This window comes from Pleurodeles waltl, chromosome 4_1, assembly GCF_031143425.1.
Source record: "Pleurodeles waltl isolate 20211129_DDA chromosome 4_1, aPleWal1.hap1.20221129, whole genome shotgun sequence".
Taxonomy (NCBI): domain Eukaryota; kingdom Metazoa; phylum Chordata; class Amphibia; order Caudata; family Salamandridae; genus Pleurodeles; species Pleurodeles waltl.
The window spans coordinates 875582780-875654868 of NC_090442.1; positions in this window are offsets into that span (position 1 = coordinate 875582780).

Genomic DNA, 72089 nt, shown 5'->3' on the forward strand with positions numbered 1-72089 from the left:
GTGCAACATTGAGCCACAGTTGGCCCCAGCTTGCAGACACCGCACACCATTCCACCAGAAACCAAGCTGCTAGCTGTACTCCACATGTTGGCAAGTGGCTCCTTTCAAACTACTGGTGCCCTGGTTGCTGGGATCTCACAGCCCTCATTCTCTGCCTTCCTACCCAAGGTATTGGATGCCATCATCTCCCTCACACCCTGTCACATCAGCTTCCCCAACACACAGCAGAAGCAGCAGGAGACCAAACAGGGCTTCTATCAAATCAACGGCTTCCCACACGTGCTTGGTGCCATTGACTGCACACATGTACGCCTTGGGCCACCTGCTGCAACCGAACATCTATACCGCAACTGGAAGCACACACACTCCATCAATGTGCAGGCCATTGTCAATCACCGGGGATTGATCACCAACATTGTGGCAAAGTATCCTGGGAGTGTACCTGATTCATTCATCTTCTGCCACTGCACCATCCATCAACACTTCCAGGATGGACGATATGGAAATGGCCTACTTGTTGGTAAGTACAGAAACCTTCTTATATACACACAGCACAGCAACCCTCTAGGACAAACAACACATACACAACTACATTCACACATGGCCAGGAAGACACTGAGGTTGTGACACAGCTAGGCATGTTTGATATCCTCACCCATTTCGATACACACCTATGGACAAATGACAGATCCAAATAACAACAGATGCCACTCCACAGACACAAGGGAACAATTTAAAACAACACAATGACAATGACATGGCCCCAACTGGCAGTACAACTTGGAAGATTAATCTTTCAATATGACATTAGGAACACTCAATCAAACACCCTTCCAAGCAATAAGTACTGTGTAAGGGGTGTGTAATGTGTTTTGCTGCAGGTCAAACACCATGACACACATAGCATGATGATGACTACAATGAAGGTGACATGGAATCATTGAGGCTGTACCAATATCTCACATCACTCCTGCTCTGACATTGCCCACTACCAATAAGCAAGGGGACTGTGCGAAGAACACATTTTGATTTGACAATATTGAAAGTGCACATTCCTACACATACGGTTTGAGACAATAACACATATGCACAACAGATGTACAAGCATATGGACCTTCTGACACTGTAAACGACAACCTCACAGCCAAGTTAGCCAGCTGAACTAGAACATGTTCAGTAGTATAGGTACATGTTTAAACCTGAGTCTACTTGGCAAGGGCAGAGAAATAGGTCTGCAGAGAATTTGTCCCACATGGGATATTTGTGCATAGTCAATTGTCAACACGTCAGTGCTGACAACTTATGGAGATGTGTTGTACATTGTCACCTTGCCTCACTAATGTTTAACTAATTCTATTGCATATGTTAAATTGGATGGGATGTCCAGGCCATATAGATGCAACCATTTTACCACCACTGTGGAATTGATTCTGTGTATGGAAGTATCATGTCACCCCCAGTTAAGACACATGGACACCTCTTTCACATGACATAATTCCAGGAGAGTACACAATGTACTGCAACTCTACAAAAATACTGCTGACATCCGGTCAATCAGCCAAACACCAGTTCAGATTAGAAAACAACCCAATGCTGATGGTACATCCTAGAAGCCTAGGATTCCACACAATAACACAAACACCGATGAATCACAGACAACACAAGAGAACAACTGCCATGCAAAGTGATAATCATGGTGCAAGCAACATCAACATTTTCTCACTCATTTTCTCTTTCAGCTGATCAGGGGTATGGGATCCAGTCATGGATCATGACTCCATTTGCAAACCCAAGCACTGCAGCAGAGCGTGCCTATAATGAGGCACATCGGAGGACACGCACCATAGTCGAGATGACTTTTAGCATCCTGAAGTCAAGATTCAGGTGCCTCGACATCACCGGAGGCAGCCTCCTATACTCACCTGAAATGACGTCATTTTGACCTGTGCCATCCTGCATAACATATGTGTAAGGAGGAACATTCCCCTATATGAACCCGACCCACAAATGCCTGAAGAGGAGGAAGAGGAGGATGCTGTCCATCAACATGAGGGGGACCATCCAAACACAGCTGCAGGAATGCGTCAGAGACAACATATTGTCCAAAATGTCTTTTAACTCTACTCACCATCACCACTGTCTTACCATATGTCAATAAACACCTATTCTAATCACTATATCATGGTCTGGGTAATCATTTTTCCATAACATTATCCCTATGAATCATAATCAGAGTGTAGCCTCATGGAGCATTGCATAAATACATATTAGGATACAGAAAAATCCACATCATATTTGATGGGTATGAATGTACACCCAACTTCACACACACTGTAAATGACATATATCCTGTCCATTTCACATTTGAAGGGCAATAGCAGAGGAGCACAGCTATTTCACACTTACATGTTGGCAACATGGTTCATTGCAGCATATGGCACACAACTAAGACACCATCATTCACTAATTGAAAAAATGCCTCATGCATGAGGCAGTGGATGTGCTATTGCATTGGTAACAAGAAGGTATGACCAGACCCTTGACAGTAGTAAGTGTGACATCAGCTATCTTTGCAAGGAGTATGTGTGACAAGAAATCCATGTCAGCAGCAAATGGATAGCACGAGTGCCCCAGGTATGACTAGCACTGTTCACAAGACATCCCCTGCACATGCCATCACAGGTCATAAGTCCTGTCACTGCCATGTTCCCTGCCTCACCCCACCCTTCTTCAGAGGGCCCTGGAAATGGAATATTTGTACCCAGATAATCCCTCATCTACACACACCCAGACTCACATTCTGACTCCAGTGTGCTTCCCTCTTTAGTATGGTATGCCATAGTCATTGTTCTTCTGTCTGCATGGACTTCTGGTTGAATAATGCACTGCCTTGTAGTCTGTATTACCTGTAATCACCTGTACATTGCTTCCCATGTGAAAGGTACTGTTGGCCCTTTGAACTTGATTCTCACCTACAGGACTTGTGAGAGACTGAAGCTGCACACACCTGTGTGCACCTTCATGCAGACCAGCCATTTGAACATGCACAGCCCTTGCAGCTGCCTTGAACGGCATAGAAGCTGCCATTATATGTATAACACTGTTATGCACTGCCGTATAACTCACTTGTGTAACACAGGCCTTGGGTTATTGTGTTACGTTACAACACACAGGACAAATACAGTTTTCATTTTCCACTGTGTTGTTCCAGCTTTGACCACTCTCAGTCTGCTTACTGTGTTTTTGCCTTGTTCATTTTTGTTCCTGATTGACCCTGCATCCTGTTAGCCTGACTGGTTCCTGTCTTTGCGTCACCATAAAGGTTCCCTGTGGCTACATTTGTCTCATAGTTGCTTTCCATGCCCTCACTCTCCTCCTGGGGTATTGTGTCAGGTAGGTCTACAACGAATACTCAAATACATTGTATAGCGTAAACAGTTTACTTATCCTATCATGGGGTGGAACTTGTCTTCAAATAGCCTAATCATGGCCCATCCCTTGTCTGGGTTTCATGTATGCATGAGCGACAAATAGTGACAGTATACCATGGCTGTATGCATGGATTGAGTATGGTGCCTCCAGCACAACAAACAACGTCAGATAATGTGCATGAAATGTCAACACATGTTTGTACCCTGACAGTCCACACACTGATTCACATTGCCCCCAACATATTGATGGGGCTTGCGTGGTGAATAGCTGTGAGATTAATCAGCACAGAGGCACTGATGTTCCCGGATGTAGTGGGAATTTTAGAGGCCACCCTTTGTATAAATGTGAGGAAACCTGACAGTTTAAAATTCCTGATCCATTAACTTTGTCAGCACACCAAGGTTGCCCTGTTGTCAGTCTCATAAAACGTCTGCAGTGCCATAGCTGGACTATCCCCATGTGTGTTCTCAATTCCTCTTCGGCTTTCCTTCAATTCAGCTGTGAAGGATACTTTGCAAATGCAGGAAATGGCTCCACTGACTCATGACTAGACCTGCACGTAACTGTGACAACATGGACCCCAATAATGACTCAGGCTACACATGGCCCCACACACTTGAACTGGACACCTTTGTGCAATTCTCCATTGGAAATATGTGCACACGTGCTACTTGGTCTGCTGGTCCTCCACTGCCACAGGAGAAACATAGGTCATTTATATGACTCAAACTGTGGCGTGACATGACATTTGTGGATTGGTTTTGGGACTCGGTGTCACAAACACCGTACCCAAATAGCATTTTCCAATGCCTGACTCATGGGTAGTATACAAACAAGTGCCCAGGAAGTGGTATCCAACATTCCAGGACATGTAATGGCCTAGTCTTTGGAACTTTGCCATGATCAGCCGTCTTCTATCTATCCTGTGCATGGTTTGTCATTGGTGATGTTTATGTCCCAAAAAACCTGGGAAGTTCACACTGCATTTGTTGCTACGTGTATGACAAACACATTTCCTTTCCCATTTCCACACTGAATAGCATCTGATGGTTGGCCACAATGACAACACATGCATACAAGCAGATTTGAGAAAACACGTCTTGTGATGTTCACACAGTGGGACAACTACATTAGTAAGAGCCAATTCACACACATTGACACACAGGAAATTAGTTACTGTATTGAGTTGCATAGCATTGTTATCCTCTATTTACGCATAACATGCCCAAACTGGGTAATACCAATTTGTGCTCCACACATTTGGCCATCTATTGCGTCAGTGAAGAGTGCAAATCCGGTACAACAACTAGAGGATCATGGTCCGCAGTAGTATGGTCTGTCACATGTGCCCATACACCGGAAACGCACAATGTAGATGCCAACAGCCAACCTGTCATGTACTATTAAAATTGAGAAATGACCCAAACCCAGTCAAAGACTGAAATTTTGATGCATACACTTAAGAAAAGACGCACATGCGTAAAAAGAATGCTGTATATGAGTGGAAAATGACGCTCACTGCCATGATACATCCATTGGCCCTGAGCGGTAATTCCCACACTGTACCCCATGAAATTGGTTAAGTATGAAAAATTATTGAAAATATGGATGCAGGGTAATTTCTAAGCATGTGCGTAAAAAAAAAAAATTACGCCCAGACTGTAAGCGTCATAGGATTTTGACGCATAAGAATAAAAACGCACTGCATTTGAGGCAGGAAGTGATGTAATAGGATATCCTGTTTACAGAATTAGTAGAGTGGGTGTACTTTCACTTTCACTTTACAGTCTGCGATATTTCCTGACTGTGTGGCTGTGTTTGGACTTGTCTCTCTGTGCATCTTGTGAATTTGTCTCCTGTGTGGCCTTTAAATTGTCTCTTGGTGTTTCCTAAGTGTCTGTGTTATCCTGTGTAAGTGTATTTTTGTCATTTCTGGTGTCTAAATTTGTCTTTGTACTGTTGGGAGTCTGTTACGGGTAGTGTTAGTTTGGGGATAGTTGGGCTGTTTTAATGTTAATTTGTTTTCATTTCCCTCTCCTACTTTCCCTTCATTATCATCTGTACCCCTTTATTACATTTTTTTTTTCAAGCATGTTGGGTAGGCAACGTCTTGGTAGGATGGGAGAGAAGGAGCTGGCGGAATTTATATGGCTGGTGTGCCACTTCCTACCATTAATAATTGAAGCAGGTGGCCGTGTGATACAGGGGTATCACAAAGAGGCAAGGAGGCTCCGGTAGGCAAAGGTCCTGTGCCATCTTCACAGAATCTACAACACACCGCGCAACGACCACCAGCTGAAACACCGTTGGGCTGACCTGGTTGCAAGGGAGCAAGACCTGCTGGACCACATGGGGATTGTGATTGGTGGCCCTGTTGGTGAGTACAATTCAGAGTAGTGTGCACATTTAAATACTCTGTAGTGACAGTAGCAGATTTGTTCATATGCTGCAGGCAATGTTTTTGGACATGTGGAATGCAAGTTAAACATGCAGTTGCCGTGAGTTGTACAATAATTCCTCCACATTACCGACATTTGTTGACGCAACAGCTGCACTAACTTAGAAAACACAACTGGAGCCTGTAAAATAGTGCTTCCTTCACCTCAATAGATGATACAAATTTGGCTCTAACATATGTTTTATGCATGGTCTGTGAGAGTACCAGGAAAGACATGTTTTTAATCCAGATATTTTCAAGAAATAATGTGTCCCTCAATTATTTCTGATACATGTCTGAACTGGATTCTGACACATACGTAACAAATTATATCTGACCTCAGGTAACATCTTAGACTGATATTTGGACTTGGTTGTGCCGCAATTAAATTAGGGACGGATGCCAAAAGTAATGCTCTTGCGTTCATATCAAAATATTGGGTGCGACTTACCATAGCGGTGCACATAAAATGAAGCAAATGATACAAAGTTAGGGGTAACAGCTATCCATGGCCCTCTGTACATTGTACCTGTGTGTTGTACATTGGTCTTACTCACAATATATGACCCAGAGCTAATGCATTTGCCATCTGTGTTACTCTATTGCCATGCACTTCTCATAAGTTATGGGATCATCATGGGATACGTGACGTTGGGGAATGCATGATCACAATGGATTATGTGCATGATGTCATGTAAGGGACCACTGACCAATTCCATCATACATATACATTTGACTAATACTTAGCTAGTTTAGTTTGGCACACCCATGCTGATCAAGTGCAGCATATGTTTAATAACTAACCTCTGAGTATGGAGTCTATCACTGACATGGGTGTATGCTAAGATCAGTAAGATCCTGTGACTGCTCTCATTCCAAAGGTACATGCAAATTGAAAACTACATCATCATGATTCACATGCTGGTACACTTGCTAAACCATGTATTAATAATATCATGGTGTCAGTTTGCTATAGATCCGCTGATCAACCAAATTGGCAAATGTAAGATGAAGAATATGGCTCATCTGTGATTTCCGAAACCCATATTGGGTAAACAGGGCAATGAGAGACACATTTCAGGTGCAATGACTACACCTGTGCCCATGCAGTCTGTCATGGATGAATCCAATATACACTGTCAACATATATCTCCTTGTTGAATCCCAATATGAAAACTGCTCAATCCATGGATAGCCTCAAACTGTCACTAAATAATGCACAGGATCCCTGCCATTATGGTGTCATAGGGGGCATATGTGGCTCAGGGTACCCTTTTAATGTAGCATATGTAACCTAGACACAACACAGGCCCTACATGGAAGGGACCATAGAAAACATGATAAATCATGCCCTTAATTCAACCCACAGGTGCGTCACACAGTAAAGGATTGTCCTTTGATGCCCAACCCACAATACCTGAGTGACTGGTATTGCAGTGCTCCTGGAAAGTGGCTTTGCATGTTTCTCATTGATACACATGATGAGAAGAGTACACTCCATATAGGAGTCTGCAAACAAATGATGGAGCATGTTTGCCACCTCATGATAGGGCCACTGCATGTCTGCAGATATGTGTGTATCACTCACTGGAGTGACCGGGTCTGTACATGTTTGCAGTGGTATGTCAGTTGCAATATCATCATGCCTGATAGGCTGCACTTTCTGATTTAATCTTACACACAGTAGTTGTATTTGGAAGTGTTGTACAGTACACAGACATTGAGCACATTTCTCCCTTCCATGTTTTACAGGTGGACCTGCCCCCTACACTATCGGAGAGGTGACTCGATTTGCTGACCCAGACATCTTCAGTCAGTGTTGATATTTCTGTTCTGTGTTGTGTTTGCTGCTGTTGTGTGATTGACTCTTGTGTGTTGGACACATAGCAAGGTATGATGCGCTGGTAAATGATCGGATATGTTCCTTGAGTGGGGTATCATTTTTTTTCAATCTTTGAGTTGGGCAATCATTAGCATATAGTCATATTTTGGGAATGTAAGGCAGCCCTGTAGGGCTGGCCATGTGGATAGGGTGACTTTTGTGGATAAAACGTTTATTAAGAAAATTTAGTAGACCATATTTATGATTTAGTCAGCAAGTCAGACCCTGAATCTCACAGAATAGGGATGCTAAAGTCTTACCCACAGACTTGAGCATCCCTATTCACTAATGAACATGTTTGACTGTATGTTTGACTTCCTAGCAGCATGTAGCTCCACATGTTGTGCTATGTGCATGAGACACTTGAGTACAGTGGCCTAGGTGTGCATGCAGCTCATGCCCAGATGTGTGCTTGCATCTATCTGCTTGTTGTAAGTCATGTGGTACTGGTATGAAATGATGATGACAATCGTCTGCATTTCCAAACATAAATGTGGATGGGATTGTCCAAGGTTTGGGTGTATTCTACTTAGACATCCTCCTTACCTGTGGTGGACTGCCCAAACTCATGTACAGCAGTCCAAAGCTTCCTAGGTGTCCTTGATGTTTGAAAGTATTTGTTCCTTGTCCATCCCCACACCCCTCAGGCACAGGCGTTGGGTTATGAAATGTGTACCTTGGACTGATGATCCAAGTTTACTACACAGACATGTAAATATGTAAATCACTTGTCCAAAACTAGGATACCCTCTCATGATTAGCAACTGCATTCTGTCCTGGCAATTCCATTTACAATTCACAGATCTTGTTGCCCTTGATTGTCATCCAGAAGTTAGTCATTAGTTGGCTTGTCACATGTGGAGGACTTGCAGCATTTGTTACATGACAAATGGCTGAACAATGATGGTCATTTAAGTTGTTACACATCTTTTAGAGCATTGCTGTGCTGTTTGATAGGACATGTGTAGGCTGCGTTGGCATGTACTTCCTCAGGGACAATCAGTGATCTGTATGATGATATGGCCTGTTTCTGGTACAATAGATGTATTGTCTGATTTACTTCTGGAGCCATATCACACAATGAAGTACCTAATGTTTGGTTTAATATTGTTTTTAACAGCTGCCAATACGAATCCCATCGAGATTCTGGAGTTTCAGCACCGGGCGATTGGTTACCGCCACATTCTGGATGTGGGGTCTGGGTTCCGCAACATGGCAAGGTGTTATCGCCATGAAAGAGCCTCCGGAGTGTGGAGGGCATTTGCCCAAGGGGGCCCTTCGGTGTTCACCACAGACACCACCACCAATACCACCACTACCACCCAGGTGGCACCAACCATAGCAAGCACCTTTGCTGGACCGTCAACCTCCACTTCTCCAGGACCTATCACAGCACCACTTGCACCTCCTCCTACACGCATGGCACCGACAAGGGGACATACATCTTCAACTGGCACCCAGACCACCCCTTTTGCAGTCATTGACCCAGCAGATTTTCAGCGGATGCAACGTGACATTGGCTGTATGTTGAGGAAAATGAACAGGCTGCAGCAGGAGGTGGCACAAGTGAATAGAATGGTGCATGCCTTAAAGAAGACCCTGTAGAGGGCGAACTTGTAAACATTTTACAAGCAGCCATGATTCCCTCCCCTCCCTCCTCTTTCCTGGTTCTTTTCATTAGCGGGTTTAGGGGGCTTAGTGTTAGGTTAGAATAGGCTGTTAGTGTAGTTAGTAGTAGTGGGTGGGGGGTGGGGGTATGATACTTTTAATATTTGCTTTTTATTATGTGTGTTGATGATGTTGGGGTTTTGGGGTTTAAAAAAATATATATATATAAAAATAAAAAATAATATATTTTTGTTTAGTATAAGATAGTATGTGTTTAGGTTAGTATATGTTGTCCTCCATGCATCCCGTCTTATAAGGGGGTGGGGGGTTGATGTTTAGATCGTTTAGTTAAACGTGATAAGTAAGTTTAGCTTAGGTTTGTTAGGGCCAGTTGTGGGTAATGTGTAGTTATGAGAGGTTAAAGATGTTTCCCCTGGTTTTAGCTTCTGTTTTTACCTTTCAATAAATATGTAGGTAACCCTTTACAGTATGTGTCACATGCTTGGGGATCATGGCCTTGGCATGGGTGAACAGTGCCTCTTTAGTATTAGCATTTGTGTCCCATCCTGCAACCAAATCCCAATTGAGCTGTTACATTGGCAGCTACACCAGAGCTACTTTGCTCAAATTCTGTCATCCATTGCACCCACCACTCAAGGTTACTATGTATCCCAAAGTGTTGTTAATATTTGATGTATGTTTTTCAATCTCACATACTTTGTGACCAGAATTGATGTTGAGGACACTGTGTTAAGTCTGCCTGCAGCCTGATGTCCAAGCGAAGCCTTATAAGGTGAGTGGCAGTATGATCTCATATATTATGGTATACATAACTCACACCTATCATTTGTTACAATGTTCCGCCAGGCTACATATTTGTACATACACTCATACACTTCCATTCATGCTGTATGGTGTGTGTTAGGTAACATTTGGGTCAAATGCCACATACGTGAATTTTGGCTTAAAGAAAAAGTTGAAGGCAATAAGTTTTGGCTTAGACATCCCTTGAGGAAGCGTTATTCTGTCGCACACAGCATTATAGTGTATAATTTCTATTTCCCTCAGAATTAAGCCTCAGGAAGGGCAGATGATGGTACAATCCAGACCACAGTGCATAGTTATCAACCAACATTATTTCAGGTCAGTTGTATTGACAATCTATATTCATTGACCTTAGGTAAACATCACTGATGGCCATTCCGGTTAATATGTCACATTACACAGAGAGAAAGTTGTTGTGTAAGTGCTATTTATTTTAAAGTGCTGTAGTGCTATTTGTATATTGTCCATGATTTTGAGTCTATTAGTGTGACACCTTCCATTGTGATGCTACACAAGTGCAAAAGGAAATGTCAATGGACATGCTGGGGTGAAGTGTCAGACAGTGCAGAGGGACATGATTTGCCAATGAGTTAGTGAGAGACAATCACAGGGCAGGGTGACAAGATAAACAGTGGGCTGGAGAACAGTGCTTGAGAGCAGCTGTTGTAAGACTGGCATGTTACAACAAACAGGATCTTGGTTATAGGTGGCCATATGGCAGGGATTAGTGCTACTGGCTACTCTTACTGGTGAAGGTGATCTGTTCCACGTCTTCATCTTCTGATGTGTGTGCCCTTGGTGGTGGTAGTTGTGAAGGGGCAACACACACCTCAGTGTTTGAAGAAGTGGAGTCAAACATCCCAGTAGCTGCCACCTGTGGGGCTAATAAGGGCAGTACTGCAGCAAGAAGGAGCTGCTGGTTCTTAAGTATAGCAGCCACATCACTGTGGCCGGCAGCCAGGTCGGCCCTGAGGGGCTCAATATTGCATTTATGCACGCGTTGACATGATTGTTGTTGTAGGTGTTGTGTCAACTCTCTTACAGCTGTGCTGATTTCCTGCAAGATTGATGTTCGCCCTTGCATGGCTGCTGCCTGTTCTGCAGTTGACATTATGCACGAACGCACCCCCTCTACGCTAGCTGCCATATTTTCCATCCCCACCCGCACCTCCTTGGCCAGCTCCTGCTGTACTCCAACTACAGTTCTCTCAAAGCTGGTGCCAGTGTCGTCAGAGTCCTCAGCTGGGTTTGGAGCTGGCAGGTCGTACAATTGGGGTGGTGGGTGGGTCCTCTGTGATGGCTGCTACTTCTGTGCAACTCCTTGTGACTGAAGGTGGGGTCTGGAGGGTCCCAAGGACATCTTGGAGGGTCTGCTGGCTGATCATCATCCATTTCATCATCCATTTCATCAGGGAAGTCCAGGACAGGCATATCCCCAGGAGAGCCATCATCCTCTGCAATGAGATATGGTACAATTAGTGTGTCTGTGTTGTGAGATTTGTAATGTGACGTGCCTGCCTTCCTATTTGTTGCACATTGTGATCTTGGTTCTGGTTCATTACCCCTGTCTTTCATATTAGCATTCTCCCGTGGCCTATGCCCCAACTGCATGTCACATGTATTGTGGTCAGTTTGGGGACTTGTCAGCATCACATCCTCTAGGTGTTGGTTCTGACCAAATTGTGAAGTGCAACCTTCTTGTCCTACTTAACCCTCCGTCTACTTCCATTCTCATGGTGAGGCCTTTCACTGGCTGTGGGTTTTCTGATGGCACTTGCACCACACTCAACAATGTGGAACTGCCCCAGTCTCTGATGTTTCACATCCACCTATATGTTGCTGAGACCAAGCATTTACTATGTATTGCATTGGCATGGCACGATACGGGTGTCAGCATTAGTAGTGTGTACGGCTGATGTTGGGAAATGTGTGCTACATTGGATTGCACTGATGGTCCTAACAGTGTTTTATTTCCTCTTATGACTGTGCGGGGGTGTTCGCCTTGCTACACACATATGTCCTCCCCCTCAGTGCAGTTGTCTTTGCACTATGACACTTGAGATGTTGCATGGTAGCATTACAGCTATTGTGACCCAGGCACTGGGAAGGCCCTGACATGTGCAGCATGGGTATGACATTACTGCTGTGTACCTCATAATGTTAAATACAATACCTGATGCTTGTTGCACCTATGGACATGGGCATTTGACAGGATTTGCACATTTATATTCAATACAGGGGATTGATAATGTTGTCATCCTGAACCCTCTATTTTGGGTGTGTTTGATCCATGGGGACGTTACTGCCATTAGCTACTTGACCTGCACACACAGCAGAGGTGGTACTGGCAACTGTTGTCAATGTTAAATTCCACTTGCAGATATGGCCTGAGACTGTTAATTGAGCCCTAGTTCATGTAGGGAGAATACTGGCTGATGTGTGAAAGCATGCCAGTTTTACATTGTACCCTATCCTCCTGGCCTGGCTTTACCTTTCCAACATCCTTGGCATGGCAGCATACCCCCATGCAAAGGTTGTTGGTGTAGTGTAGTACTGTGCCCCAGGTTTTCGCGGAACGGGCCATGCCCCCGTGCCGTACCCCTTTACCCATGCCACTCCCTGAATATCATGACTTACATGCATTGTGTAGTAGGTATGTCCCCCCCTGCTTACAGTTAACATTTGTGCATTTTAATTCCCTATGCGACTTGCCCTGCATCTGTGTTGTCTCCTGGTAGTCTGCGCTGTCCTGTCGTTGAATCCCTGTGACGATCTCCTCAGGGATGACGACTGCCACCATCTCCTCCATGTGGTCCAGGGCCTCCTGCCGTGCTGGTCTCCCACCTCCAGTCTGCAGTGCTGCCTTCCTGTTCCTGGCCATCTTTTCCTTGGCCCTACGCATGCAGTCATGCCAGCGATTCTTGCGCTTGATGACTGTTCTCCGTACTTCTGCCACACTGTTTATCTTGTCAACAATTTGTTGCCATATTGCCTCTCTCCTACTGATTGGCAACTTTGAGGTGACAAAAAGTTGGTGCTGGTGTTCCGTCACCTCTTTCCCCAGAATTTCCCACTCCTCTGCACTGAAGCAACACTTTCTTTTCTTCTTCTCCCTGTCCTGGGTCTTTGTGTGGGTCCTCCTGGCTGGTTCCTGGTCTGTTGTCATCTTCCTGGGGGCTGTGCAAGCATCTGGGATCCATTTTGGCTCTCCTTAGCACATTTTGCTGTGTTTGTTTGTGCAGATTTTTGACTCTATTGTGTCGAAAAACGGCCGTATCCGGTTTGCGACATCCTAAACCGGTTCACAGTCATTTTCGCTGCGTTAACGTCGTTTTGCTTTACGACGTGACACATTGGTTTGAGTAAAAAAAAATGACTCACACCTGTGTTTTGCGCCGCTGTGCGTCAAAGTATAAATTTGATGCCCGGGCGGCGCAAATAAATGGCATTACCCGGTGGTAAAATTGTTGATGGCCCTCAATGTATAATCACTCAGGTCGCTCGTTGGGTCTGTGAACAGGACATTCTATATCATTGGAATATTCACTTGCACGTGTAAAGAACTCTCCTTGGTCAGGTGTAACATTTCTACTGTTACTGTGATTCATCAACTCATCTAAATGTATGCATTGTGTGAAGCAAGGTCAATGAGAACAGAACCTATTTATATGTGTGCATAACTGTCAGACACAAAGCCACTCACCAGTATCATAATATAAGAAAGGTGAATGCTGGTGTTGTGGCCTACAGCCAACTTACAGAGCCTCAAATACATGTGTTAAACAGTTATACATGGAAGTTGATTTTTGGCATGTATGGATCAGTAGCAAGTGTCACGTAAATTACCCAGATGAGAGCCCCTGTACAACTACTTTGTGTGGTTCTTAAGAGGTGAATTTCACCAGCGTTGGACAGCTATCAGTGTGGCAGGATACAGACCCTAAAGTGGCTGATGTCATATGTGCTACACGTCCCAACTATAAATCTGCCCAACCCCAGCATTGACAGTTGAAGTTCCATACCTACCTGTCAAAGATTCTGTATACAAACATAATGTGGATTGCTGGAACTTTGGATGACAAATGTTTTGAGTAGCTGATGTCATTTAGCAGGCTATCTGACAGCTCCTTGGTCATAGGGGATGCACATGGTCATCCATGAAAATCAAGACAGTAAGCATACCCTAAGACATTCCTCCTACTTGGCCAGTGCACACATGAGTACACCCAGACACTCAATCAACACAGAGAGCTAATTGTCTAATGCTAACAGGATTTATTAAAAACAAATTAAGAACATCATATGTGAACTTACCCTATACACTACCCTACACTAAACTAACCTATACTAACATTTCTTAACTTACACCCACACCTATCTATCCTATTCTAGATTTATCTTTCACATGTAGCACCACAATCTAAACATTGCTCCCCAACCCCTTAAGAGACAAGATACGAGTAGAACAACATAAACTAGGGCTACACATGTACTATCTTAACTTATGTCCTAAGCAAATATATTTATTTTTGTATATATGAATTTTTTTTTGCATTTTTTTTTTTACATAGAAACCCCAACATAAACCCCACCCAAGTCCCCTAAAATAAAAAATGTACTAAAACTCACCCCCAACTATACTTATTGTAACCTATGCCTATCCTACACTATTTTACTAACCTAACACTACCCATCTAAAACCCACTATAAATATTTAATATCAGTAAAAGGGAGAGGGAAGGAACTGAGAGGTTGTGGATCAAACAGTTTACAGCCTTTTCATTTTTTTCTTGCATTACTTGAGCAACTTATAATTTTTTTCATTGTCTTTGTCCAAATTGTCTAATATGGCCATCGTGGCGGCTATGTCCTGTCTCAGGTCTGACTCGAAGCTAGATGTTATTGTTGGAGCAGGTGGCTGTAGGGTTGCCTGGCTAGAAACAGGTGCAGCAGATGTGGAGGGGGTCAGACCCGATGAGGCCCCCCTGACCCCAAATTTCTTCCCCGATGTGGCTTGCTTTGTTGTTGGCCGTTGCGAAGATCCCACGTGTGTGAATGCACGTCAAACCCCAGTGGCTTTCTCCATCCTAAATCTCATCTCCATCCTTTGGTACCCGGTGTTCACCTCAAATATATGCCTGTACCTGTCAGCCTGCTTGTTGAAAGCATGGTTTTCTCTGGTGTCATACTGGCAGCTGAAATTTGAGGAGAATAAAGCAGTAATTACAGCAATGGTTGGAGGTACAACAGACATGCAAAGTACACAGCACTCTCAGATGACACATGCAGTCCACCACACATTCCACAAAACTGACTGACTCCAAATCTATACCAAATTCCTACCAGCCATCTACATTACCAAGTACATGTCACTGGGATAACGACTATCCATTGTTGGCCATCAGGGCCCAGAGGTAAGAGGAGTACTGCATCCTTGCTCAACATATGTGTGATCAAACTAGTGAGGATCAAGTGGCCAAACAAGTCCAGAATCCCTGTGCCATTGTCAATACATGGTATGCAATCCACCTCTTTGACACCCCTGGTGCTACAAGGCTTGCCCAGGTATCATGGATGCAAGTTGGGGGGTCATCTGATAGGGGGCCCTGAAACTTCCCACCGGCAATTCTAAGGTTAGGTAAAGCTTTGTTCATGTGTCCTGGGTTAATATCTGTTCAGAGCACGCATTACCGTGGTTACACCATTGCTAACACTGTGCCCACATGTAGAATTCAGGTGAAGTGCCCATATAGTTTGGACAAAGCGTGAACATCACATCAAAGCTGTCTACAGATTTCGTAACTATTGCCCCCTACCCTGTGCTATGTTGTGCAAAATGTGTAATGCGGCACACACATGGTGGCTGTATGGGTGCCCCTTAGGGGCACAGTAATATTGGCACTGCACTGGGTGCAGCTACAATGTTCCTATCTATTGAACAACATCTCCTAAGTACCAGGTACACACTCACATTATATGCACATGTGATGTGACCAAGATCGCTCACAAATATCATGATGAGAAGACTATGGCGGTCATTCTGACCACGGCGGTCGGCGGTCGCCGCCCCGCCAAGCAGTTCCCGGCGAAAGACCGCGGCGGCCATTCTGGCTTTCCCTCTGGGCCGGCGGGCAACCGCCAGAAGACCGCCGGCCGGCCCAGCGGGACAGCCCCTTCAACAATGAAGCCGGCTTGGAATGGAGCCGGCGGAGTTGAAGGGGTGCGACGGGTGCAGTGGCAGCCGTCGCGATTTTCACTGTCTGCACAGCAGACAGTGAAAATCTTTGTGGGGCCCTGTTAGGGAGCCCCTGCACTGCTCATGCCAGCGGCATGGGCAGTGCAGGGGCCCCCAGGGGCCCCACGGCAGCCGTTCCCGCCATCCTGGTTCCGGCGGTGGACACCGCCAGAAACAGGCTGGCGGGAAGGCGCTCGGAATCCCCATGGCGGTGCTGCAAGCAGCGCCGCCATGGCGGATTCCCTGGGCCAGCGGGAAACCGGCGGGAAACCGCCGGCTCCCCTTTTCTGACCGCGGCTTTACCGCCAAGGTCAGAATCGCCCAGGAAGCACCGCCAGCCTGTTGGCGGTGCTTCCGCCGCCCTCCGCCATGGCGGTCATGGACCGCCAAGGTCAGAATGACCCCCTATGTTGGTACATCTGCAGTGATCTAGCTTGCTACAATCCGTAGATATTTCCTACAATCATCTGGTGCTGAGTTGTATTCTCATTGTGTACTCTACTGACTGTTGGTAAGCACAATAAGGCTCCTTAAATGACTGCAGCCTCAATTAAAATCTGAAGAGTAGTGAGGCACCAGTGGTGCAAGTGTCTCCTACATATGCTCCTTAGAGACCTCAAGATATTTACTTCATCTGTACTGTTTCATGAGTATGAAAGCTATGTGTTGCACACAGTGCTGTCAAAAGTGCAGTGACAAATTTGTTGGCAACAGGCATTCTAATCAGATAAACAGCAGCTCTGACACCTATCATTATTGACATCAATATATCTGTGGGCATGCTTTCCATTTCCTAACACCCACAATTCTTTAGCAGCTGTTAGAAACTCAACATGTCAGAAATACCCTGCTACCCAACCAGTTGTCAGGACATTGCTCAGTACTGTTACCCTGCAGAAATCAGCAGTAGTCACATATAACACACAGGTTACTCATTATTCTGCAACACAGTCAGTAGTCAGGGAAAACACTACCACAATAATGCACGTCACAAGATCCTCATGAATGCCCATACCAGGAACATTAGGAAACACATGGCAAGTCATAAACACAGATCAGCATAGAATGTCCATAACAGGAACATTAGCAAGCATTCGGCACATCATAAAAAGAAACAGGTTAGCATAACATTCTCACCATGCCAATAAAAGAAACATTAGAAAAGTACATGGCCAGCCTCCAGGAAAAATATCGGCCTCAAAAGACCCCAGATGATTAGGTTCTTATCCAAAGTACCTGTCTCCATACGCCATAGGCACCTCCAGTGTCAAGAAGAAAACTGTGGGCCCCCTGCGCTTAAACGTGGGCATTTTTATGTTTTGGGGGAAGGGGGTGCACACACCCCCTTCGGTTTTATACAGGGGCTCCTCCTCTGGCCTGTGCCCAAACTAGGGCACCCCTGGTCTCTGCCCACCCCCAGGTGCCACGACCTGCCCTCCCAGGCGGAGCAGAGAAACAGTAAAGGGTGAAGCGGTGCGGGGGCCTCCGATGAGGCTAATGCCCTGCCTGTAAGGCACGCCACCTAAATGTGGGGGCCCAACAGCAACGGGGGCCCCTGAGGACACAAGAGGGGCCTGGGGGAATGGGGTGCCTCCAACGAGGCTTCCACCCTGCCCACAGCGCACACAACAAAAATGGGGCCTAGTGGAGCGGGGGCCTCCGATGAGGCCTCCACCCCGCTCTTACAAGAGCTCCTGCACCCAACATGGTGCGCGAGCCTCGGACAGCCCTTCCGAGCCGCAGCAGTGATCAGGCTGGGGTTGGGGCCTGCTGGTGCCCTCGGGGCCCTCCTCAGATCGTGTCTCGCCCCGGGGGCACGGTTAGGAGCGCGCTTCCTCACTTTGCAGTGCCCCAGAGGCACCGGGAGAAGAACGCTTCTGCTGCGCTCCCAGCTTTGCTCCAGATAAGCCGCCTGGGTCGCAGCAGTGATTTTAAATAGGAGGAGCGCTCTCAGGGCGCAAAATCGGATGAAACAAAAACACTTTCTCAGTGCTTTGAAGCCACACAACATAGTGCTTGCCAGGCGCTATCAGCGATGAGCAAAAAGCACTCTCAAGGTGCTACTTGAGTAGAATGGAGTGCTCCTCATGCTCTGTAAGTAGACGATTACATGGGCCAGGGGCCTCAGCACCCAGCCCGTGGGAACACAAAAGTGAAGCACATGGCTGCGGGGCCCTGCATCAGGCCAGCACAAAGGGGATGCAGACAGTGGCAGTTCCTCCAAGTGACCAAACAGGTCACAGGTCAGCACAGCAGCAGCAGTCCAAGGCAGTTCCTGGTGAGTCCCTCCATCAGCATTCTGTGTCCAGTTACAAGTGTGTTTCAGGTTCCAGAGTGTCTCGCCATTGTGCATAAATATCCCCTGTACTTATACTCAGTTTTGCAAAGATTTAACAAACACAGGGAGAGGAGGTTCCAACCATTTACAACTGGTTCTGGGAGTGACCCCTCTGTCCTCCAGCACAGGCTCCGAACATCAATTGTGGGTAAACAAGCCCTTTGTGTGAGGCCAGGGCACAGACTTTACAGACACAAGTGTGCCCTGCCTCCCCTTCTCCAAGCCCAGGAAGATCATTGTATATGCAGATGCACCTCTGTGATACCTCCACCCTCCCTGTGCACAGGCTGTCTGAAAATTATGCACAAAGCCCAACTGTCACTCAGCCCAGACAAGGATTGGAGTTAAGCTTCAAAACACCAGAGTCATAAGCACAGAGAAATGCTCACTTTCTAGAAGTAGCATTTCTGTAATGATAATAAAAAATCCACCTACACCAGTAAGAAGCATTTCTCACTACCATTACAACCATAACAAACATGCCTTCGCTACCCCTCATCATTTTCCAATGCAATCCTATGAGAAGGCAGCACTTACAGCAGTGAGAAACCAAATAGGCTGTTTGTCACTACCAGGACAGGCCATGTAAACAGACACATGTCCTGCCTTCTACATACATAGCACCCTGCCCATAGGGCTAACTAGGGCCTATCTTAGGGGTGACTTACATGTAGCAAAAGGGGAGCTCTGGGCCTGGCAAGTCAATTTAGATGCCAGGTCCCTGTGGCAGAAAACTGTGCATGCAGGCCCTGTACTAGCAAGCTTGAAACAGGTTTGAAAGACTCCTTCTGCGGGTGGTGCAAGCAACACTGCAGGCCCAGTAGTAGTGTCACGTAGGCTCTCATTATTCTAATGAGACTACTGGATTTTGAGAAGCAAGATCTTCCACGGTGTGGGAGACTGAGTCAGACCCACTGTGGGTGACACCTGTTGCCCTAAATCCGGGTTTTGCTCCGGCTAACTAGCAGTGCCTCATCTCTACCAGAAGATAGGGATGATTGGGCAGCCGAGCGCATGACATATTAGGCTTCTCAGTGAAGTCGTGGTCACTCAGGTCGCATCCAGTTCTCTCATTCACAGTTCGGTCTCATACACAAATGACAATAAGAAACAGTATAAATTTTAATGACTGGTTTAATAAAATGAGTGCACTTTAGATAGCAAAGCGTGAGCTGCAATAACCAGGATGACACAACATGACAATATTAAAATGGTGACGAGGAGAGTGAAGCATAAGAATAACACTATCCTGTTGTCACTAGTATTTATGGACTATTTCCTATCTAAGTCATAATCTGAGCACAGCTCAGGTTCCTTTCAGGTTCCCCTGGGAGGACATCGACCATCATACCTGAGCAAAGGCCTGTAGTCTGCATTAGCATCTGCAGCAAAGCATTCAGCAATCAGCATACAGTAATGGTTCCCTGGCTGGAATCTCCCTCTTAACGTGGAACGTAGGAAGTGTTTTATAATAACACAGCTGATGTTCTGAGAAAATGTCCCTATGTAAGGATGTGTATTTTCTACGAATGTTGGAGACTAAACTTCTACCACTTTCACCGGCAATGTACCAAACTGTAGCCTTGATTGAAGCACAAAGTGATCAAGAATGTCTTCTTTGGGAACACAGTGATGGGCTGAGCAAAAACAGTTAGATAGATGAAAATAAAACAAGACCTTAAAACTGGTTATTGTAAAAATAACAATGCGAAGCCGAATAAAACATATCTAGGTCAAAGTGCACAGCGGCCTAGTGTGTTAAACTAACGTGCATGGAGCTATGATTAAAATGGCTACACAACACCCTCCCCTTGTTAGTTGAAAGTGGTTCAAAGCCAAAACTAAAATTTCATTGCTAGAAAGCTGAACCTAAGATATATATACAAACCAGGTCAATTTTGACAAGTTAAAAGGACGCACAAACATACTACGTGGCAATTTAAAACATGAGCATGTGACTTATAAGCGAATTCAAAAGACATTTCAATTTAGAAAAGTTCCAAACTAAGTACGAGCCATGGAGAACAGGAGATCTTCCACTTCTACAGGTGTCAGAACCAGAGAGTCCATGTTAGGGTTTGTGCACAGCAAAGAGCATGTCCCCTCTCACTGCACTAGTGGGTTCTGTAATAGCTCCCTTTTAAACTTACTATTGAAAGCCTTTCTTGTTATCTCACCTTCCACCCCCCCTAGTCTTCTGTGTATGTTGTTTAATGTGCTGTTTTGTTTACACATTGGGCCTTGCTTTTACCAAGGCTTCTTTAAAACACTCCTCTCTAGGCCATGTGTTAATTTAACTCATTTGCATAATAACTGAAACTCTGCACACCTTTCAAGAACATGTGCAGCATGTGAGGACCACACCCAGCTCTTCAAACCACACCCAGCTCTGCACACCTTTCAAGAACATGTGCAGCATGTGAGGACCACACCCAGCCCTGTCTATAAAAGGCAGCCCTCGAGCCTCGCCCAGTGCTTGTGCTCATCTACCTCCCGCTTACCTGAGGACAGATCCCTCGGCGCTGGCACTCCTGCTCTCTACAGACTTTCATTGGCTTCAATGGGCGCAGCTGCTGGCTCTTCCTTCTTCCGGTTTCCGGTTCCTCCTTGCCTCAGCCTCTCTCCTACAAGCAACCTGCAAAAGAGAAAGAAGACAAGGTTAGACTGATCAGTATCTCTTGCCAGCAACAAGTAAGTGCAAAACTTTTATTACCTGAAAGAACTTTGACAACAATTTCTGCATTCGTGTATAGACAATTTGAAACAAGATACCTTCCACCAACATTGTGATTCAAACTGTTTGTTACAACAATACTTTGCGGAACTTTGTGAAGCAAACATTTTTTTATGGAACTTTTAAGAATCGAGCCGTGGAAACCATTAACAGCAAGGCAAACAGTAAATCAAGGACTTGCACAAATTACATGCTGTATTTTGACGTAAAAGTACAGTATTTGTTTTATAAAAGATTCTGGAAATATGGGAAAAGTGAGTCTGCTATTGGCAATTTAGGCTTTAGTTATATTAAGATGAATGTTTGATATTGATAATTCTGATAACGGTATTTGTTTAATGTTTTAGAAGCTTTAGAGTAATAGAAAGCACATCCCAGAGCAGTAACACATTCCAAACCTGGAAACTAGAGACCAGGATCCAAGAGGTACTTTTAGAAGAAAATTTCTAATAAATAAAGGGATAGTCAGGAACCCAGTTAGGAATAGGATGTACTTATCTGTTCTTTGTTTATGTTTCATTAGGCACCAGTTTCTACCGAAGTCAGAGAGGGCCGCAGATTTGTGCAGCACTTCAACAGTGGAAACGCAAGAACGCTGTTGTATCTTTATTTTATTTTATCCACTTCCCCCCTTCCCTTGAGCTTCTGTTCTTAGTGCACTGTTTTAAAAACTAGTGTGCTGGAACAAGCAGTTTCAGGGTGGGGTCGGATTGTCTTCAACCTCCATCAGAACTGAACAAGGACTCAGGTGAGCTGGGCTTTGATAGAAGCACAAGCCTTAAATAAAAAAAAAAAATTCAGTTCTGGTGGACGATGAATATCGGGGAAGAAATAGAGGGCATTGACGTCACGGATATGGCGCAGGCCCTAAATGAGGACTTGGCTCATAATGAATCAGTGCCTGGCATCTTGCAACATATGCGAGAGGAAATAGAGAGATTAAAGATGGAGAATACCTCATTAAAACAGGATTTAAGCAGGTATAAATGTAGGGTATCTCAGTGGAACACAGCTTTTACGCCTTTGTTTAAAACCTCCTCAGAGACAGGGGCGCCATCAAAACATACAACTTTGCCTCCCCCAGTTGAGGTCACTGTTAATGTTCCTAATGCTGTGCCCTTAGCAGCACCTGAACGTTTTCATGGAGATAGTAACAAATTCCATGTTTTTATCAATCAATGTCAATTACACTTCGTTTGTAAGCCACAACAGTTCCCTACTGATGTTACGAAAGTGGCATTCGTCTTGTCTTATTTGGGTGGCACAGCAGCCAATTGGTCAATTCCTTTCGTGGAGAGAGATGATCCCATCCTCCATAATTGGAATCAATTTAAACGTACCATGACCAGCCTTTTTGCAAAACACACTTTCATGCAGGCAAGTGATAATGAGCTTTTAAATCTTAAACAAGGTAACAAGGATTTATTGACCTATCTCACTAGTTTTAATCGTTTACTCACCGAGACACACTGGCCAGAAGAAAAGCGTGTCCCCCTTTTCTATAAAGGTTTGAGAGACGAGTTAAAAGACGCGCTGGCTCATATCGTTGATTTGCCAGAAGACTATTCGGACTTTGTAGATTTAGTTGTGAAATTAGAACATAGACTAGGAGAAAGAAAGGGAGATAAATACAAACTGGAATCACGGTTAACTTGTATTAGACACGAGAAGAAAGACCCAGATAATAAACTACCTGAGCCTATGCAAATAGGGACACTCAGAGGTTCACTCACATCAGAGGAAAAAGAAAGAAGGAGAAAACGTCAATGATGTTTATATTGTGGAAGGGCAGGTCACTTTGCCAGAGAATGTCCAGTAAAGCCTAAAAATCCACGAAAGGGTGCTGTTTCCTCCACCTCCTCAACTGAATCGGGAAACGATTAAGCTCGACAAGGGGAGAGGTTACTTGTTCGAGAAAACATCTTAATCAAACCTCTAATGCTGCAGCCTTCATGGTACCGCACATACCTAGACATTTCATAATTCAGGTCGTTTTAATTGTTACTACCCAAGTGAGGCATTCTCTCCCTGTCCTACTGGACTCAGGCGCGACAGGAAATTTTGTGGATAATAAGTTAGCTGAAAACTTAGGACTTCCTATGTGCCTAAAGCCTTGTCCAGAAGCAGTATGTGCAGTGGATGGGTCAGAATTGACCTCTGGATTAATCACAAAACAAACAAGTCCACTTGTTATGGTCTGTCAGAACGGGCACACAGAGGTGATTAGCTTTGATCTGATAGATACTCCTAATTTTGGTTTGATTCTCGGGGTACCCTGGTTAACAACTCATAACCCAAAAATTGATTGGGTGAATAGAAATGTTACTTTGGATTCCTCTTTTTGTAGAACCAATTGCTATCAAGAAGCAGGTACAGAACAGAGCACAGTATTACACTGTGCTAGTGTTATACAAGATGAACCAAGTCTCCCTCCTGAATATTCTGACTTTAAAGACGTCTTTGATCCAGTAAAGGCTAGTGTGCTGCCCCCACATAGGTCTTATGACTGTCGTATAGATCTTATCCCAGGGGCCCCTTTACCTAATAACAGAGTATATGCTTTGACTGACGAAGAAACCAAATACTTAAGAACCTACCTAGATGACCTACTACAGTCTGGGTTCATCCGTCATTCCACATCTCCGGTGTCATCTCCACTCTTTTTTATCCCGAAGCCAGATAAATCCCTGCGCGCGTGTATCGATTATAGAGGACTAAATAAGGCTACAATAAAGAATAAATATCCTCTTCCTCTAATACCTGTGTTGTTGGATCAGTTAAGACATTCTACTGTATACACTAAACTAGTTCTGCGGGGAGCTTACCACCTGGTCCGAGTAAAAGAGGGGGATGAGTGGAAGACAGCTTTCAAGACAAAGTTTGGTTTATTTGAGTACACAGTAATGCCCTTTGGGTTATGTAATGCCCCTGCGGCCTTTCAGTTCTTTATAAATGAGGTCCTACACGAATTCCTGGACGTTTGTGTCATAGTATACATAGACGACATCCTCATTTACTCTAAGAACTCAGAAGAACATACCCAACATGTTCGTGCAGTATTATCAAAGTTAAAAGAAAATCATCTTTTTGCTAAGTTAGAAAAGTGTACTTTTAATGTCAGCAAGGTGGACTTTTTAGGATACTGCCTGTCACCTCAAGGAATAACTATGGATGTAAAGAAAATCAGTGCTATTGCTGATTGGCCAGAACCATCCTCTGTAAAAGATATTCAGAAATTTCTGGGTTTCGCCAATTTTTATAGGCGGTTTATTGCACATTTCGCAGACATTGCGGCCCCAATAACTACCTTGTTGCGGAAAGGGCAACGATTTCTTTGGACTGATGAGGCAGCACACGCCTTTCAACTCCTAAAACAAAAGTTCACTTCAGCCCCAATTCTGAAACATCCTGATCCTGACTTGCCTTTTTTTGTTGAAGCGGATGCTTCACAAGTAGCTTTAGGAGGAGTTCTCTCTCAACGAGATGCAGTAGATGGCCAGTTACATCCTATAGCCTTCTATTCCAAAAAGTTATTACCAGCTGAACAAAATTACACTGTGGCTGAAAGGGAACTACTAGCTATCAAAGTAGCCTTTTCAGAATGGAGGCACCATTTAATGGGAGCCAAGTACCCAGTTACAATCTTTTCTGACCATAGGAACCTACAGTTTTTTGGATCACTTAAAGCACTAACACCACGTCAGATGCGCTGGTTAAATTTTTTTATCACATTTGACTTTGTAATAACCTATAGACCAGGTGCACAACAAATTCAATCTGATGTGTTATCTAGATACGGACATACTTCAGACATGAAACAAGATAAAATAGGAGACCCCATTATTCCTCCCCAAAAGTTTTTGGCACCAGTACAACAGAAGGATTTCATCACAGATCTATATAATGCACACATGCAAATAGCACCTCAGGATTGGTTAAAAGATTCCCATAACACAATACAACGAGGTTTATTGTATCACGACAACATGCTGTTAGTGCCCACCTCTGAATTACAAACACAGGTGATAATTTGGCATCACGCCTCACCGTTGGCAGGTCATCCTGGTTGGGTAAAAACCCTGGAAAATGTGCAAAAACACTTTTGGTGGGACACTATAAGAAAGGACATTAAGCAATTTGTCACTACCTGTCCAATTTGTGCAAGACATAAATCTTCTCATAAGGCCCCTGACGGTTTGTTAATACCAATGCCAACACCCAAGCAACCTTGGCACACTGTGAGCGTAGACTTTATTGTAGGTTTACCACCTGTAAAATCTTTCACAACAGTGTTGGTTATAGTGGATTTTTTATCTAAAATGGCACATTTTGTACCATTACGGAAATTACCCACAGCGGCAGAATTTGCCGATATTTTTATAAGGGAAATTGTGCGTTTACATGGTTTGCCAAGCAAAGTGGTGTCAGACCGAGGGAGCCAGTTCAACTCTAAATTTTGGAAAAAATTATGTAAAAAACTGAAAATAGATGTGGCATTATCCACTGCTTTCAACCCAGAGACAGATGGACAGACTGAACAACTGAACCAAACCTTACTTCAAACGCTACGTTGTTTATTGGCTGATTATTCTAGTGAATGGTTGGAAGCTCTCCCTGTAGCGGAGTTTGTTTATAATAATACTGAGCATTCAGCTCTACTTTGCTCACCATTCTATTTCTTGCAGGGGTATCATCCAAGAGCTATACCCATTTTGTTAGAAGATTCTCTGTTACCTACAGTAACGGATAGACTAACAAGGTTAGGTGACATACAAGACAAAGCCAGGAAACATTTATTAAAGTACAAGGAAAGCATGAAAAGACAAGCAGACAAACACAGATCTGAGGCCCCAATGTATAAAATCGGTGACAAGGTATGGCTCTCCACAAAGAACCTACACATAGAGGGATCCCGAAAGCTGCAACGACGTTTCATTGGACCCTTTAGTATAACTGCCATAGTAAACCCGGTAACAGTAAAATTAGATTTACCAAAAGAATATCCAGTACATACTACATTCCATGTGTCCTTGCTAAAGCCGTACAATCCAAAAACCCGACCTGAACCACCACCTCGACCCATACCAATTAAAGGAAATCTAGAATATGAAGTGAAAAGCATAAAAGACTCAAAAAGAATTAGTGGACGTCTGTTTTATTTAGTAGAATGGAAAGGATATGATGAATCTGAGAATTCATGGGAACCAGCATCATATGTACATGCCCCACAGCTGATTAGACGGTTTTATTTAAAATATCCAGGAAAACCCCGTCCTGTAGGAGGGCCTTTGAGGGGGGAAACTGTTAGGGTTTGTGCACAGCCAAGAGCATGTCCCCTCTCACTGCACTAGTGGGTTCTGTAGTAGCTCCCTTTTAAACTTACTATTGAAAGCCTTTCTTGTTATCTCACCTTCCCCCCCCCCAGGCTTCTGTGTATGTTGTTTAATGTGCTGTTTTGTTTACACATTGGGCCTTGCTTTTACCAAGGCTTCTTTAAAACACTCCTCTCTAGGCCATGTGTTAATTTAACTCATTTGCATAATAACTGAAACTCTGCACACCTTTCAAGAACATGTGCAGCATGTGAGGACCACACCCAGCTCTTCAAACCACACCCAGCTCTGCACACCTTTCAAGAACATGTGCAGCATGTGAGGACCACACCCAGCCCTGTCTATAAAAGGCAGCCCTCGAGCCTCGCCCAGTGCTTGTGCTCGTCTACCTCCCGCTTACCTGAGGACAGATCCCTCGGCGCTGGCACTCCTGCTCTCTACAGACTTTCATTGGCTTCAATGGGCGCAGCTGCTGGCTCTTCCTTCTTCCGGTTTCCGGTTCCTCCTTGCCTCAGCCTCTCTCCTACAAGCAACCTGCAAAAGAGAAAGAAGACAAGGTTAGACTGATCAGTATCTCTTGCCAGCAACAAGTAAGTGCAAAACTTTTATTACCTGAAAGAACTTTGACAACAATTTCTGGATTCGTGTATAGACAATTTGAAACAAGATACCTTCCACGAACATTGTGATTCAAACTCTTTGTTACAACAATACTTTGCGGAACTTTGTGAAGCAAACATTTTTTTATGGAACTTTTAAGAATCGAACCGTGGAAATCATTAACAGCAAGGCAAACAGTAAATCAAGGACTTGCACAAATTACATGCTGTATTTTGACGTAAAAGTACAGTATTTGTTTTATAAAAGATTCTGGAAATATGGGAAAAGTGAGTCTGCTATTGGCAATTTAGGCTTTAGTTATATTAAGATGAATGTTTGATATTGATAATTCTGATAACGGTATTTGTTTAATGTTTTAGAAGCTTTAGAGTAATAGAAAGCACATCCCAGAGCAGTAACACATTCCAAACCTGGAAACTAGAGACCAGGATCCAAGAGGTACTTTTAGAAGAAAATTTCTAATAAATAAAGGGATAGTCAGGAACCCAGTTAGGAATAGGATGTACTTATCTGTTCTTTGTTTATGTTTCATTAGGCACCAGTTTCTACCGAAGTCAGAGAGGGCCGCAGATTTGTGCAGCACTTCAACAGTGGAAACGCAAGAACGCTGTTGTCTCTTTATTTTATTTTATCCACTTCCCCCCTTCCCTTGAGCTTCTGTTCTTAGTGCACTGTTTTAAAAACTAGTGTGCTGGAACAAGCAGTTTCAGGGTGGGGTCGGATTGTCTTCAACCTCCATCAGAACTGAACAAGGACTCAGGTGAGCTGGGCTTTGACAGTCCATGCCCAAAATGATCAAGGAGCAAGTGTGTTCCATAGCCCCAGTGTTAACCAAGGCGGCATCCCGTGGAGTGCCCATTGATGAGTTGTCGGCAACTTCCTCCAGGAAGCGTGACTCCTAATTAGCTTCACGTAGCAAACGCAACCTCAGTGCACATGTCTGGTAATGAACCCTCAGCGAGAACATCAACAGATCAGCATATATTGCTGGGGGGCGCTGCTGTGAAAGGCAAACTTCCAGTGCATGTTCGAAAGAGCACCAGAGGCACCGAAACATGGGCTGCACACAATACAGAAAAGACCAGTCACACTCCAATTGCTCTAGGAGTGTTGCTCCAAAATGCTGCATCATATGCTCACGACACAGCTGCGCTGATGGGAGCGCTGTCATTTCTCCTCATTGCGGCGGGACAGCCATTGCGCATATACAACAGCAACAGCAGGATGCCAGCTAATAAAGCCAAAGTTATAGGAAATCCCCCAAAAATACTACAGAAAATTGAGTGGATAGCTGAAGGTATCAAACTGAATATGGAGGAGAAGGTGTGAACGAAACCAGAACCAACAGCTTTGAAAAAATGTGCGATTCCAGTCGTGCTGGACACATTAAATATTCGTCCCACGAGTTCACCAAAGTGTCTCGGAAAGTTCGTATTTAACAGGGACTGTATGTCTGCTGATGACCTTGCCACTTTAAGTGCGTAGGTCTCGCGCGCAGATGTAAGGGCCACATGCTTTGAAACAATAAAGCCTTGAGTCTACTCAACTTGTCAAAATTCACGTTTGAAGTAGCAATGTAAGGCTAAATATCAGCTACCTCCTTAAATTTAGTGGGGGGCAACAGTACGTTCCCGCAGCATGTAACGACCTTAGAGACCGAAACAACGTAAACTATTCCAGCGCGCATTCCACAACAGCCTTCACTATTGAGAAGGACGTAGCTGCCGTTTGAAAGCACCTGGGACGTGGATCTAATCAAAGGGACTGGGACTCTCTTAAGATAATAAGCCAAGTTTGCAGCCGAGGCGTTACACGCCCCATGCAAAGACAGCTGTTTACAAATCATCGAATGGCTGACTGAAGTCTCGCATTCACTACCGCTAAGAAAGACCTCTTTCATGCCATTGAAGCATTTGTACGAGAAGGGAAGCTCCCAAACCTCATGGATGTAACTATCTCCCAGCTTTTTATATCTGCCTACCGGAATGTGTTTTAAACAGGAGGTGAATTGCAGTGTGGCAATAGGCAGATTAATAACCCCGTGTATTAACCACTCAGCCGATGGTATTTCGACCACGGTAAAAGGCAACTTTTCTAATTTCTCGATGTTAAGCATGACATAAGTAGCTTCCTTCTTAGCCATTAGTTGTTGTCGCGTTAGATTAAAAGAAGAAAATATCTCCCTTGGACTGACGTGCTGCCATGGAACGCGACCCGCCTTCAATGTTTGAAGCGTCCAACCCAACTGCATAATAGACCTGACCTGACTCTGTCCATGGTGTAAGGAAGACATATCGGATTGTAGAGTGTCTATAGCAGAAGAGACAATATTATTAATGGTATATATCTGGTCGGACAAAGTGTTAATCCCATTATCCACAACAGCTAATGCCTTTTTTACATTTTCCTGGTCTATTTGCCTTAACCGGGCAGCAGCGTCTTGTTGGGAAAGTTTCCAAATCTAATTATATACTGCATATAAAAAACGCTTCATACGTGGTGTTCTAGGGCCTGACAAGAAATTTTGTAAGTCAGTGGAGTTAGACAGGAGATTGAGGTGTTCTCTAACCGCGTTCAGTGAGGATGATTTTAGCCACTGTTGGCATAATTTTCCCACACTATATGTTGTAATTATGTCTGCATGCTCTGGTGATATGTAGCGAAGGGTCTGGCCTACTCATCCTAAAACCCCAGAGGAGTTAATAAAACGTTGATGACACCCATTGGTATCTATTGGCCACAATAACCACCCGCCAGGACGTGTCAGTGAAGCATTAAATGTACCATTCTGGACCCACTCATCGAGCTCATCTTCAGTTGTATTAGTATATTTTTGCCATTTGTAAAATTTTGCGGAGGCAGGTATACTGGGCATGTTTAATTCCCTGATTGTTGCTAAGCCTAAACAACTTGTTTGTTGCACTGTTTCATTTAAAAAGATCATTTGTACAGGAATGAGGCATGCTCTAAACAATGTTTCTTTTCCCTTAATTTGCCAATTTTTTTGTTCCCCACACACCTTTTCAGATCAATTGATTTGGACCAATATTCATAGCCTTCTATTGATAACTAGGAAACAAAGAATTCCGAATATATACATTTCATATTGGTCAATAACATGTGTATATCCTTAATAGGTGGTACCTTAAAATAACATGACTCAGCATTCTTTTGATTGTGCCCAGAAAAATATGCAAACTTTTCAGAATATGTTTTGGAACTCCCTTGCAGTGGAGTTGGGTAATGTTCCCATTGTGTGTAATTAAATACAGTTTTTGGACTGCTCACTCTATGTATGAAATGGTGCCCATAGTAATTATAGCAAAACATATCACCATAATTTTCTTTAAATTGGTAAACATCTTTGTTTTCAAAGACAGTAAAATATTGCAATTCAGTCATCATAGAATCAACTGTTTTCACATCCCAATCATCAAAAACAATGCCTGGTATCACTATATCATTCATTGATAATTTGAACACATACGGTATTTGAATAACTTCCGTGGGACCATATATATCAAACATTACTTTGTCCCAAACAATCCCATCAGGAATTGGCACTGCGGAAATGTCTCTTTGGACTTTATGTGAAGAAAAATGTGGTTTCAAAACCTCTTCCACCAGTTCAACTGTCGATCTTTCAGGTAAAAAATGACCATGTATTAACAAGAAAAAGGTAATGACAAAACCAATCCAAAGTATAAAGGCTAGGATTATCAAAGAGAGCCATAGATAATTCCATGGAAAAATAAAATACGTTTCTTTAAGCCAGTTTGATAGCTTACGTTTACTTGACAAATCAGCTGTCGAAGAGGTGGATGAGTCTGAGAAATCATCGTTGAAGTCGGCAAAATAACTAGAGGCAGTTCGTGCAAATGGCGGAGCCGTTGTCAGCGGTGGAGTTGGTGTTTCCTGCGGTGGCACACTATAGACAGTACTATCCATTTGGCTTGAATTCGAATTGACTTGGTCAAATGTTTCTAAATTAGTTGACGTTAGTGGAACTAATGCAAGATCATCTTCCACCCTCCCCATGCTCAGAGAGGTATCAGTATTGGTGTAAACCACTTGTAGAGGAACTTCTTTGCCAGTAGTGAGAGGGATTCGGAAACTACTGGATGTTCCTCTTGGTCGGCTGTGTAGAATCGGCCACATGGTGTAGTTTGACATTGTCAATAGAGACAAAATTATTTTCTTTGGCACCTGCCAACGGTGGTAGAATTTCAGTTCTGGTACCTTGTATCCCTAGTACAGGGACTGGTGCTCGATAAGAAGGGGCAAATTCCTTTTTCACTGCGACTTTTTCACATACAAGATCCCCAACTCCGGGAATCCAGCCGGTAGATGTTACAGGCACATCCTTAATTCCTGTGGAGGCGGCACTTTTGGAAGAATTATCATCACAGAACTGTTGCAATTCCTGTAAGACAGTGACACGTTCATTTATGTCAAAAGGTGTTTCTGCTGCCTCCACGCCTGAACCATCAAGATCCGGAACATACAGTACATTTGAGTTCCGAACAGGCACTCATATGAAGTACGACCCCCCAGGGACTTCCTAGGCAGGTTATTTAGTGCTCTCTGGACTCCATACAAGTGATTAAGCCAACTACGACCCGTACCTAAGACTCTGGCTATTAAGGATAGCTTTAAATCACGGTTTAATCGCTCCACGACACTATTTCCCTCGGGATGAAATGGAGACGAGTACTGGAGTTGAACCCCCAATGAAGCCATGGCGTCCATGAATGCCCTTGAGGCGAAAACAGGCCCCTGGTCCAAATGGAAAGCCGCAACTGCATATGTACCAATAAAGTTTTGCAAATCTTTAATAACAGTCTGAGCGTCAGCTGAGCGTTGTGGCCACACCCATACAAATCTGGAGCATGAATCAACAGCGACTAAGATATATTTGTATGCACTATCAAGTGTTAAGGGACCACAGTGGTCCAAGTACACACATTGTAATGGTTTGTTTGAAATTAAGAGTTGTCTGGGGCGGGCTCCTGGCAGTGGAAACTTTGATCTGTTGACAGATGTCACAACAAAGGACATACTGCTTAGTCGCTTTGTAGAGACCTGTCCACCAATAACGGGCCTTTAAGATCGAAATTGTAGCCGCCACACTAGCATGGGAAGATGCCACCCCTTCATGAGCTGCTTTAATCAATTGTTATCTTATGTCTTTGTTGGGGATGTCTCGTATACCTATGCCTGGTGTCTTAACCTCAGCGTTCAGCATACCTCCCATACGATAGTGATATTTGTTAGGAAATCCTTTAGGATAGGGCGTACCATCAGCCGTAGCTGTAATGGCAGCCCAAATGTCTGCTTCCGGTTTTTAACTCAAACGAGTCACTGCAGCTACAGCGGCCACAGCCACTGCTAACTTTGCGGCTTCATCAGCCTGTGTATTTCCAGCAACGTGTATTCCAACACGCTGTGTCCAAGTGTGTGTACAACATGGACATTCGGTAGCGTCTCTTTCAGGTCAGCTTCTTTCCCCCACAGTAGTCTGTGTTTAATGGTGTTGCCTTTGGAATCCCTGAGGTATTCATTAAAGGACTGGACACACTAATATGAATCACAAATAATCAGCGTAGGCTGTGCAGCATCTGTGTGTTCCAGTGCCATCTGCAGAGCTTTTAGCTCAGCCAATTGTTCTGTACAATCCTCTAGGGTCTGTGTAAAGGTATGTAGAGGACAAAATGTATCGCCCTCCACGTAGCCACTTACGACTGCGCAAGCAGCAGAATATTGATGTTTAGTTCCAATTGCAGGTTGTGTAGAGCCATCGGTGTACATGACTCTATGATACAGATCAATAGGCAAAGTATTTGCTGGAACTGGATATTCTATTTCAAATTGTAGAAATTCCTGAGTTTGTAGCTTTGGGTCAAAAATGTAGTCTACATCAGTGGCTGTCAGAGACGTAGCCCATTGTATCAAACGTGGATGTAATGCTTTTGTGTTTGGAACGCTAGCTTTTGTAATAGACTCTAGGGCTGGGATTGGAGAAACAACAATAATGCATTTTCCTTGGGCAAGAGGTCTTTCTTTAATGACAGCCATCTGTACAGCAGTGAGAATTTTCTCTGTGGGAGCAAAGCGCTGTTCTGCTGCTGAGTATAAATGCGACTTGTATGCAATCGGGACTATCTCACCTTCATTAGACGTCACATAGGTGAAACCGATGGCCCCAGCTCTTACTCTGACGACCAAATGTGTTTTGTTGTCCCTTGCGTGTAAATGTTGTGCTGCAAGCATGTCTGTCTGCAACTCTCGAAGAATGCATGTATGTTCAATTGTCCAAATTTACTTGAAAAATCAGGACGTATTAAGTCATATAAAGGTTTTATGCGTGTTGCATAATCTGGAATGTAGGTTCTGCCAAAATTTAAAAAAAACAATAATGATTGGAGTTTTTTAATCGTATTCGGTGGTTGTAACTGTGTGCACTTCTCTAAGAATTGTGGTGCTAGGCTCTTCCCTTCACTTGACAGCTCATATCCTAGGAACAGGACGCTGAGGAAGGCTATTTTTGTTTTTTGAAGTTAAATTTGTAGCCAATTATAGCAAACTCTACAATAATGCGGGCTACCCGTCTTAAATGTTGTAGTAGTTCATCATCCGTGAGATATATATCATCTACATAGGATAATGTTTCAGGGTCAATCTTGTGCAACATAGCAGTGACACGAGCTGCGAACAGTCCTGGGCTGTTTTTTTAACCCTGAGGTAAACAATTTTTCCTGGGAGCCTAGTGTGCTGAAACTTGTTAAGTCTCTACTCTCAGGCGCTATATTCTGGCAGAAAAACCCTTTGGAAATATCTAGTGTTGTTTTGTATTTTTTATGCACTATGTTGCTCATTAGTGCTGTGCTATGCAAATTTTGGATAGCATAGGTACGCGTATGACTGTTTAAATGCCTGTAGTCTAAGACTATTCTGTATGAATGGTCTGGTTTAGCTACGGGGAATAATGGGTTATTCATTGGTGAGACACAAGGTTCAATCACACCCTGGTACTCTAATTGTGTTAGTATTTCTCTCACTGGTCCTCTTGCTTCATGTTTCATAGGATACTGACGTTGTGGCTGAGGTTCGTTTTTAATTGGGATTAAATGGTAAGGAGATTCTTTATCCCATCCCACGTGATTTCTGTATAATGCAGGTGCTTGTGCCAAAGCCCATTCAATGGAATAGGATTCAGCAAGTTCCTCTGGAACAAGGGGCGAGAAAGAAGGCTTAATGACATCTTCTCCATATGGGCAGGTAGATGCTCTAGAAGATTCCGGCGAACTATTGTGACCTCTGCTGCGATGTCTAGCAGGTCTAGAGCCCAATTCTTGTTCTTTAAGAGGACCCTCTTCCTGACTGGCATGTCGGACTGCAACTACTGCCACTTTTTTCCATTTAAATTGTTTCTCTTCCTTTTTAACAGAAACCTCAGAAGAGCGTTGTGATTCCTGTCTCTGTTTCACGTACTCTTCGCTCTGATCGCCCACCTCTCTCATTTCTTTTTTCCGATGAGTCCTGAAAGGAACGAGATTGGCGTGTATCAGTATATTGATATCTATCAGGCGTTTTTATATTATCTCTCTTTCTGAGATTATACCTATTTTGTGGGGTCTCCATATGCGGAGATTCTCCCCTCTCTTTCTTAGGAGTTTGTTGCTTTTTATCCCAGCGTTTCTTATTACCCTCAGGTGCTTGTTTGGCGGTATCTTTGTTTGATTTACCCTGAAATTGAGGTTTTTGTGGTCTGGCCCCTAAGCTATCTCTGTCAAAGTAAGCCTCAGCAAGGCCTACTATTGCAAGGGGTTCGCCCTTCTGTGCAATAAGTCCTCAGACCATATAGGAAGAAGTTGGCACAGAAACTGAAATAAAAGACAAAGGCGGTCATTCTGACCGCGGCGGTCGGCGGTCGCCGCCCGCCAAGCGGTTCCCGCCGAAAGACCGCACCACGGTCAAAAGACCGCGGCGGTCATTCCGGCTTTCCCGCTGGGCTGGCGGGCGACCGCCAGAAGACCGCCGTCCGGCCCAGCGGGACAGCCCCTTCAACAATGAAGCCGGCTCGGAATGGAGCCGGTGGAGTTGAAGGGGTGCGACGGGTGCAGTGGCAGACAGTGACAGCAGACAGTGAAAATCTTTGTGGGGCCCTGTTAGGGGGCCCCTGCACTGCCCATGCCAGTGGCATGGGCACTGCAGGGGCCCCCAGGGGCCCCACGGCACCCGTTCCCACCATCCTGGTTCCGGCAGTGGACACCGCCAGAAACCGGCTGGCGGTAAGGGGGTCGGAATCCCCATGGTGGTGCTGCAAGCAGCGCCGCCATGGCGGGTTCCCTGGGCCAGCGGGAAACCGGCGGGAAACCGCCGGCTCCCCTTTTCCGACCGCGGCTAAATGTTCACAATAGTTGCTAAATACAAGATGTCTTCTGCTAATGCTTAATCTAATCGCTATTAAATTACAACATCTCGACCAATACTTAAATAGGTCTCTCCTATTATTTTAGGCAGCTCTCGATCTTGATCCTGCTGTGGAACGTCACGAAGCCGCATGTGCACTGCAAGTGCGACTGCTTCCCCTTTAAGGTTACTTAAAATGATTGAGGATACCGTGGCAAAATTGCCCATCAATTGCATCCACAAATCTAGGGCCAGGGCAGCCCCATATTCATCTTGAATTTGTTTCGACACTTCCAGTAAATTGGCAAGTGTCGGTGTACCGTGTGCGGTTGTGTAGAGCTCAGCAAATACTGTGCTCCAAGTATTACAGTTTTCTACTGTAGGGACCATCCCAAAGGGAAAGCACATTGTTAATATTCTATGTTTATCCTGAGGTCCCGTGCGGGAAACACTGCTTCCAGCGTATTAATTTTCTGTACTAACCAAAACGGAGCTTCCTCTCGTTTGGCGGGTACTTTACCCATAATCGAATGTACAGTTGCAGGAGTTATACCTGGCGTTACTGCATGTGGATGTGCTGGAGCAGCACGTGCTGGGTTTGTATTTAGTGTTTGCATCACAAATTGTACTAATCGTCTATATATTGCTATTAATTCAATATAAAAGCGACGAACCTCAGCTACTGCTAAATTTGCAACCACAGGATGTGGTTAATAGGTGGCCAAGAAAGGCCAGGTAGGACTGTCATTACTTAGTGGACCTAACCTTACTGGTAATATTGTGTGGGGTAGGGTGCCATCAAGCAAATTATTATGTTCTTGACAAGATAGAGGTATCTCTGAATATGCATATGCTCTGTATTGTCCAGGCACATTCGCAGGTGTATATTGGTGAAATGTGTTTGTGTTCCCATCAACTGCTGGAAATGTGACCCAAGAGTAAAAAAGTTCTGTTCTATAAGCTGCATGGGCGTCCACCACGAATGTGACTGGACCTCCCTGGGCCGTTAGGCCATTTGCTAGTAAGTGTGCTGTTAGAGGTTGTCTCATATTAACAGCTATTTGTACCTGTTGAGGATTCGCCATGATAGTAACACTATGAGTTCAGAGAAGGCACACCAAAATGGGGTTTCCTTTTAAAGTTCAATCTTGAACAACCACCAGTTGTAGTAGGATTACCTACACAGCTGTGGTGAAAATCCTCAGCACCACGGACGTCTCAGCATACGGCATTGAGGTGTCATTATATATAATGAGACAGATATACTCTGGAGGACCCGAAAATTAGAGCCTGACCAAACGTTGGCGGCGCCATGTCGCGTAGGCTCTCATTATTCTAATGAGACTACTGGATTTTGAGCAGCAAGATCATCCACGGTGTGGGAGACTGAGTCTGACCCACTGTGGGTGACACCTGTCGCCCTCAATCCAGGTTTTGCTCTGGCTAACTAGCAGTGCCTCATCTCTACCAGAAGATAGGGATGATTGGGCAGCTGAGCGCATGACATATTAGGCTTCTCAGGGAAATCGGGGTCACTCAGGTCGCTCATTCACAATTCGGTCTCATATACAAATGGTAATAAGAAGCAGTATAAGTTTTAATGACTGGTTTAATAAAACATTTTAGATAGCAAAGCGTGAGCTGCAATAACCAGGACGACACAACATGACAATATTAAAATGGTGACGAGGAGAGTGAAGCATAAGAATAACGCTATCATATTGTCACTAGGATTTATGGACTATTTCCTTTCTAAATCATAATCTGAGCACAGCATGTTAAGCTCTAATTCTGCCTTTCAGGTTCCCCCGGGAGGACATCGACCCTCATACCTGAGCAAAGGCCTGTAGTCTGCGTTAGCATCTGCAGCGAAGCATTCAGCAATCAGCATACAGTTGTGGTTCCCTGGCTGGAATCTCCCTCTTAACGTGTAATGGGACTAGGAAGTGTTTTTATAATAACACAGCTGATGTTCTAAGAAAATGTCCCTATGTAAGGATGTGTATTTTCTATGAATGTTGGAGCATAAACTTCTACAACTTTCACCGGCAATGTACCAAACTGTAGCCTTGACTGAAGCACAAAGTGATCAAGAATGTCTTGTTTGAGAACACAGTGCTGGGCTGAGCAAAAACAGTTAGATAGATGAAAATAAAACAAGACTGTAAAACTGGTTATTGTAAAAATAACAATGGAAAGCCGAATAAGGTCAAAGTGCACAGCGGCCTAGTGTGTTAAACTAACGTGCATGGAGCTATGACTAAAATGGCTACACAACAGTAGCATTTAATTTACATGCCCTGGTTATGGGGATACCACTGTACAAGTGACTTACATGTAAATTAAATGTGCCAATCAGATATAAGCCACTCATATCAACTTTAGAAGGGAGAGCACCTGCACTTTATCACTGGTCAGCAGTGATAAAGTGCTCAGAGTCCTAGAGCGAACAGCAGGAGGTCAGAAAAATAGGAGGAAGGAGGCAAAACGTCTGGGGATGAACCTGCAAAAAAAGGGGCAGGTCCATGAGCAGCACATGTTGCCAATTATGCAACAATCAGCCCATTCTCAATCCTCAACATTGCATCAGACACAATGTCAACATCCTAACTCAGATGATTTCATATCACTGGTCACACAATATAGTTAATCATTGCATTGAACACATCAGACTGTCTCACACAAAACCCTGGAATGCCACATGTGACACACAAGGTGATACTTACTGGCAGCAATGGGGTCTCGTATCTAGACACCTCTCCACTGGTGTATGGTGGAGGCCCACCTGCAATACATGAAAGGAAAACATATCTCAGTAATATTTGGACATTTCTGTGCATGGACAAGAGTATCAAAATCAACTTGTTAAGCTGAATGAGCAATTCAACCTAGTGGTAGATCTGAACAATCTGTCTGTGAGACATAGGGCCCGATAATGGAGACCCTGGCACAATCGAAGCACCACTTTCCCTGATACTCCTGTAGTGCATTTAACTGCACTATATATACATTGAATTGTCATGCAGCTGTTTTGTTGCTTTGCGCCTCCATGACCATATGAGGCTGCATGACACAGTATTCTGCATCTGAAGGGCATGCAATGGTTGTGTCAGGGGCCATCCATGTTAACACCCATTGCTTTTGACCCTGCCCCAGTTGTTGAAGAAATCTACCTCATTATTAGCGATAAATGACTGAGGGGTTGTGTAAGTATTGCAAAGTGTTGTGGATCACATTGATACATCCTTGTTTCTTGTTTCTAATATGTGTGTGCCATTACAAGGCACACACACTTGGGCTATTATGCCATGGCAGTTTACTTATGTTCATTTAGTTGTCCCACCCTGCAGATTAACTGAATAACATTACAGATGTTTTGCCAATACTGTGTGGCCAGCCGTTGTTGGCATGGTAAACCATTTTTTGTCAAGGAATGGATACCAAAATGTGCATATATATTCCCCTCAACACAGACACACTTGGTCTGTGGTCCATGGATTCCTCTGTTGGTGCAGGCTTCAGAATAATATGCTAGTGCTAGCGCAGATGCAGGCATGCCCCATACTGTCTGTAAGACACGGCAGGCCTGTGGTACAAATTCAGCACATGTGTGTGAGGAAATAGACACATTATGGGGTGTATGTGATACACAATGTATAGGAAAAGGAATGTGCTAGTAGTCCGGACCAGGTGCATAGACAAGCTCCCTTAAATGCCTAATATATCATATTTCCCAGACCCATTTACTTTAGCTCCGTTAGACCTGGCATCCTTGCCGTGGTCTCCCCTAACTTTTTGCCTCTGTTTCCCTTTGCTGCTAAGGTATGCTGGACTCAATTTTTGCTGTTTTTGTTACTCTGGGCACTTTACCACTGCTATCCAGTGCTGAAGTACAAGTGCGCCTATGTAAAATGTATGTGTAATTGACTTTCCATGATGGGCAAATTTGATTTACTAGTAAGTCCCTAGTACAGTGCACTAGAGGTGCCCAGGGTCTCTAAATCAAATGCTACTAGTGGGACTGCAGCACTGGTTGTGCCACCCACATTAGTAACCCTATAAACATTGCTCAGACCTGCCACTGCAGTGTCAGTGGGTGCAGTTTTAAACTGCCAATTCGACTTGGCAAGTGTACCCACTTGCCAGGCCTAAACTTTCCCTTTTCTTACATGTAAGGTACCCTTAAGGTAGGCCCTAGGTAGCCCCATGGACAGGGTGCAGAGCATGTTGAAGGTGGGACATGTGCTCTTAGTGTTTTATATGTCACAACAGTGAAATACTACCAAATTCGGTTTTCACTGTTGCAAGGCCTACCTCTCTCATAGGTTAACATGGGGGACGCATTTAAATATTATTAAAGTGCAGATTCCCTTTGGGAGCAGATAGAAATAGGAAGTTTAGGGTTTCTGAGCTCACAATTTAAAAATACATCTTTTAGTGAAGTTGGTTGTTAGATTATGTGTTTGAAAATGCCACTTTTAGAAAGTAGGTATTTTCTTGCTTAAACCATTCTGTGACTATGCCTGTTTGTGGATTCCCTATCTGGGTCAGTTTGTCAGTTCGGCTGTTTGCACCTCTCTCTAGACAGTGACACAAGGGGAGCTGGTGTGTAGTATGCATATCCTGGTGAGACATCTGTACTGGGTGGGAGGGGAGGAGTGGTCACTCACACCTGAAAGGGCTGTGCCTGCCCTCACACAATGCCGTCTCAAACCCCCTGCTATGTGTCTGGGGCCTTCCCTGGGCAATGCAGGATAAAACAAACAAGAGAGACTTTCCTTTGAAGTAGGCCTACTTCAAAGGCAGAAAGGGGGTATAAGAAGAGCACCCAAACCCCCTGAAAATCAGGTCACTTCTGGACTCAAGAGGAACCTCTGCCAAGAGAAGAGCTGAGGAGAAGTGATGCTCCTGCCTGTGACTGTGCTTTGTTGGGCTATCCTGCAGTTGCTGCTTTTGCCTGTGAAAGGGGACAAAGACTGGACTTTGTGGTGTATTCCTGCTTGAGAATAATCTCCAAGGGCTTCGACTTAGCTTTCCCCCTGTTCTGAAATCTCAGGGTCATCCAAGTCTTCCCCTGGCAGCACCGACTCTCTGCTGAGACTCCTGCCCTGACAAGCAGTGCCCTATCCAGTCCCAGGGCCCTTAAAAGGAGAAGCTGGTGAAAATCCAAGAAAATTGTCTTTGGATAACTCCGGGCTGACGCTGCTGCTGAATCCAGTGACACCGCCTGCAACCGACTCCGTGGTCCTCACTGGAGTGCGATGACTCTTGCAGGCCTGACACCGCTGCAGCCCCGCTGAAGTCCGCTGCTCCATGACAATCGCCGCACCACGTCGTGCCCACTGGATATCGACTCCGACCGAAGTGCACAGATTCAATGCTTTGCACCGATGCCGCCTCACCTCCACTGCTCCGCAGCAAGGACCCGATGCCTCTTCATGATGCCTCAGCTCCTTCACTCCGCAGAACCGGAACCGACACTGCCTCGGATCCAGTGACGCCACGATCCCCGACTTCACACACCGGCTTGTTTTCAGACTTTACTAAGGTACTGTACCTGGGGGTCTGCTCTGCGTGACTCCGTACCCGGTGCCATTGGCATCGGATTGTTGGGAATGACTCCATTATGACGGCGTGTTATCACCTCATCTAAGCATTTTGTGTTTCTAACCACTATTTTTGAGTTTAATCTTTAAAAATTCATGACTTGTAGATGTCAGATTTTTGTTTATTTGGTCTTGTTTTGTTTGGATAAATATTGGCTATAGTTCTAAACGTGTGTTACGTCATTTTGTGGGGTTTTTACAATATAACTGTGTGTGTTGGTCCAAATACTTTATACCTGGTCTCTGAAGTTAAGCCTGCCTGCTCGTGCTAAGCTACCAAAGGGGTGAGCGGGGGTTAATTGAGGGTGATTTTCCTTACCCTGGCTAGCGTAAGGGGCCCTCGCTTCGACAGGGGGTAACCTGAATGCCAACCAAAGTCTCCATTTCTAACACTCCCCATACAGGGTAGGCCCCCCTCCCATACATGATGCCAGGCATAGCCATCATGTTGTGCAAGGCGTAACTGAGTGGCGCTATGCATGCTTTGCACCACTTTGTTATTATGGCGCATGGAAGATGGCATTTTTGCCCTGCCTGAGCTTCATTAATGAAAATCACAATGGCAGCCCTAAGTTGGCGCTGGGGCTCTTTAATCAGGCCCAAAACAACCTGTCCAGATTCCTTGACAAAACATGCTGCACTCAGCAATATGTCCCCCGGTCATACACATGCAAATAATGGTGTTGCTATGCAAATGGGATACTTACCAACTGGTCCACCAATCTAAATCCCCAGGTAATCCGGTAGGTCTTGCTCCCTTGAAATCAGGTCAGCCCAACGGTGTTTCAGCTGGTGGTCATTACGTCCTCATCCAAATATCTGGGTTTGGTGGTGGAGCATCTTGCCCCACTGTAGCTTCTGGGCCTTTGTGGGGTAGCCCTGGATAACACGGCCACCCAAAGCCAGCATCATGAGCCACATGAACCCTCCCAGTTCATCTGCCATCATCTTTGTCATCCTCCTTTTCCCGGACATAACTCAGCTTTAGGAGACTGCAAATATAAGTGCCCAAAAACAAATTTACTATAAAACTACTCTACCTAACCCCAAATACCCCAACAAACTATAACATCCCAAGACAAACACCCCACAATACAGTAACAAATACAGTACAAAACACTACAAAAGACAGAAGAAATTACAAATACAACAGAACAGCCACAGGACACAGCACAAAACTCTCCTACAACTCCAATCCTCCAACAGCACCAGCTCCACACGCCCTCACACAGTCACAGACAATAAGACTGTGAAGTGAAAGTGAGAGTAAACTCACTATACTATGTATGCAGACTGGATGTCCTGTGTAATCACTTGCTGGGCATGTGCGCCACATTTTCAGATATGCATAATTTTTTTGGACTCATGACGGTCATGCATCATCTTTTTCCCGTTGAGCCTGACAAGACCTCAAGACTTGTGATTGACATGCAGGGGCCAGGTGTCATTTTTCTGAATAGGAACGTATGAAGTTTTGGTGTTTGCATCTAAAATTTCAAAGCATGACAGTCATGCATGGTATTCCTTTCCTTGAAGCTTGACAATGCTTGTGGAATTACGATTGCCACCCAGGGGCCAGGTGTAATTGTTTTGGCCTTGCGGAGAATGGAATATCGCTGTTTGCGTCAAAATATTTTGATGCAGGATGGGAATGCATGGATGTTTTTAGAAAGGCTTACAGTGCACCCAGATTCACATATCATGTAACAGTGGCTATGCATTTATGTAGTCAGTATGGTATGGCTACCTGTGTGTGCATGTCCATTCATATCTTTACAGTAGCATCAATATGTGTTACCAATATGTTTGTATGTGTGTGTGATGCATGCGATGACTGATACTGTGTGCATATGTGTATGTTTTGCTAGATTGTGTCCACATACGTGTTATCACATGTGTACTGGGAGTGTACATATGTGATCCAACACATATTTGTTGGCCTACCACATGGTAATGCCTGATATATAAATTTACTTTCACCAACAGCACAGTAGATATGATTGGCCATGTCCAATACATGGTAATGCATGTGATACCCATGACAATTCGTACTCAGAGGATGCAATGGACTACAGCTGGGTTGATTTCATGTTACCCCTGGCAATTTGAGTGCATGTATGTCCACACTGTGGTGTGTAGTTAGGTTCAGGCTTCATGATGCTCTGCTACACATGTGACATGCAGTTCCCCATGCATCTTAGATGACAGAGATGGTATACACACATGTGTCAATGAAGGCTGGTATGTGCCGTGTGTGTGGAAAGACATGTGTAGTGTCATGTCAATAAAATATTACCACAGCGTTGTGTTCATGGGACATGAAACCTCACATATCTATCGCCTTGCATGGACACATGTTGTACTTTGTCAGATGCCTGTGTAGTCATATCAGTGCCACTTATTTTTCCCTATGTTGGAAGACATCTGAAGGTCATTTTATTCTGTCAATGATCTTGTGATATATATGCATTTTCATTTGTGGAACGTCGTCTTTTGTCATCACTCTAATTCACATTACCAGGCCTGTGCCATTTAAGTGGTACATGTGTGCTGAGATATCTGGCATATGTGTGCATGCCACCAACTAGATACTTGCAATCAACCACATCATGTTTGTCATGACTGTCACATACAATGGCATACCACTGTGTAGCAGTGTTGCATCTAGGCAAAGATGGCAGTCTAGTCATTATCACTACTTTAGGAGTTTTTATGCCCACACGGACCCATGGTTGCATGTTTAGGAACAGGTTTACACTGTTCCACTCTACTCAGTCCACTGTGCACATGCATCAGGCACCTGACTACGTCAATAGTCAATGTAGCTTAAGCAGTGGGGTTAGGAGCTTTTGGGTGGGGATAGAGATTGTTCATTATAGCTCCTCAGCAGAGTAATGCACAGTCCCATGCAGACAGACACATGCACAATTGTGATCAAAAGGACTGGGATTTTCTTTTTCCTTTGGAGTATTTGATGTTAGCCTTGCCCTATCATGTACTGAGGACTGGCTGCTTGTACATGTAGGACATATCTCATCATTTGGAATGTTCTGACAGACATGATTTTATGTGCTTAGAAATTTCCATGAGCAGTTTGGTTATTGTAACTTGTAATTTTGGAATGAGCCAGGGGAGAGATGATGTCATCTGTCACTGCCTCCTGTCAGAACAGTATGCGATGGGCAACTAACAGGTTATTGCAGTGGAAACATGAGTGGGTTATGTACTGACCTATGTATCCACTCTGTACATATAATGAGTGATTACATGGTGACACTGATGTGTTGCACAGTCAGTATTTGTCTCTGTGTGCATTCTCTCCATCTTTTACTGCATATATTGTTAGGAATAGATTGTGTCCTACATTGCTGCCAATCTTTAGGCTGCTTACACATTATACACATCTTCTACAGCAACATTGTCCGGCTGTACATGGACAGGATGCAACGTGTGACTTGTGTAAATTGAAGATGTACTCATCTTCTACTACTGACTACATGATAGTTACCGTCCCATTGCCTGCCTTTGCGAGATTACCTGACTTCAGCATGCACATGAAATTACATCTGCCACAGCACTTGTGTCATCTCCAAGTGACCTCCCCATGTAGTATCTCCAAGTATCTGTGGGTATCTCTCAGCTGTCCATCCACATCCTTCATTGTACACGGGTATTCAGTAAATCCTGCATTCCAAAACCTATGTCACTTTCACCATGAGTGTATGATACTAGCGTGTGAAGTCATCTCAATGTTTTTTATTAGCCACATGCAACATATCTGTCTCCTTCTTCTCCCATACATTTTGGATGGGTCTGTGACATGTTTGGACATTGCTGGACATGTTGCACATCCCACACTTGAGTGGCATGTTGGAGGCCAAGACATATTAGGGAATGTTGTCACTGTTGGTAACTTACTCTTGGTCTGGCGTGTGAGTGTCAATGAGAGGTGGGTAATGATATGTGGGGTGTGATGGTATAACACAGACTATGCTAGGTTGCATGGTTGACATATGTCAACCACTGTAGGTAATTGGAAACCCTTTCCTATCTAGGCCGTGCATCAGTCTTGACATGTATATCCAGATGAGCTGTAGGCAAGGGTCAAATGTGGCAAGACAGCAGATGTGTGACAAGTGTGTATAGAATGTACATAGGGAGTGGAACACACTGTGCCTACATTCCACCCAGACATTAATTTGGTGGTGCATTGTCCCATTTTATTCTTAAATCCTGACAAATAGCCCATATGTATGAAGAGTGGTTCAGCACCCTTTGCTGCTTCATTTGTCTAGTAACCCATAGCACACTCCACATGCTTGAGGTACAGCACACCATGTGGCAGGGTTGGGCCCAATGGCAGTACCAGGATGTAAGTCCATTGATACAAAGTGCTGGCTTTGGCTCTAGCGTTGGTTACTAACCCTGAACAGTAAATTAAGTTCCATTGTTACCAATGGTCTTCCCCCTTGACACATATGTACAGTGTTGGTGTAGCAGCGATCCACCAGAAATGTGACACAGTTCAGTTTGTACATTACTAAAGCACCATTTGATAAAGCTCCTACCTTCTCTATGCCCCCTTTGCATACATCCTGACTGGCATGAGAATGATGTGGGAAAAGGGTTAGGATTTTGCACATTGCCCACTTAACGCCACCTTATATTTTGTGGTGTGTGGATCTAGGCCTTCGAGAGCCACATGGCTGTGAGGTATGTGACACTGATGCGTGGCATAGAGACGCTAGACCCTCTTACATCACAAACTATGATGCATCCATATTAGTAACTGTTGTGTTTCTTTCCTGCTCTCTGAGATATGAGCAACATTCCAATGGTATGTGTAGTGGAGAATGAGTAGGCCATAGACATTCTGGTGCAAAGTTATTTATTGGTGATATTTACAAAGTGATAATATTTATACAGTGACTATGTGTAATTTGTAGTCCCCTGCAAGCTCCCACAGCAGTGTTTTGTAGTTCCGCCACCAAATGTGCTGCACGATTGTCATCCTCCTCATTGGGGACATCTACCTGTTCATTCCAGGGAACATTGGTCCTTATTCATATATTATGCAAGATTGCACGTACCAGTATCATCCTGCATACCAGTGGTGGTACACACAACCGGCTTCCTCCTGTCAGGGCTAGGCTCCTGAATTGAATCTTGACTACAGAAGCCCAAAGGTCCTCTCCACCACATTTTGTGTCCTTCTGTGCCCTTCATTATATGCATGCTCTTCCACCGTTGTGGGGTTGCCAAATGGAGTCATCACCCAAGGCTGCAAAGGAATGAGAGAGCATTTGTTAGTAATGCTTAATAGTGGTTTCATATGTACCTTGGCAGATGTTAGTTTTAGGTGGAGTGGTGACTCAGGCTTGCTTCTGGTATTGTGATTGTTCCTGTTTTGTGCAATGGTTTCATTGGTCTGTGTTGATGGACATCACAATCTTGGGTTGTGGCTCAGGGGCCTGGGTATTGCCAAATTAAATCCAAACTGATGGTTCAACCATTGCAAATATATGTTGTGTTGTCCATATTTGAGGCAGTGTCCCATTATTGGTGAACCCTACCACCTCCTTGCACTACAGTAGTGTCATATGTAGAAACTCTAGCCTCCATGTTACCATGTGGCACTACGCATGCAGTACAACACTAAGGGCTTGATTACGACCTTAGTGAAGGTCATTACTTCATCACAAACATGCCGGATATCCCGCCTGCCATCTTACAAGTTCCATTATATCCTATGAAACTTGTAATACGGCAGATGGGATATCCGTCATGCTTGTGACCGAGTAATCTCCTCTGTCAAGGTCGTAATCAGACCCTTAGTGATCCTTTGTGGTAGACGAAGGCTGTGTCAGCCATCAAGTGTACTAGGGTGTGAATCACGTATTGGATGATGAGCAAAATTGGTGTAGTGGGATCTCCTAGAATCCTATACATGATTTATCACAGACACTTTCAACACATGCACAGTGCAGGCGTTGGGAGGGGGCACTCCATTTTTGTACATGGGTCCCTTTGCATGAAAGGTCAGATATGTCCTATAACTCCAATATTATAATTATTCTGCACCATGGTGGGCCGTTTCCTGTATATGGCACACACATGGGGTGTCATTCTGACCCTGGCGGTAAAATCCGCCAGGGCCAACGACCGCGGGAGCACCGCCAACAGGCTGGCAGTGCTCCCTTGGGCATTCTGACCGCGGCGGTACAGCCGTGGTCAGAAACGGAAAACCGGTGGTGTACCGCCGGTTTTCCGCTGCCCTGGGGAATCCTCCATGGCGGCGCAGCTTGCTGCTCCGCCATGGGGATTCCGACCCCCATACCGCCATCCTGTTCCTGGCGGTTTGGCCGCCAGGAAGAGAATGGCGGTATGGGGTGTCGTGGGGCCCCTGGGGGCCCCGGTAACAGGGCCCCACAAAGATTTTCATTGTCTGCCATGCAGACACTGAAAATCGCGACGGGTGCAACTGCACCCGTCGCACCCCTTCCACTCCGCCGGCTCCATTCGGAGCCGGCATCCCCATGGAAGGGTGTTTCCCGCTGGGCTGGCGGGCGGCCTTCTGGTGGTCGTCCGCCAGCCCAGCGGGAAACCCAGAATACCCACGGCGGTCTTTTGACCGCGCAGCGGTATTCTGGCGGGCCCCGCCAGGCCACCGCCGCCGGCCGGGGATCAGAATGACCCCAATGGTGTTGTTAGGGGAGCTATGGGGTGCATAATTAGGTGGCACTGGACTAGGTACCGCACCAATTCTCATTTTCTGCTTCATGGTCTTTCATGGCAGGTATTTCCATGTGTGTGACACAATGCAGCAGACAGGTGAATGTGCACACTACAGGTATGCCAGGTATGTGTAGGTGATATGTTGTTGGTAATGGTAACACCAGTGGACACTAGTAGTGGTTTGGGCCCAGCTTCTGTTGCAAAGGGGACATAGCTCCACCTGTCTTCATGTGGTGTGCCAGTCAGGTTGTGGCTGTTTTATGTACATGTGGGTGTATGTGTGTGTGATGTGCAATGATTGGGGTGTAGTGTGGAATGTGGCATATGTGTAGTTTTCTGTACATCTGTGTTCCCCTGCCCATGTGTGTTTAGTGTGGTGTATGTCTTGTTTGTCCTACAAGGTTTGTGCGTTGTCTGTGTACTGATTGGTATGGTGGCTTACCTAGGAGTAGCCCATCATCATATTGCCCATCCTGGAACCGCTCGTTGATGGTGGAATGCCGGAATATGTACGCATCATGGATGCTGCCAGGGTATTTGGCAAGGATGTTTGAGAAGAGCACACGGTGGTCCACAAAGGCCTGAACATTTATCTTATGGGTGTGCTAGCGGTCCTGTATAGGTGTCCCGTTGCTGCAGGTGGCACCAGTTGGACATGGGTGCAGTCCATTGCACCCAGCACATGTGGGAACCCAGAAATTAGATAGAAACCTTGCTTGGTCTCCTGCTGCAGTTCTTGGGTGTTGGGGAAGCAGATGTCGTGGGGTGTGAGGAGAATGATTGCATCCAGAACATTTGAGGGCTGATAGGGATGACTGGAAGATACCAGCCACTTGTGCACCTGTTGTCTAAAAAGATCCTCGTGCCAGCATATGGGGGATCAGCAGGAGTTTGGTCACGGGTGGAATATTTGTTGGAGTTTCCACCCTTGCAGTAATGGCTGGTGGTATGTGGTGCAGCAGGTGTACAATTGACTCCCGGCTCAGACGGTAATTCCTGATTACATCTTGTTCCCTGAGGCCAAGGATGGTGGTACACTGTCAAAATATCCTCTACCGCCTTCTGAGCTGCTTTTGTGGCTGCCGTGATGGTGTTTGGGGTTGCTGTGGTGGTGTTGGAGGGACCTGTTGTCTTCACTGACGTCTGCGGCGTGTGCCAAGCTGGAGCAATAACAGTTCCAGGTTGTCCAGGAGGTTGCCAAAGCTCCTTCTGTGTGTTTTGCTCAAGTAGTGGTGTGTGGGCCTCATTTTAACGCCTGTTCCAACCAGGCATTAAAATTTGACTCAAATCGGGCTTTTCGACATTTCTTGCGTTGTTTTAGCATTGGGGTGTAAATATGGATCGGGAGGGCTAGCATAATTTTTTGGGAAAAGAACGCTTACCTTGCTTATCATTGGTGCAAAACGACGCAAGGTGTGTTGGCTCTCCCAAAAAATTATGCTAACTGTGATATTTGATGCTAGACAGGTCTAGCGTCAAAATATAAATGTGGTGGCAGTTTAGCGTTGCTTTTGCATAGAAAAAAGATGCAAAGACGGCGCAAACTTCTCTTATGTATGCCTCTAAGATTTTCTTTGTGCTGCAACCAACCCTCCCATTGTAATTACCATGGGAAGTTACTCCAATAAGCACGGTAATTCAGAAAGTAACTGGGCAAGCGAGTAGAAGCTATCTGCTCTAACACAGAGAATAATGAAAAGTATATGAAAGATGAAATAAATTAGTCCTATATACCATGTAATAGTGAGCAATAAGTGGTATAAATATGAGAACAGGAAATGTGAGGCCACCAAGCCCATCCCTAATAAGGTTTAGCAGAGTAATAAATGTGACATGTTCATCATGGCTGCATGAAGCTACAGTACAGATGCAATTGCCATTGACATGCTGACTGCTGTAGCTTCAAATTGGCTCAGCGCTACCCCTCCCGAGCATGAGCAAAATGCTTGCGGTGGTACTCTCCACGTGCACACTGCCAGCAGCGCGCAATGCAGTCACTGGGCAGCCCGGCGTAGCCCAGCTTTTCCCACTGCAGGTCAGAACATGAGAGACTGACCTTCTGGTGTCCAGTAGCCAGGGAGAAGCAGCTGCCACCTCCTTCTGCATTTGAATGGGAATGCCCTGGGGAAGCTCTCTCCCCTTTGGCTGGAGAAGAAGAGGTACCCACAGTGCAGGTGCGAGGCCCATCTTCACCCCCTTATGCTAAGCCTCTTTGGGTCTTCTCTGCCCCTCGCCCCATGGCACTGTGATGAGACCAGTACCTTTCTGCATAACCCTCCCCACCCTGTTGTATCTATGTGAAGGGCTCTGCACAGAAGCTGTGAAGAACAATGTCACGCTCATCTGACACCTTTATAGCAGGGTTACTGCTTAACAGTCCCCAAAAATGCAGCATTTATGAATGATAACCAGACCAAAGAACACTCTAGCTGACATTGTTGGTGTTGTGAGGCAGATGAGGCAAGAACAACAGGCCTCAACATCTGACACCAGTGGAGTTGCCACCAAGATGGGGACCATCATTAATATCGTGGCGTCTATGAAGCGCAAGTTGGAATCCTTCATAGCAACAATGGGTGCCATCTATAGAGGCATTGTTGCATTGCTGAGAAGCCATCAGACCCCTGTCAGTGCTGCGCTGCCTTCCTTGATGCCACAAACAAATTCTGCTGGGGACAGAGAAGCCACATCTTCTGTCCTTGAGTGTCTGTTCCTCAAATGCCTCCCACACAAACAACACCAAATGAATGGGAGGAACAACACCCATCGGAGGAGGAAGTTGTGGACTTCTCCATTCAGTTGGAAAACATACAGGTAACATTCCTCTGTGACTCCTGCCTGGTTTCTCAGTGGTCCTGTGTCTATCATCATGCCACCTTCTCTTTGTAGTTGGTGTACTTGTTAATCTCATCTACTTGTGGACTGTTGAACTGGCCTACTTTCGCTACTGACAATGTGTATTTCCTCACTGAAATTGACATCACCTCTACATGTTGCATGACATGTCTCCCTAATGGACACTGTCTGGACATCCCTTGCTCACTTTCAATTTAGATGTTGTTGCCTTAAACAATGAAAAACTGCACATGGTGATCAACCAACACTTGTAAATAAATTCACTCCTAAAAACCTGAGTATTGTATGTCTGTTGCAGAAAGGGCTACTTCTACCATGGTGGACATGAATATACTAAACCCACTTCTTAGCATCTCAAGGAGAGTGAGCCAAAGCACCTATCACCTGCTCTTGTTAACTGTGGCAAAAAATCATGTACATCCTCTGCAATGACATTATGTGGAATGTCTTGTCTACCTATTGAATGTCATGGTATGACAATTAGTTTCAGTTGCTTAATTAGCACATATGAAAGCCTCAATGCTTACACTGCAGAGATAAAGGACTTACATTACGCTTTCACTGATAATATGCAGATGCTTATGCCCAGACTCCTTCTGAATTTGCATCATGCCTATGTCTGTAAAAGGAGGTACAAGGTCAGTCCCACACCTTGGAAGTCAGTATGCACAAAACGCAACAAAATATATTTGGGGTCCTGTGTCAACTGATAAATGGTGCTGCAAGGTACAATGGGATTCATAGGTCAAATGTGTTCCTCTGCCACTGAGAGGCCTCACATGTATGGAGTGTGAGAGTAACCACACATGCCATCAGTTGTACAATATACACACATATTACTGATTAGGAGCCAGAGCAGAGGCCCAGGAACAAAGCAACACCTCCCCTGGGTGAGAGTAAATGGGACACTTACAGCTCTCAAACTTAGCAAACAGTGGGACAAAGTTACATACATTTTGTGACACACTTCAGGCAAGGCAAGTATTCATTTCCAAGGATGATGGAGGTTCTTCAGGCAGGTGTGGGCCACAAACAAGATGAGTAACCAGCTAACAACAATGTCCCACTTGCAGAATGGTGTAAGGATGTGTGTGTTAGTGGCAGGCACCAGCGTGTGTCCCAGCATAGCCAAGAATCTGTAATCTGCAGTGACAAAACCATCCAAATTATAAATGCTGTATCTCGTTACCACACAGTGCTACAGTAGGTTACTATCTGTTTAGGCTGTGTCAAATCACACTATGATGACCACTTAAAGTGCTTTAAGAATGTTAAATTGGCTTTAACTGCCTCAAATGTAAGATGCACAAACTCTTCACCAAAGGACTCTCACAAAACAGCATATGCCTTCAAAGACTGCAGGGCAAAAGACACATCATGTACTTAACTCAACTTACTCCATGCTAGTGAATCAAAAATGTCAAATGTAGATACAGTTGAGAAAGTAGAAAAAACATAATTAATAAAAATGATCTAACCTACCTACATCTATCTTGCCTAAACAACTAACCTTAACACTGACTTGCGCTATCCTCACTTATCCTATACTAACACTATCTAGCTTACCCTACCTAATATTAACTCTTGCCTACACTATCGTAACTTATTTAAACCTATCTTATCAACTATACACAAATGACAAGTCTACCCTCACCCCCTTAATACACATACATCAACACAGAACAGTACAGATTACGAAAACTTCCTAAACATACACTACCTATACATGTAAAACTAAACAAATACATATATTTTTTATTTGTATTTATTTATATATTTTTTAAACACACACTAAACATCAACCCCCTACCCACCAAAACATCTAATAGTCTAGAACCACTCTTAAGAACTACTACCTACTTAAATATGCAACATACTAACACTAACCTACACTATTCGTATACTTATGCCTGAACTATACTATGCCTCATTTACTAAAAATATAAAAAATTATGTACACATTTGGGAAAAGGGAAATGTTCATGTGAGAATTAAATCTGCACACTGATGCTCTCCATGGCCTCCTGCAGTATCAGCATTATGGCACAGAGACTGGCAAGCTCATTTTCTCTCCAAGCAGTCCTTAGTTTTAGTTCCTGAAGGTCCTTCAGGGCTTGTGTATCAAATAATGATCCTGTTGAAGTGCTGGTTGGAATGGCCAGTGCGGTTGGCACCTGATGTGATGAAGATGTGTCTGGAATGACCGGATGAAGTTCTTGCTGGTGTTGGGCATCCTCCAGTCTTTTCTGAGCCTTGTATTGGACTTGTTGTTCACATCTGCCTGCATGCCGGGTTCCCGCTGCCTTCCCTTCTTCATACAGGACCCCCTTTTCCTGTGGGCCCTTGCAATATGACGAATGTGGAGATAGCATTCCAATCTGATGTAACGTGGTCTTGCCACTTCATTTGTCATGATGTCTAAGAAGGTAAAGGAAAATGAATCAGATACATTTGTATGTATATGATGTCTGCAAGTATAGGCTTACATTGTCCTACTATTACATGTGTCAAGCCAGCAATGTACCAAATATTGAGAGACATATGAACGCTATACCTTCTGTGTAAATACATCTATTAAAAAAAAGCTAACTGAGCCAAGTGCTGGCAGCGTAGGTTTAACATATGGAAGTGTAGTCACAAACCTATTGGTAACCATATCATTGATGACACAGACTCACAAGTATGATCAGGTTTCCATATGGAACAGGACACAGTTTACATATGGGTACTTGGTATTAGGATTGCTTCTTGCGACTGGGTTTGTCCTTCATTTATTCATAGATGTGAAATGTGTTAGGTAAACCAAATCAAGTTTAATGGGCTTCTGCATTGCACTACTCATCCCTTTATACACAAGGCAACACACATTGATGGCTTAAACCCAGTGGCAGGAAGTCAGAACATAGATTAAGGGCCATATTTATACTTTTTGACGCAAAGCTGCGCCGTCGCAGTTTTGCGTCAAAAAAATTACCGCCGGCTAACGACATTTCGATGCGCCGTGCGGCCGTCAAATTTATACTTTGACGCACGGCGGCGCAACCAACAGGTGGGAGTCATTATTTCGTGACGCACACAGCGGCGTCAAGTCGTAAAGGAAACCAACGTTAACGCAACGCAAATGACTGTGGGTCGATTTACGACAGCGCAACCCGGAAAGCACCGTAAATTTTGACGCAATAGCGTCAAATTGACCCGCGAACACTGCCCTTTAGCAGGGGAGAGCCAAAATGGATCCCAGATGCCCCAACATACCCCAGGAAGATGACAGCAGACCAGGAACCAGCCAGGATAATCCATACAGGAACCAGGACATTTTTAGAAAAAAAAGAAAGTGTCGCTTCAGTGCAGAGGAAAAAAAAAAAAATGGCAAAAAATGACAGGTAGGGACGAATTTAGTACTAAGTTGTAAGAACAGTCCTTAATTCTGTTACTTCTGAGTTTATTTCTTTTTCATATTTTTTTCAAAAATAATTTAATATAGCAAAAAGGATCTATGGTGATCTAATATAAGACTTAATACACATCACATAAATAAATATAAACAAAGTATTACTCACAATACACAGACAATAAATTACATATAAAAATGTTAACAATATAGAAAAAAGAAACCATCTTGAGGAAGTGTGACTTCCTTGTATTGCAAGTGGATTGGGCTTGCTAAATAATGGACCATATTGTAAAAATTTGAGATGCACGATATCACGCTTGTGGGAAAGAAATACACAACACAGTGATAGTTGAGTGCACGAAAAGCCCAGTGCCTTAGCAAATAGTAGTGGATCACATGCGGAGTGACATAATAGTGACCACTTTTCAAATACGTAGGGCACCACCTCAAGATGGTTTCTTTTTTCTTTATTGTTAAAATGGCCAGGAACAGGAAGGCAGCGCTGCAGACTGGAGGGGGGAGTCCAGCACAACAGGAGGCCCTGGACCACATGGAGGAGATGGTCGCAGCCGTCATCCCTGAGGAGATCGTCACAGGGATTCAAGGACAGGACAGCGCAGACTACCAGGACACAACGCACATGCAGGGTAAGTCACATGGGGAATTATAATGCAATAATGATAACTGCAACCGGGGTGGGGAATACCAACTACACAATGCATGTAAGTCAGCATATATATGAAGTGGCATGGGTAAAGGGGCACGGCAGTGGGGCATGCCCAGCACAGACAGAAGCTGGGGCACAACAAAACACAGCACCAACACCAGTCCCATGGGGCCATCCTGTCATGACAACAATGGAGCTAAGGGAAAGCAGCGACAGGTGGGAAGGCCACTACGTCAAACTTATATCCAGGCACTCGACAGTCAAAATGTATCCTACATCAACTAGGTCCCTATCAGTAATCCAGTAGCCAAAACAACAACTGCAATGTAACTGCAACAACAGTTGACACTAACACCTCTGATCTCTGTGCAGCTATAGTAGCAAATGGCAGGAACCTCCCCATGGAACATACCTACCTAAATTAGGGGGTGAGGATGACTTCTGCAACTATTTCTAGAAATAAGACAAAGGCACCAGTACACTCAAATGCCAATGCCCATAGTTGACACATACATCAGCCAAAGTAAACAGCAATAGGAGCCACACAGCACTAAGGACACACACATGCTGCATACGTCAGGGTCCCTCACGTGCCTGGCTAACAAGGCAACATCACTAATGTCATACTGCTCAGACAACAACATTGAGGAGGGGACACATGCAACTGGTCACTGAAACACACCTGCACAGTCTGAGAACCAAATAGGACATTGATACGATAAACAGGGCAATCCAATTAAACACACATTACCCAACATCAGCTGGAAACATCAACAATGTTTAAATCCATATCACATCCTAACATTGCCATGCATAGGATATGTCACATAACAATTACATTTAGGTCAATGTGAATAAAAAGATTTTGGGGCAGGTCCTGAGAGGCAAGTGTGCTGGCAGGGCAATCACAACACCCACAGCCTGTGAAAGTGTAGTGTGGTAAGTTTTACCTATCCTTTGCGCATTAGCTTCAGGCTTTAGGCCTTTGTGCACTTTGCCCTGAATGTATTTTATTCATTTGCTGACAGCTTAGAGCCTCTGTGCACTTTGCACTAAATGCTTTTTATTAGGCATCGTACTGTTATTTTCAAATAGCCAGTTCTACAGTCTTGTTTTGTATTCATTTCACACTGTTTTGCCTACTTCAGCACTGGAGTTCTCCATAACATATTCACTCTGTGTTTCAGTCAAGGATACAGGCTGGTACATTGCCGATAGACGTGGTAGGAGTTTAGATGTCGCATTCCTGCGTAGGGACATTTTGTGATCACGATGACATGTTAGTTATAAAAACACTTCCTTGTCCCAATACACACAAGAGGGAGTTTCCGAACAGAGAACCACAACTAGACGCTGCCTGCCTTGTTGCAGATGCTGAACCAGATCACAGGCCTTTGCTCAGGTATGAGGGCTGATGTCTCCCCAGTGATTCGGAAAGGCAAGCTAGAAGCTGAACATGCTGTGCTCTAAATAGAACAAGCAGAGGGAGAGTAGAAACTGTTAGGCACTATGATAGCTTTGTTCTTAAGTTTTACTCTCCTGGTGACTATTTCATTTCTACTATGTTGTATTGTTCTGGTTATTGCAGCTCACGCCTTATTATCTAAAATACAGTTGTTTAATGAAATCATCATATAAAACTCATACTGTCTTTGTCATTTGTATATGAGATCATACTGGAAATGAGAGAGTTGGTTTGGATCTGAGTGACCACCACTTCCCTGAGAAGTTGCAAAAAATGTCATGCGCTCGGCTGCCTAATCATTTATTCCCCATGGGAGACATGAGGCACTGCTAGTTAGCCAGAGCCATAAAAAAGATTTAGGGTGACAGAGTTCTTTACAAGTGGGTCAGACTCAGGCCCCCACACCGTTATCGATCCTGCTGCCTAGAAATCCAGTAGTCTCAATTAGGATAATGAGAGCCCACGCAACAAAATGTCTCTCCATAAGAATAGATATACACGGAGGGACGAGTAGGACAAAAAGATGGCAATTTCCTAATTGGTAGAAAGCAACACCTAGAGGCGATTAGGCAGACAAGTCTGATAACTATATATCATACATGTGACACACAGGTGGGCCATAGGCCTATAACAATGCTCATATGAAGGACAGCAGATACCAATACCAAACCAGAGCACAAAGTAAAGTCAGCAAAAGGCTTGCATGTTATGGCAAAATTGTCACAACACAGACACACTAATTGTACCCTGTTTCATTGCAGAGGAACATGGATCTCCTGCCGATATGCCTGTCCCTGATTTCCCTGATGACATGGATAAACATTTCCCACGAGACCATCCTAAAGGTCCTGGAAACCCTCCAGACCCCACCTTCAGTCACAAGGAGGAGCAGAGAACAAGCAGCCATCACAGAAGACCCACCCACCACCCCAATTGTAAGACCTGCCAGCTCCTACACAGCTGAGGACTCTGACGACACTGGCACCAGCTTTGAAAGAACTGTAGTTGGTGTCCAGCGGGAGCTGGCCAAGGAGGTGCAAAACATGGCAGCCAGCCTTGAGGTGGTGCGTTCGTGCATGACGTCATTTGCAGATCAGGCAGCTGCAATGCAAGCCCTAACATCTCTCTTGCAGGAACTTGCTAAAACACAGAAGGAAATCAGCACAGCTGTCATCCAGTTGACACAACACCTACAACTGCAATCCAGTCAACGTGTGCACGAATGCAACATTGAACCCCTCAGGGCCGACCTGGCTGCCTACCATCGTGATGTGGCTGCTATTCTCAAAAACCAGCAGGCCCTCCTTGCAGCAGTACTGCCCTTAAGAACTTCACAGGGAGCAGCCCCCGGGATGTCTGCCTCCACGTCTTCTAACACTGAGGTGTGTGTTGCCCCTTCACAACCAACAACAAGGACAAACCAGGCAACACACACATCAGAAGAAGAAGACATGGAACAGATCACATTCTCACGGAAGAGTACCCGGAGGCACTAGTCCCTGCACCATGGCCTACTTTGACCAAGGTCCCACGTTTTGTCAAATGCCAGTCTCGCTACAACTACACTCAATCACTGTTCTGCAATCCACTGTATGACTTGTCACCATTGCCAGTGAATGTCTCTCTCCTACTATTTGCCAATTCCTGTCCCTCTGCACTGTCTGTGACATCACCCCAGCATGTCAGGAGCATCATCCACACCCCTTCTGTAGGATCACCATGTAAGAATGCACCAGAACAGACTCAGCAAACATGGAGAATGGACATTTTGCACTACAGCACCTATCAATAAATAGCACTTGCACACCTAATATGTCTCTGTGTGATTTGACACATCAACTGTGAAGTAGATAACTCTAAAGTGCCTGTGTGGCAACCATGTAGCTTGTCAATACAACTGTCCTGACATCATGTAGTCTGATACATCTGTGCAGTGGCCAGGATTGCATCATAGCCTTACCATCCTGAGGAGAATAACTGATGAAGGGACAAACCACACACAATCATGCTGTGTTGGACAGAATAATGCTCCATCTATAGCAATTCTAGTCAACTAATGGTGGCTGAGAAATGTAGGCACCATGCAATACTAAAACATGAAATTATGCAGCAAAATCTAAGCAAACAAAAAAAGAAAACACTGCATCAATCACCCTTTCTGAGTATACTTCCATGAAGGAAAGTCATGCTGAATTATTACACACATGATCTAGGTCAGCAATGAAGGCAACAAGACAAGAGTGTTAACAACACCTCATCTACAAAGATCTCCCTGAACATCACACTGCAGTCCGACCTATTAAATTACCCACAATAACAAGTCTGGAAGCACACTTTGTGAAGTAGAATACCTACTCATCAACACAAAACCTTGGTGATCGATGCAAACTACCAATGGTGGGTCTCCCAAATGGTGGATACTTACCAAGTTAGCACACGGGTAGCTGGCATGTTAAACCTCAATTTTCTGTGGTGGGTAGCATAGGACACTAATGTCATAGAAAAACATTCACCTACACTGATGTCAAGGCCATGATAAAGTAGCACCTAACGCATCATGCAAAGGGTTAACTATATATTTATTACTATTTATTCACACAAGAGGCAACTAAGGGAAAAGTAATACCTACACTAATCTAACCTGACTACTACTAACCCACAACTGTCCCTAACTAACCGAAGCTAAACTTACTCTACACATATAACGAAACGATCTAAACATCAACCCCCCACCCACCATTATGAGACAGGACACATGCGGGACAACACATACTAACCTACACACATACTATACTATCCTAAACAATCATATTTTTTTTGTATTTTTTAATTTTTTTTTTTTTTTAAACAAACAGGAATCCCAACATTGACAAACACACAAAAAAGAAAAATAGAAAGAATAAGGACCCCCCACCCTCTTCCCTAACACTAACTAAGCTAACAACCTATACTAACCTAATACTAATCCCCAAAACCCAACTATCAATACAAAATAGGAAAGAGGAGAGAGGGGAGGGGTAAAAGTAAAACATGGCAAAAGTCGTAGAGGTTGGCCCTCCGTAGGGTCCGCCTGATGGACCGAACCCTTTTCTTGATATATGCCACATCCTGGCTTAGCTTGCCCACCTTTGTAAAAACTTTGTCCAATTTACGGCTTAATGCCAGGAATGCGGCTGGGTCCACAGGAGGGGCTGCTGCAGTCTGTGTGCTGGCCGAGGTGGACCTTGTGCCAGTAGTAGAATTCCCACTGGACTGTCCTGGGTGTTGAACATGGCTGGGTCCAGGTCTTGATGACGAGGCAGGGTCAACTGTCCCTGCCGTTGCTGGGCCACTTGGGGAGACCTGGTGGATGTGGTGGAGGTGGCTGTTGTGGGCAATGTAGGGCCACCCTGTGGTGAGGCCCACCATGCCCGGAGGCCCGATCTGCTTGGTATTTGCGGGCCATCCTCCTGTACCCCGACTACACCTGCAGGATGTGCCGGTATCGCATGGCACGCCTCTCAAACTGATGTCTATCTGCGGCACTCATGTTTGCAGCTGTGAAGAGATATGGCAAATATTTACCATGGGAAATGCTTTGGGTGGAATAGCACAATGGGTCATTTGCACATTACTTGTACTGTATTTGTTCCAGCAATTGTCACAACATAGTTCATTGAAAGTCTCAGAGGAAGTACCTGTGAAGCCTGCATACATAAGGCCATCTCACACCTAGCATATCCATGTCGCTACATGATGGGTGACATCAGCCTAAACTTCTCATCCAAATAATGCCTAATGCAGCTGACATTATGGCTGAACCTCTTCCGCATAATGACTTCACTACATATGTCACTCTATGTGATAACTATCACAATCCTCACTCAATGCCATTTGTAAATTGTTGTTTGCAAATATTGAACCCATGGGCCATAACCGAATGTGTACACTAGGTTCTAAACAAAGTTGCAAAAGGTCACAAGTATGTGTAACATACTGGTTGCTACAGTCCTAGGTACCCTATTCCCAATCACATGGCACTCTTTGAGGGTGGGGTGGGAAGAACAACCAACAATCCCATATTCAATGCACACCCAGGAGTGTATAGAAAGATCAACAAGTATTTGGCTCCACACACAACACCAATGAAGGGCTAGCAACACTTTTGAGTCAGCCAAACATTGTCCTATCCAAGGTCCACACATGTCAAAATGCACTGACTCAGGCCAACATCACATACTACCAGTGAGGCATGTTTTACCACACACACAGAGGAGCAAGAACACCCATGATCATGAGTCGACTGAACACCTAGGCCATTGCACTCTAGTCACACACACTTCTAGTTCAACTTGTGGAAGTACATGCCCCCGGAAGATCCAACCTACAGTGTACACAGTCCATCCTCAACTAGGAAGCTGCATATTTTATACAAGCCTTTTGCCAAAGCTATCTGGGAGAATGTCAGTCTGATATGCAGACTCAGTCCAAGCCAAGTCCCAGAGCAACTCTTACATTAACCAGTGTATTCCACATGACTCATCCCACTCCCCAAAGCGGGCCGACTGGAATGACCTACAGACCCTAAATCTGAGAGATGGCTAAGTATTGGTCTACAGAAACAGAAGTGATATTTGAAATCCCACTAAAGCAACAATGCCAATGAACGGGCAGCGCATCAAATCTTGAATTCTGTTGAACACACAGTAGTCCATCATGCATCACTAGCAAACAATAAAAATAGCACTCAGGCCACACTCACTGTAGGTATCAGGGTCCTCAAAATGTGCCACCTCTCCCACGGTGTACGGTGCAGGTCCACCTGTAAAGCATGAAAGGAAGAATATACTCAGACTCCGTGCACTGACAAATAATTGCAGTTACTATGACCCTGTGTGAATATGACATGTGTAATGATACACTTTCACACATGCTCATACTGCATGGATGTATTTTTAAGCAACATTTACATTGGATGAGTCTCCTGCTACAGTTACACACCCTACTACACACATGCAGTGGCCAGGACAGTCATGTGGTGTCAAAGATACACCTCCATTAGTATGCCCCAACAATATAGGGTTGCATTAATCTCATCATGTGCATCCCAGAGAGACATCCAACAGCTGGTTACTTGAGGACTGCATGACCCCTCAAACTCAAACAGGCTATGTGGACATTTTCAACACACACCAACCAGACACACATGTGACATATGTGTGGACAACATAGCTAACTTCATGTGACGTGAAGGCACCACACATTTATAGCATCATCATGGGTTTACAATTTTCTGTCTAGCTATGGCGTCTACATATGTAGGTATAATGTTTCAACATCACTTTTTCACTGGCAATTATGACCTGTAGAGTTCAAATAGAGGCATTAACGTGTCGCTTGTCTGACACAAAGGCAACAACACATTACATACAGCTACAGGCATCCGGTATGTGTTGAAAACATGAGCCATCTGACTGCTAGCATTGGTCTTCCTACACATTGTGCAACAAATACACATTAGGTTTCCTTAGCATTACACAGAGTCAGCTACTTATCTAGCAGATTGGGTAACAATCATCACATGTCCCCACAGAGCTTTCAATTATTCACATGTAATTGATTTGTACTCACCAACATGGCCACCAATCCTGATTCCCAGGTGGTCCAGCAGATCCTGCTCCCTGGAAATCAGATCAGCCCAGCAGTGCTTGAGTTGATGCTCATTCCTAAAGCTACCATAGACCCGGCCCAGGTGATGGTGCACCTTCCCCCACCGGACTTTACATGCCTCCGTGTGATACTCCTGTATCACACGGCCCCCAGCCTCCAGCATGAGTGGGAGGAAATGGCAAACAAGCCAAATGAATCCCCCCAATTCCTCCTCACCCATCCTGGCAAGCCGAGGCCTACCTGACATATTTACAAATTGAAAGGTGAAAAATTAGACAAAAAAGTAAAAGTGGGAAATGGGGAAAGGTAGAGTAGTGAAGGAAAAAGAAAACTTAAGAAAAATAGCCCAACTAACCCCAAATTTAAACTACCCAGAACAGACTCCCACAGACAAAACAAACAAACACAGGATTTGACAAAAGTATACAAAACAGACTAAGACAATATTAGACAACAAGACTATGATCACAAAAGCACAATATACAAGGTACACAGGACACAAAAGCAGTAAAACACAGGACAACACTTTTCACACAGCCACACAGTCTAGAACAATATAAGACTGCAAAGTGAAAGTGAAAGTAAACTCACAGTACAGATTATGTAAACAGGATATCCTATTACATCACTTCCTGCAGAAAATGGCCGCTGTTTTTATTTTTCCGTTATGCGTCATATTTTCACGCATACAGATTGTGCATCATATTTTTTGACGCATAACATTGCACATAATGCAGAGTCAAAACTAATTTCTTCATTGTTCCCTTACATTTGTGTGAGGCTGAGTTTACAGTTCTACAGTAGAATTGTAATTTGCTGGCAAATATGAGAACCAAATATGAAAATTATATTTGACTCTGCATTCTGTGCACTCCTGTAAGTAAAAAAATTATGACGCCCATGCTGTATGCGTGGAAATATGACGCTTCATAGACAATATGGTGGACATGTAATGTACCTTATTATTTTATTATTTTTCATTTAATATTTTTTGACTCTGCATTCTGTGCACTCCTGTACGTCAAAAAATTATGACGCCCATGCTGTATGCGTGGAAACATGACACTTCATAGACAATATGGTGTACATGTAATGTACCTTATTATTTTATTATTTTTCATTTAATATTTTTTGACTCTGCATTCTGTGCACTCCTGTACGTCAAAATATTATGACGCCCATGCTGTATGCGTGGAAATATGACGCTTCATAGACAATATGGTGTACATGTAATGTACCTTATTATTTTATTATTTTTCATATCATATTTTTTGACTCGGCATTCTGTGCACTCCTGTACGTCAAAAAATTATGGCGCCCATGCTGTATGCGTGAAAAAATGACGCATTTTGACAAAAATGTCTACATTTTTTCAAGTTGTGAAAGGAACTTTGTCATGGCCAAATGGTGCTATGTGATACACATTTGTGGTTAGCTATGACACATGTCCCTTATTGGATGTATAGAAGGCATTCACACTGTAATATTTATGATTGCTCAAAATGTTTATTAACCATATTTGTACACATATTTTGGGTAATTGCTGATGGCTATTTGGAAATGATGAATGGGATACCAGGATGTATTCCTTCTCAAAAATGTGTCCACATTTATCACGGTAATGCATTTATCTATAGTCCAAACAGGGAGTGCAATAGTCACTTACACTTTTTATGGGGCTAACCATGTCCTAATAATGATTTTGTGTATCTGATTTGTGTTTGACTTTTGACATGTAGGCCACACATGCGCCTTATGCATGTGTTTACTTCACATCTACCTAATTCTTGTATATTTGGGGGGCGGTAGAGGTGGACTTAGGCCCCCAGCACCCTAGGTTTTGCCCTTCCAGATTTGCTAATTTATCCAGGTCTTTCATTTATGCTGTTATGCTAAACCTGCAGCAGCAGGCTAATGGAAGGCCATAGGGTATGATTCACTGTTAGCCATTCAATCATCCCATTAGCCCGTATGACGTTTGCCCTATTGATTATTTGGAGCAATCTGACATACCATTTTGCACTGACTATGTTTGCTAAATCTCGGCGTTCCTCATGTGCTGATGACAACTAGGTTGTTGATGTATGTGGCCCTTTATGCATTACCTGGTTTAGTGGCATGTTACATTCTTCTTGCTAGGTTCGAACTGGGACACTACTGTGATCGGCTGCTTGCAAATATTTGGTTGATTGGATGACATATGTTTATATGTGTGGGCGAATGTGGATCCACTATCAACTGTCTGGGTGTATGTTGTCACTGTAACTTCAAGGTCTCCTCATGAGTTAGTGGCAGCTAATCTTGTTGCAATTGGGTATTGTTTATATCAAAAATTGATACATGCCATTGAGGACATGGTCACGTACACATGGATGGTCCCACCCTGTCACTGAACACGTGTAATGAGACTTTCAAATGAGCTACATTTTTGTGCTGAGTGGGAGACTGTCTCAGGTGTCTGGATCGGCATGTGTCATTGCCACATTTGTACTCCTGTTGGCCTCTGTAAATGGTAATGTATCATGAAACATCATAGCCTCTGTGCAGACATTTGTGGTGTATATTTTTTGTGTGATGAGTGTTATGTCATTATTGCACAATGAGACGACATTCTTCTTCAGCAAATTCAAACTAAAGGTGGGCAGAAATGAATAGGCCAAAGCATTATGTGGTGTTTGTTATCTGTGTTTATTTACAATTGTGCAATAAGTGTTGATATAAGAAATTATGAAAATAAATTATTTACAAGCTGTTGGCGCCTACGCACTCCAGCAGCCGTGTTTGGTTGTTCCCCCTCCTGTTGCAGGCCAGCATCCTCCTCTTCGTCGTCTTCCGGAATGTCTGGGTCTGGTTCAAGGAGGGGAATGTTCCTTTTTACACAAATATTGTGTAATATGGCACAAGTGAGTATGATCCTACAGACCATCTCTGGGGAATATAGTAGGCTACCGCCAGTGATGTCAAGGCAGCGGAACCTTGACTTTAGGATCCCAAAGGTCCGCTCAACAATGCTGCGTGTCCTCTTACGGGCGTCATTGTATGCCCGCTCTGCAGCATAGTCGGGTTCCCAAATGGTGTCATTAGCCAAGGCTGGATGCCATACCCCTGATCAGCTGAAAGAGAAACACAGAATGGGATCAATTAGATGTAGGAGGCACTCTTGTACAGACCTTTGATGGCAGTAGTTTTGTTGTGTTGTCTGTGACTCTTTTGTGTACTAATGTGACAACCTATACTTGTAGGAGAAAAGTTTTGCATTGAGTTTTTTCCTTGGCTGAGCAAGTGTTTGTTAGCTAACCGTTTGTCAGCAGTATGTATTTGGATTTTCAGAACAGTGTGCCCTCCCTTGCATTGTGACTTGTGATACACGTGTCCGTGTGTCTTCACTGGGGGTGAGATGATAGTTCCATGCAGAGTTAAAACATGAAAGTGTAGTTAACACGTTCATATGAAAGTACCCTGGACATCCCATACCTTAAGACTTATGCAATGTGTTAATGTACAGGTTATTGTGACACTTCCAATTTGCAAGGTGACATTTAGGCAACCACACTCATTAATGTCTTCACATTAAGCTGTGGAGTAAATTCCAATGTGTGACAGGTTCAATGGTGACTTCAGAAACATGGCTAGCGATGTGAGGACTTCAGTGTGTTCCTGGCTAGGTGTTGCTATTGTGGTGTAGGTGTTGTTTGTCCTAGAGGGTTGCTGTGCAGTGTGTATATAAGTTTGATTTTTGTACTTACCAACAAGTAGTCTATTGCCATACCGTCCATCCTGGAAGTGTTGGTTGATGGTGCTGTGACGGAAGATGAATGCGTCATGTACACTCCCAGGATATTTTGCCACGATGTTGCTGAACAATCCTTGATGATCGACTATGGCCTGCACGTTGATTGAATGTGTGTGCTTCCTGTTGCGGTAGAGGTGTTCTGTTGCAGCAGGTGGCACAAGGCGTACGTGTGTGCAGTCGATTGCACCAAGGACGTGTGGGAAGCCACTGATGGCGTAGAACCCCTGTTTAGTTTCCTGCTGCTTCTGCAGTGTGTTAGGGAAGCAGATGTGGCGGGGTGTCATGCGAATGATGGCATCCAGGACTTTTGGCAGGAATGCAGAGAATGATGGTTGTGATATTCCACCAACCAGGGTACCAGTTGTCTGAAACGAGCCACTTGCCAGCAGGTGAAGTACGGCAAGCAGCTTTGTTTCTGTTGGTATGGTGTGGGGTGTCACCAAAGTGGGGGCCAACTGCTGTTCAATATTTCTCAGCAGCTGCTGAATGGCCTGCCAGTTCAACCGGTACCTCTGTATGATGTCGTGTTCCCTGAGGCCATGCAGGGTTGTTCTTGGGCGGAATATCCTCTCCTGCCTTCTGCGCTGCCTTTGGGGTCCCTGCTGTGGTTGTTGTAGCTGTTGTTGTTGCTGCAGGGCTCTGCGTCTACGTGCACGCTGAATAACAATCACCTCCATGTCTCCCTGTTGCTGCTCTGCTGCTCTGTTGTTTGTTCTGTGTGTTCTGATTAAATACAGGTGTGTTTGCCCCATTTTAACGCCTGCCCTGACCCAGACGTTAAATTTTGGCACACATCGGGCTTTGCGTCATTTTTTTGCTCCGCCTACCGGCCGAGAGTCCTTTTTGCCCGGAAGCATAAATACGGCGCATGGGTGTGTGCGTCGTTTTTTGGACGGGAACGCCTACCCTGCATATCATTAACGCAGGGCGGGTTGCCGCTTCCAGAAAATGGCGCACACTGCGGTTTTTTCTCGTGCGCGGCCTCGGGCGTCGGGGTTTAAATATGGGGCAACGTTTGCGCTGATTGTGCGTCAAAAATTTTGACGCACATTCGGTGCAAACGGAGTATAAATATGCCCCTAAGTGTGGCTAGCTAGTTCATGTAGGACATTACTGGGTCCCCCCACAATATGATTCAGGCAATGCATGTCCGACGTTTGTGCATGCTTGCTGGAAATCTCATCTGTACAAGTAATTTGTGGTCACCTCATCAGTCACTGAGCAGTGTATTGGGCTATATGCTGCTGACCCAGTGCCTACACGCATGTGGAATTGTACGTATTGGTGCAAAGTGAATAACTATCTGACATTGTATGAATGTCTTACAGAAATGGTATATAGAGTAAGTTAGGTCATGACCTCGCCACGTAAATGTTATGCCTATGTGCAGGCTAGTAATGCCCAATGTGCTCCTTACCATTATTTTTCACTGAGGTAGGATTCCTAACATCCTATCATGAACAGCAAAGCCATATGTCCTCACCCTTCAGTGTGGATATCTACACTCACAATGTGCATCTGTCAGGCAGTCTGGAAATTAATTTACCAACACCATGGTTACATAGGGTTCTACGCCTATATCCTTACAGCCTCCATTGCATCTGTGTAATTGTTTCTCTGTCACTCAATTTCACATATGGATGCCATGGACTATTATCAGGGATTCCCAAATTCCCCTGAGGCAGGATTACAGCAGCCCTTCGTCAGATTACAGTATGCAAATTACAATATGAGAATACTACTGATATAGTACCTACACCCTTACACAACTTATTTTGAAGTACAATATGTCCTCTGCTGTGACTCAAATCAATGGTTGGTAAAAGGTTTGTACTATCGTAACAACATTTCCAGCATCGATAATAGGAAGAATGGTTTTGTTTGTGATGGCTAGCCTGCAGACACAGTCATACAAGTTTGTACCATTTTGTCTTTTGCAATCAAACAGTGGTACAGGAACAGGTATGGGACAGAAAACATCTAATGTGTTGATTAGCAAAACTGTCTAATCGCATATAGGCTTTCATGTTGCTCAATATTTAGCAGGAAAGGTTCTATGTGTTTAGCATGTATGAGTATAGTAGGATGCTAAATGAAGCAATACATGTCACATTTAGACACACATGGGATCTGTTTTAAATTACATGAGACTATAATATTTACACTTGGTAACGCTCTCTGGGTAACGTCTTCCAACTCATCAGTACCAGAGTCTAAATCATATATGGACATATCCAAGCAAACCATGTCAAGACAAGATAAACATTGTTTGTTTCACTTGGCTCACACATTTGTTTACCCATTGTTTTTAATGTTTGTGCCATGTGTTGTATGTCACATTTTGCATCTTTTGAATATCAGCAGGTTTAGGGCCAGATTTATATTTTTGACGCAAAATCGTGGTAATGCCAGGAGGGTAAGGTAGAACGTAAAACTAGTCTGCTGTCACAGGACAGCTGGTATTGTCAGAATGTAAAGTAGAGCACAACGCTCAGTCTCAGGGCATTGGCTCCAGCAGCATTTACCATTGACAACACTTGCCACTACTTCCTGTACTGTATGTGCTGGTCAATTAGGAAATGGCAGTTAGGTGCCCATGGCACAAACTCACTCAAAATGAGGGTTCAGTATGACTACGTGATCATTCTCCATCAATCCCTATTCTAGTGCAACTCCTGTCAACTGCTCATGTCCATAGACTCAATAACCATCAGGCACTGTCACATACATTATGATGTACGCAGCAGTAATCTCATACCCATGTTGCCCATTCCAGGGTTTACCTCTGTGCTTGTGTCACAATAGCTGCAATGCCACCATGCAACATTTCAGGTGTCATAGTGCTAAGACAACAGCATTGAGGGGAGGACATATGTGTGTAGCTAGGCAAACACACCCACACAGTCATAAGAGGAAATGGAACTCTGCCAGGCCCATCAGTGCAATGCAATGTAACAGACATACACAAACATGATCATGAGAAACTACCAATGGTGATCCCTGTATCCTTTCATGGAAATGCAATACATGGTTTGGTGTTTGGTCTCAGCACCGTATAGGTGTATTTGAAAAAATGATCGAATGTGACCATATTGTTATGTGTGGTGCATGTGGCATCAGCACACCGACAATCATTGCAAGGCCTCACCATGCCAGAGGGAGGGTTGATTAGTACAAGAAGGTGGCAAGCCACAATTTGGACAGATCACACACCTGGAAGATGAACGCCTCCTCAGCCATTCTGGATGGCTACAAGATCACCCACAGGGATCGCACCAACGGAGTCGGAGGCAGAATCGCCATCGTCCACAGGACACCATCATGGTCACGACCTGCACCAACGACACCCTCAGCACTGCCGAACACCTGCACTCCCAGATCCACACCAACCACAACACCACCCTCAGAGGAACTCACATCTACAAACCCCCCCGGACCACGGCCTCAGTTCCATCACCGACCTCGTCAGGAGGCACACCCTAGCCTCCAACGACTACAAACTCCTCGGCGACCTGAATTTTCATCAGGAGAACAACAACGGCTCCAACTCCACCACCCTAATCGACAACCTTGCCACCCTCGGACTCAGACAGCTCGTCACTACACCAACACTCTGCCAGCCACACGCTGGACCCTGTCTTCTCTGCTAGCCCCCACGTCACCTTCAGCCACACCACCGAACTCCCCTGGACCGACCACCACTGCATCCACTTCACCTTCCAGAAAACCACAGTGCACCACTGCACCCAACAGATCCCCCGCCACAACTGGAGCAAAGTCAGCGGAGACAAGCTGAACATCAGCCTCGCCAAAAAACCACCCAGCGAACCCACCAACCCCGATCTTGCAGCCTGCAACCTCTGGCGCTGGATCAACGACTGCGCCAACACTCTCGCCCTGCTCAATAAACCCTCCAACAAAGGCTCCAGCAAGAGAGCCAGCTGGTTCACCTCGGACCTCCGAGCCTCCAAGCAAACCTGCCGGAAACTGGAGAGAAAATGGCTCCACAAACAGACACCGGACAACCATGCTGTCTTCAAGAACGCCATACGCAAACACCATCACCTCATCAGATCTGCCAAGAAAAACCTCCTTCAAAGACCACCTTGACAAGAACACACACAACAGCAGCAAGGAGCTCTTCAACATCATGAAGGAACTCGCCAACCCCAGCTCCAGACCCAATGACATCCCACCATCACAAGACCGGTGCAACTCCCTCGCCACCTTCTTCCACCACAGGATCACAGACATCTATTACAGCTTCAACAACCAGACCACCCAGTTAACAACCGACTCCTCAGACTCTCCACCCATCATCAACTACGACCCCCTGCTCGCCTGGGCAAACGTGAATGTGGATGACACAATCAAAACCATGAGCACTATCCACTCTGGATCGCCGTCAGACCCATGCCTGCAACACATCTTTAACAAAGCCAGCGCCACCATCACACCCCACCTCCGCAAAGTCATGAACATCTCCTTTGAGACCACGACCTACCCCAAGAGCTGGAAGCATGCTGAGATCAATCCCCTACTCAAGAAACCCATGGTGGACCCAAGACCTCAAGAATTTCCTTCCAATCTCCCGGCTCCCATTCCCGGCCAAGGTCATTGAGAAGATCGTCAACAGACAACTGACCCACTACCTTGAAGGAACCAACATCCTGGACCCATCCCAGACAGGGTTCCGCAGCAACCACAGTACCAAAACTGCCCTCATCGCCACCACCAATGACATCAGTGCCCTGCTTGACAACGGCGAAACCGCGGCCCTCATCCTCCAGGACCTCTCTGCCGCCTTCGACACCGTCTGCCACCGCACCCTATGCACACACATCCACAACCCAGGGATCCGGGACAAAGCTCTGGAGTGGACCACCTCCTTCCTCTCTGGCAGAACCCAGAGCGTCCGCCTCTCCCCTTTCCGATCCGAAGCCTCCAAGATCATCTGCGGCGTCCCCCAAGGATCTTCCCTCAGCCCTACACTATTCAACGTCTACATGGCCCTGCTTGCCCACGTCGCCCGGCTACACAACCTCAACATCATCTCCTACGTCGACGACACCCAACTGATCCTCTCCCTCACCAAGGACACCCTCACCGCCAAATCCAACCTCCACGACGGAATGAAGGCCATTGCCGAATGGATGAGGAACAGCAAACTAAAGCTGAACTCAGATAAGACGGAGGTCCTTATCCTCAGTGCCAACCCTTCAGCCTGGGACAACTCCTGGTGGCTGACTGCTCTGGGAGCAGCCCCGCACCCACCGACCACGCACGCAACCTGGGCGTCATCCTCAACTCAACACTCTCCATGACCAAGCAAGTCAGCGCCGTCTCCTCATCCTGCTTCAACACCCTCCGCAAGCTCTGCAAGATTTCCAGATGGATCCCCACAGATACAAGAAGAACAGTCACCCAGGACCTCGTGAGCAGCAAACTTGACTATGGAAACACCCTGTACGCAGGAGCCCCAGCCAAACCCCTCAAACGGCTGAAACGCATACAAAATGCCTCTGCACGCCTGATCCTCAACGCACCCCACCACAGCCACATCACTCCCCACCCGAGAGACCTACACTGGCTCCCCATCAACAATAGGATAACCTTCAAGCTCCTCACCCACGCACACAAGGCAATCCAAAACACCGGTCCAGCCTACCTCAACAGACGACTCACCTTCTACACCCCATCCCGCCAACTCCGCTTGGCCGACCTCGCTCTTGTCACCATCCCTTGCATCCGATGAGGACCACCAGAGGCAGATCCTTCTCCCACCTCGCCGCCAAGACCTGGAACACCCTTCCATTGCTCCTACGACGGACCAAAGACCTGCTGACTTTCAGGAAGCGCCTCAAAACTTGGCTATTCGAGCAGTAGCAGCACCCCCCCTTCCCTCAGCACCTTGAGACCCTCACTGGTGGATAGTGCGCTCTACAAATGTTTTGATTGATTGATTGATGCAGACAATTCCCCAAACTGCCCACACTACATGTGACATGCAGGTGGGAGGTAGGGCTGAGAGACTGCAAACATTAATGATAGGAACAATGCGTGGGAA